The sequence below is a fragment of the Fringilla coelebs genome (assembly GCF_963513975.1).
Source record: "Fringilla coelebs genome assembly, chromosome: 10".
In the NCBI taxonomy this organism is placed as follows: Eukaryota; Metazoa; Chordata; class Aves; order Passeriformes; family Fringillidae; genus Fringilla; species Fringilla coelebs.
The window spans coordinates 18,620,236-18,692,324 of NC_140036.1; the positions used below are offsets into that span (position 1 = coordinate 18,620,236).

The 72,089-nt window shown below is 39.9% G+C and overlaps 2 protein-coding genes across 5 annotated transcripts; one reads left to right on the forward strand and one right to left on the reverse strand.

The window, feature by feature from the left end:
• Positions 1 to 21,049: 21,049 nt before the first annotated feature.
• On the forward strand, positions 21,050 to 39,622 carry CCDC39 (coiled-coil domain 39 molecular ruler complex subunit; the record flags this gene model as incomplete). Its single annotated transcript, XM_084212276.1, has 20 exons — positions 21,050 to 21,163; positions 21,530 to 21,649; positions 22,676 to 22,822; positions 23,823 to 23,981; positions 24,895 to 24,987; positions 25,074 to 25,202; positions 25,715 to 25,906; positions 27,532 to 27,635; positions 27,953 to 28,085; positions 30,989 to 31,183; positions 31,846 to 32,010; positions 32,569 to 32,706; positions 33,996 to 34,204; positions 35,378 to 35,501; positions 36,242 to 36,401; positions 36,703 to 36,809; positions 38,080 to 38,220; positions 38,371 to 38,550; positions 38,766 to 38,848; positions 39,463 to 39,622. The coding sequence occupies 20 exons, from the start codon at positions 21,050 to 21,052 to the stop codon at positions 39,620 to 39,622; spliced, it is 2,853 nt and encodes a 950-aa protein (XP_084068402.1).
• A 481-nt stretch (positions 39,623 to 40,103) lies between these two features.
• TTC14 (tetratricopeptide repeat domain 14) lies at positions 40,104 to 48,997 on the reverse strand. Of its 4 annotated transcripts, none has more exons than XM_084211990.1 (12): positions 48,820 to 48,997; positions 48,620 to 48,741; positions 48,202 to 48,401; positions 47,750 to 47,834; positions 47,531 to 47,660; positions 46,782 to 46,934; positions 46,021 to 46,092; positions 44,992 to 45,111; positions 44,788 to 44,910; positions 43,959 to 44,076; positions 41,924 to 42,033; positions 40,104 to 41,484 (listed from the first exon to the last, which is right to left on the reverse strand). In XM_084211990.1, exons 1-12 carry the CDS (start codon positions 48,975 to 48,977, stop codon positions 40,539 to 40,541), a joined length of 2,337 nt encoding a protein of 778 aa, XP_084068116.1. In that variant the 5' UTR covers positions 48,978 to 48,997; the 3' UTR covers positions 40,104 to 40,538. The 4 variants fall into 4 exon arrangements, with proteins under 4 accessions (XP_084068116.1, XP_084068117.1, XP_084068118.1 ...); XM_084211992.1 differs by having other exon boundaries at positions 41,360 to 41,484; positions 41,949 to 42,033; XM_084211991.1 differs by lacking the exons at positions 48,202 to 48,401; positions 48,820 to 48,997 and having other exon boundaries at positions 48,620 to 48,803.
• Between the last annotated feature and the right edge of the window lie 23,092 nt (positions 48,998 to 72,089).

Here is a 72,089-nt window from a genome sequence, read left to right on the forward strand (position 1 = left end):
AGTGCTGAAGCCCTCACTATACAAAGCTGCAAAGCACCAGAGGTAAATCACAGAATGACAGCATGGTTTGTGGAAGGGGCTTTAAAGATCACCTCATTCTAACACCCTTCCATGGGCAGGGACCTTCCATCAGAGAAGATTTCTTAGAGCCCCATCCAACATGGCCTTGAGCAATTCCAGGGATGGGGCAGTCACAGCTTCTCTGGGCAGCCTGTGCCAGGGTCTCACCACCCTCACAGTCAATAATTTCTTCCTTATACCTGATCTAACCCTGCCCTCTGTCAGTTTGAGGTCATTTCCCCTTGTCCTATCACGACATGGCCTTGTCAAAATTCCCTCTCTAACTGTCTTGTAGGCTCTCTTTATCAGAATGCTGTTAGAAAATAGAAATATTATATGGGAAAAAGCATTTCCTAGCACTGAAGGAGTTGAACAGGATTTTCTATGAGATATTTGTTTGAATGTACAACTGGATAGTGCCAGAAGACTCAGGAAGTGTCTGGGCAGTCTATGGAATAGCAGGGCAGAGCTGAAGATCCACTGTGCAGGTCTTCTATAAAAACTGACTTAGAGCAAAGTTAAAAAAGGAAAGAAACAGCACTGAAACAAACCTGATGTTATATTTGGTTGGTCAAAATTTTTAATGGAGGGATGTTTTGGATCAGCTTTCCAGTCAAGAATTTTTGGGGCAGAGAACATGACTTGCTTTAAGATGGAATTTCAGATATTTATGATCAGAACTATGTCACACATCTTGAACTTCCTGCAAGAAACAGATGTAGTGGTCTATGATCCTCCAGAAAGTCTTGACCTAAGTTTCTATGCTACATGTTAGCATCACATAAAAATTACCACTGCTCAGTTTAAATGTTAGGAAGGCTGGCACAGATAGGGAAGGACTGATGTGGAATAAGGATACACTCCTGTCCTGTTTCAGCTCTCCCATGCCAGCAGGAGCCAGATCTCAGCACATGCTGGCAAGGTGTCCATACACCTCACTACAGAAGTTCCAAGTTTTTTTTATTTCTTCAGTTATTTCCTCTCTCTTTTACATATTTGTGGCAAGTGCAACAGGGAAGGACGTTATGAACCAGAGTATGTAAAGAGCCTTGCAATGGATCCATGTGGCTGTTACCACTGGAATTCTAATCCTCATGTTTGAATACTCTGGCCGAGTCCATGGCAGAACAGAGCCAAGCTCTGTTCCTGTTTGTGCTGAGAAACGTCTCAAGGAAATCCATGGACTCCAGCAGAAGTATTTTGTGTCTGCCTCACCATGGCCAACACCAGCATTTCCCCTGACAAAAGAACTTATAGTTCTCTTTAGTATCAAATCTGTTTTCAATATTGGTTCCATTGTGTCAAACTCAGTGCTCTGCTTTTTTTAGCAGAGCACTACATACCCAGATGACCCTCACTGAAGTAAACACAGTCATTCTACATTTACACCCGTTTACCTCAGGGTTTTATTTTCCTGTTCCTCAGGGCCTTTGGTAGTGAAGATAGCTCTGTAAAAGTACTGACCGTGGAGGACAATATAAACTTTGTTATCTAAGTAAACCAATAAAATAGTCATGTAATATAAAAAAGTCATGTAAGTGTGACATACATGAGTGCTGATAGAAGAAACTGAATAAACAGCTTAAGAACAGCTGGACACAGTCACCTCACATGGGCCAGGGTTACAAAGGACTATCTCTGTCATACGACTTGGGCCAGTGCTATTGGCTCCAACAACACAGTCATATCTTCCCTCTTTTTTGAAATTCAAATGTGAACAAAATATATTGCAAACTACAAAGTTGGCAGTACAAGCCAATACAACCATTGAAGAGTAGTTACTGCTAACACCCAGTAGCTGCTACTCTTGCTTCTTGAATTAAAAAAAAATAAAAATTGAAAGTTTCATCTTCATCTGCACCATAAAAAATGAAATTATATGGGATAGGAATTAGCATGGTCTTTTACTGCTTCTTGCCTCAGAGAAAAATACTGCTTGACCAATGCCCTTTACTGTTAAACAAGATGTAAGAGTGAAAAAAGTCTTATGCAGGATGTACCTTTGGGTATCATAATTAAAAGCAACCAAACTAATGGACTTTTATGAGGTAAGAAAAGGAAAGCTGCATTTGTTTAAGTCAAATGATTGCAGCATATCTGTTGCTGTTTGAAAATACTTTGAATAATATGTGGAGAGTTTCCAAACATATTTCTGTTAATGCATAGTGAAAACACAGCAAGCAGAGAAACGTGTGGGAAATATGTGGTTTGCTTCTCTCTCCTTATTTAGATTATAATAACACTGCAATACATTTATTTAGGCTTAGTATTGTTTTCTTCACAAAAATCTAGCCCCTCTCAAGGTGATACGAGCGATAAGGCAGGCACATACAATAGATTTGGTATCAGGGGTTGAAATAATATGAGCAGTAATTCAGACAGAATTTTTTTTTCAGTCTTAGGGAAGGATGAGGGAAACCTAAAACTAAAACATATTCTCATCAGGAGAAAAAAAATCATTTAAAAGCATGTCATAAATGAAAACAATTTACTTGCGCCAGTGTCCTTAAGTGCCACAAACTCTTCTGCTTCTGCTGCTACATTCTCTAATGATATTACTGCATATAGCACATCTCATCTAATCTGTTAGTAAAATCCTAAAGTCACTTATGTCAGTCTCTAATGCAAGCCAAATGAGTCTTCCCAGTAATAAGAAGCTTCGCAGAATTAGTTTTCGTTTTGCAGAAAATTGCCATTGGGGCTGGCACTTTTATCTAAAAATTTCACTCGTGCATAAGCAAAAAACTCATATATTATTTGGTTACATTCCATCAGTATGAGAAATAACATTGTGAGAATTCTATGCATGCTAATGATATATAGAAATCCACCTGCTTTCAGATAAAATGAGTTTAATTTTCTGTTGCCCACTGCCTGGTTGGCCTTTCATAAATTACTTATGCACAGCTATTATTAAAATAGAGGGAAAGCAAATTAGAAAGTCCTCATATCTCTCCACTGGATTTAACCAAGGCAGGGCTGTGACAGCTAGAGTCAGCGTTTTTGAAAAAATTCTGCTCTCTTGAAAAATTTTGCATCTCTATACAATTCTATGCCACTGTTGTAAACGTTCTGACCTGCCTTCTTACCAAATTAACCTAAATCCTTTCTATTTTTCAACATTAATGGAATCCTCTAGAGTCCTGCTGATATATATTAAAATATATTTATTGGTTAATTTGAATTCCAGCATTTTGTACCTCATTTCCCAGTACTTCTGTTATATCTGAACAGCTTGGAGCTTTAGCATTAAAAACTTACAAATTAAGATAAATACATCTGACAATTATCAGATCAAAACAACTTAACTTTCATTGGAATATATGATTGCAAATTTCCCTTCCTGATGAAAGAGAAAATGAGGACTGTCTGCTTGAAACAGTTAATTGGATTTGAAAGTACTGTACGTTTCAGCAATCGGTGCAGCTTTTGGTTGGTCAATGACTACTTGACCTCCTGGTTTTCCAACAGACAATTGGTTTTCATTTCTTGAGGGTCTTTTAAGTCCATAGTTCATGGTGACTTTAAGTTTAATTTTCTGTTAATGATATTATTTTGCTCTTTTAAGATAAAACTTTCTTGTGATGTGCTGAGCAACAGTGGCAATCCCATTACTGTGTGAGGAAGGACACCTTCTCAAATTGCATTCTTTTAACATTGTCTGTACTGTTACGCTATTTCTAAATGTCATTTTAACACTTTGGGTTTGTATTTCGTGTGCATTTAAATGGATGGCTGCTCTGATCCTTGAAAAAATACAAATATGAAAAAAAAAAGAAAAAAATCAAAAAGCCACTGTGGTCACCTGCCCAGCCAAAACTCATTTTAAAGTAACGGGTCCTGATTCTAATCAGCCACTGGTTTAATACCTTCCAGTTCTCTGACTAGACTGACTCTGCTTAGAAGTGGTGTGGGTTAGTTTGGGCCAAGGACATGCCCCACAGGTTTCAGGCTCAATTTCTCTATTTTCAAGCCCATTAAATTTGCATCCACACCGTATAATAGAGCATTAAGCCCATCCACACAGCAGGCAATTTCCCAAGGCAAACAACAACTCAGCCCAGAGCTGACATACCCAGTGCTTGGCTAAACCCAGCCAGGCAATGCTGGTCCTGCTAAGTCTCTGTAGTCCTTACACTAAAGCATCTTTCCTAACGACTCAAAACAACTATTTTGGAGGACTTTCTTCCCCTAAATTTACATAAAATGCACATTTATTTGTTTTCTGCCATAGGCATTATTTTATTTCACACTGCATTCTCAGAAGGGACTAGAGACACACAGTGCTGGCCAGCTCTCAGGCTGCTGTTTCACACTACAGCACTGAACACCCAGCAGCTCCCTGCCACCATGGGAAGCCCTCCTGCTCTTCCTCTACCTCCATATTTCAGTTCCCAAAAATAAACCAGGAGGAAACCATCCAGGTTTTTTTTGGTAAGTTTAGTTTTCTGAGAATTGAGGTTCCTTATCTGATTGAGAAGATGGCTGAATAAATGCCAGAGTGGGATAATAAAAGCACAGAGATGATGTGGCTGTCAGTTAAGAACAAATGCTTTCACAATGAGGTATTTCAAATGCCCATTCATAAAAAAAAGGGCTATGGATAGACAGCAGAACGAAAAACCATCAGTGGGGGTAAAAATACTCATAGATTGCAACCAAACTGCAGAGCTCTGAAACTCTGCTGGGCTCATTACAAAGCTGAGGAGAGAAGAAAAGAATCAAATGAATAGTTTGTTAATGTAAATTTGGATTCTGGTTCTAAATTTGGCATGAGCACAGGGTAGCAGGAGGTGCTCAGCACTGGGTTCTCCCTCAGGCAGGTGGCACAGAGCACTGTGACCCCTCTTGGGTTTCTGGACCTGGCAATCCTGCCCTGTGCTGATGGGAGCCCCTGGGCCAGCACTCAAGAATTTCTGAGTTTTAAGCCACTTCTGTGCACAGCCAGCAGAACACTTGCCTGTGGAGAAGAGAACAGTTCTGCCTTCATGTGTCTGTTTAAGCTTTATTCACATCAGTAACATTTGCCTCACTCAGGGTTATCATGTGAGAAAAGCCAACCAGAGCGCTTGGGACTGGGGGATCTCAGAGAACAACTTCTGATCACAGCCACTCATGTGCTTATCACCCCTAAGGGAATCCAGAAGTTTTTAATTCTTAGGAATGTTTCCTGTCAGCAGTGGTTTTCAATGCAGACTGAATCACTGGTTCTATTCAGTGACTCACATTCCTTCTTATGTAGCTCTATAAAAGTGAACTAAGTTGAACAGACCTTGTGCATTTGGATAGAACATTCAAAGCAAATACACACAGTTTTCACTAGATTCCTAGCAAAAAGTACTTTTTTAGCTGCCTAAAATGCTTCTAGAATTGGTTCATGTAAAAGCAAACATATGAATCCAAACTTTATTGTATGTGTACAAATTTATAAATCTCAGAATTAGTCAAGAAAAGTTGAAACCCTTTCTATTACGGAACTTCCTCAAACTCCTGTTGCTATTAATTTTAGAACATACACATTTTTTCACTTGTTTCTTATGGTTTGGTTATCTATTCAAGAGTACAGGTGGCTAACTGATTAAACATCAGTTTTTATCAATATCAAAAATATTTGAAAACTCATTACTCAGCTTCTCCAAAGTCATTCATTGTTTATCTATAAATATTGCAAATAGCTACAAATATTTAAAATGTGTCTCTGATACTGAGATTTTTAGACTGTGCCTCCTTAATTTTTAGACCATACCTCTTCCAGGGTTAGAGCTTTACATCTATTTCTCTCCACTCTTCAATGACATTTTCAACTATCATGGATCCCTGTGAATCCAGGAACATTCCTTGTTGGAAAGTATATGTTGCAAAATTCATGGTAAAATTGTAAAAATTAATTAGTAGGGTATAATACCGTTTTTCAGACACAAAAATGCTCATTATATGGTTGTATGCTTGGACAAATTGAAATGTGATGTACAAAATATTACAGAACACTGCTGCCCACAGTTTCCTCTCCCTCCTGGCAATTCCATACCTGTGAATGACTTTGCTGGAACTCACCCTGCACAGCCAAGGCTCATCAGGAGGCCTCAATGGGACACACAGTGCAAAGACTTGAGAGACAGTGGTACAAATCATGTGGGATGAAAGACTGGAATTTATGGCTTATATTAGGGGTACACATAGGAATTCTGATCTGGACCCCACTATGGCAGATGGCACACAGACAGAGAAAGAAAATGTTTTTCTTCCTGTCAGAAATTTTCAATCCAAATCATTTAAGCTGTAGACGTATTCATGAGCATAATGCTCTCTACTACACAAATAGCTGGTGAGAAACCCATTCTCCTAAAACAATGACAGATGGCTTTGAACAATAATGAACAATTGCATTAAAAACATTTAAAAATTCTGTTTCTAAACTGTTCTTGAATGCAGCAGTTAAAGTATTTACTCTGTGGAACTTAGCCAGATGCAGCAGACAGCAATGAGTAAAAGCCTATCAAGAATTAAAAAATGTTTTGAACATAAAGTACACCAAAAACTATGACTTGTTTTTATACCCTCTCAAGTGCAGAATGTCCTGTGAGCTAGTAGAGGACATCCTTTACTATAAGTCTGTTGAAATGCTATAATTAAAGGTCTGTCAGAGTTTCCATTAAATCCCTGATTTTCAGGGTTTAATTAATAATAACAGTGAAAATTAATGTGAGTAGAATTAAAGCCACTGTCATAGCTCTGCTGCATATTAATTCCTGATTTTAAGTCTCCACAACATGTGGGACTGATCCAGCTTCCTCTCCTCAGTCAAAACCCCTATCACAATGTAAAATTCCTCATTGCAGACTGTGGATATTTGTCTGAACACAGAAAATGTGCTCAGGCTCTGAAATAGCTATGGCATTTATACAGTAAATTAAATGAACATTTCAGGAAATCAAGAATTACAAAATTGCATAAAGTTTTGGAATAAATGCCTTAAGTTCAGTTTAAGCTCATATACCTGAAAACCAATGAATATTCAAAATTTCTCAGAGAATTCCTTCCCAGAAATCCACTCAATGTAAGCTTATCCATTTATCTTTGGTATATTAATAACTATAATTATTTGTATTATTTTCTAAGTAAGAATTAAGGCGTTAACTCCTTAATGGAAGATGGAGTAAATATTGGGGAATGGAACTGGAAGTTCCCTGGAACTGCAAGAGCAGATCAGATGTTCTGTTACTGAAACAAAGGCTCCTGGCATTTTGGATTTGGATGCAAATACTTTAGAACACAGAACATTCCATGAGATAATTCCCTGAAAATAAGCACTGGTATCTCACCATACAACACAAGGAAATTTAATCTTTCACATAAAAGGATCAAATAAAACTACCTCAGTGTGGAAGTCTAGAGAGGGACCTGGCAGAATACTAGAGGATATTCAGTTCTCTTCAAAGTAAATAGTATTACAGCTAAAAAATGTGAAAGCATGAAATTTTCTCAACACTGCTGTGAGAAACAGACCCAGAAATCCCAGGCGTATGCAAAACACTGTAGTGAAGGGTGGAGACAGTACCTTCAGAAATTGCTAAAAATGTTAAGAACACTTTGTTTCACATAAAAGAAACTATTACAAAATACCTTTTTTCTCAGATTCCAAAATAGTAAGTGGCATTATTTCATGTTACATTAAAACCTATGTTGTAAGTCAATATCACACATTTCTATCCTTAATAGATAAAGAGGATCAATGCTATTCACTGTTAGGACTGCTAAGTAGGTCAAGGAAGTTCACAAGTAAGAAACTTTCATGTAATAAAGAAAAGTGGAAATTTATATAGTTTATGAAATCTATGCTGTTGCACTAATGAAAAATTAAGCTGACTTAATTAAAAATTCACATTATATAGTATATAATGATAAATATTAGGCTGGAAGCCAAGGACAGAGAATATAATCTGTTTTCAGTGAAGCTGGATACATTTGAAGCACAACACAAAAAGGGGGGTAGAAGGTCAGCAATCAAAAAGGCTCTGTGGTGGTTTTGTACCTGCCCTGTCTTGATATCTAAATGTGGGGATCCACTGTAGTTGTCACAGTGCAAGTCACTAAAAGACAGCCTTTGATCTGCAGAACTTAAAATCTAAAAAGAGAATTTGGTAAAAGTGTTGGAAAAGGAAGAATTATCATTCAAAATGTTAGGAAAGAAAGAAATATTATACCTTTTCAATCTAGAATTGAGGCTGTAGTTCCAGAGCAAGCTAAACCAGAAGTGTAACTGCCAGGCCCTTCCTCTTTGTGTGCTCCTCAGGCCATTGCTGAGCTGTCCTGGTTCACTATTCCAGCATGAAAACATCACTGGAAAACCAGGCACAGTAAGTACTGACATAGATCAGTAAAGGAACTGGAAATACCTGAGGCAGCAAGAGACAAAAATGTATGGCCATGTGGGAGAGGATGGAGGGGGAAAAACTCCTGCTTTGGTATAAGTCATACATAGAAATTCAGTCATTAATCCAGATTCACTTAGAAAAAATTCTATGGAATGCATCATGTAATTTTTCAGTTATGCAAATAAGTGCCCATAAACAGATCCTGGATAAGTTTAGAATGGATATTTTTAGACACTTTTTAATGTCTGAAGCACCCAAAAATTTGCATCAGCCGTCCTGTAAGGTTAATAAGAGCAAAAATCGTAAAAAGATTTTAGATGGAACTTTGCACTGTACGAGATGGTTGAAAAAGGTGATAAAGGGTTACAACATGAAAACTCAAAATTGTCCTTTCTATTCTGTGCATTTTGAAATGCCTCAACTAATTCTTAACTAAGAAAATCTGAAAAACCTCCCTCAAGTACATTGTATTGGAGGCAGTTAAATCAAGTGACTGGTAGTGTTAAAACTAGGAAAAAGATTAAAATCTAAATGTGAAACCCTTAGAGGTGGAGAATAATGCTCTTTATGATTTGCTAACATCACTAACCACTCTTCATAGAGACAAATTACCAACCAAACCAGAGTAAACTCTACCATTAATCTGGAGTGCATCTTGTTCTGCTTCCACAGTCTTTCAGAGCTTTAAGAATTGAAAAACCAAAGCAAAACTTGGCATGAGGACATAGTTTGCTGTAATCAATATCACGAAAAAGCAGGGACTGTCTCAAAAAATGGAAAAAGCCAATAACTGTTTGTGTATCTATTGCTGAGCTATGAGCCCTTCTGTTAGATTTAAGCTAAGTACCACAGCATCACATTCTCCTCTCTCATGTTCTCGAAGTCACATGGCAAACATCTGGTGATCAAAGTGAAATCACGAACTGGATAATTTCTGTTTGGATGTTACTTTTTGGCTCCACTTATCCCTGCAGCTGGAGCATTTCCTTCCAGCAGCTCTATGCTGTTTTGTGAGCAACGCTGGAAAAATGCCACAAATTTATGAAAAACTTTGAAGGGGCTTAGCGTTAACGACTTCTGCTTTCCAATCAGTACAGCTTGAATCAATAGCACTGCTGCTCAATGTAAACAGGCATAATGGGAATTTTACAAAGCAAGACTATTTGTATGTAACATCAAAACCAGCACAAAGTCCTTTCCATAAGAGTGTATATCGCATTTAGAGTAAGACCAGAGAGAAGGCAAGATTACTTTGTGATGATTTGCTTCAAAGTTCACTACACTCTTTGCTTGATAATGAATTTCACTCATATTGTCATGTATTTCAGGTTTTATCAACAGAGTTCTCAACTGCCAAAAACCATGACTTTAGCACATCAGAACAAAGGTGAAAAAAAAGAAAAAGAGTACACACATTATTATTTGATTTTCTGCAAGTAATAATTCATAAAAATATTATTTTACTATTAGTACTGCCTAATCACAAATTCAAAAAAAAAGAAAAGGAAGGGAGAAAAGATGGAGGATGCTGCTTCAAGGATGAACATGGATTCAGGTATATGAAATATTGTCTTATTATGTGGTAAGGTTTTGCTTCCATCAGAAATAATAAATGGGAAGAGATTGCTAATTGCATTTCCTCTGCAAAGGGAAAAAAGCAGTTTCTAGTATGTTGCACTTGTAAAAATCTGAATTTTTTTTTGGCTTGCCATTATTTACATTAGGGATAAATACAAGACAAGCAGCATCTTCGGTTGCCTCTCAAGTCACACTTCCTGGCTGCTCTATGTGTGCTTTCTAACAGCTGTACACACTGACAGCAACTGGTGAGTGGGCCCAAGCAGCCTTCTCCTGGCTTTTGGACATGTATAAAAGCATGGCCCAATTGTAAATAATTAAAGGATTTACTGGTCAGGCCAGGCTCCAGAAGCTGTAGCACACAACAGGGAACAGCCAGGCTTGGTGCCTCAAGTTCCCATGTGATACAATTACAGAAGCACACAGATCTTGGTCTGTCTGCTTTCATTTAGCCTCTGGCTGCTTCTGCTCTTGCAGCTGTTCCTCACAAGCCCATGGATATGCTTTTGAGTTAGCAGAAGTCACTGGACAGGGAGGCAGAGAGCAGTTATTTTTGTCAGGGCTTTTGTAAAGCACTTGCTGGGAATTCTTCAAGAAATCAGTTCTCTGAACTGAATCTTTTCACTGGAGTACATCCATTTCAGCAAAACTTTCAGAGAGGAAAGTATCTCAAGTCAGTTTATGTGACAAAGCGAAGAGATGCATGGGCAGCATCCAAGGATAGAGATACCAGCCTGGAATGTCAAAGACAAAGCATCCAAGTGAACCTGAGGCAGCATTTGTACAGTTACTGTGCTTATTAGAACACCTACATTTTCCAGATTGTTGTCAATACATGAGACTCCTGGCTGTTGACTCAGGTTATGTCCTGTACAACACTGAGCAATCCATCAGGAACCATCTTTCCTGAGATGTGCAGTGCTGGATGAGTGCCCAGCCTGCCCAGAATCCTCAGCCTCAGGGAAGATGCAAATAGGAGCTTATGGTGAGTATTGAGGAGCAATGACTGGAAAGCTGCCTAAGGACTGTGAAAGTGCTCTCCCAACATCCATTTGATAATGAAGTTACTCCAATGACTTCAGTGAAATTATCCTTACTTTACATAGGAGTCAGAGGAAAATGAAGCTGCCTCAAACTGTAAAACCTACCTTGTACATCTTATCATGCAAATTAAATTAAAAACCCCCATGGAAATAGTCCAAAGAACTTTCTCTGCATGTGGCTGTAAGTCACTTAAGCCATTCAGTGAGACAGGATAATGGCCATCACTTTTCACTTGGCCAGTTCATATTGTGGCACTGGGAGGAAGACAGTCGGTCAAGTTTTTGTCTGCAGAGTCTGATTTTTCACCACACTGCTCCTGCCCTCCCTCCATTGTGTCAGGAGTGCATTAGGTGTTGGAAGGGCAACAAGAGGCTCAACCAGTGGGTGGGGAGGCTGGGGAAGGGGAATTGAATTGTGGCAGCCTGCAGAGTCTGTTGGAAAGGCTGTGCTGGCTCCCTTTGTGGCTGATATGTATCTGTGTCCCCGTGCCACATTACATGGAAGGGATTAGAAATAGGATTTCTGATATTTCAGCTGACATGACAGGAGTGATAATTTCATGCAACTATGTTGCAAGCTAAATTCAAATATCCTACCTTTTAAAGGGATTGTATATATTTTCATCTGTGCTCTTAGGCTCAGAACCTTTTCCTGAAATGACTGATACAACAATCAAATGCACTTCAAAGAGGCTAATACATAGATAATGTCCTGTCTCTCTAAGTGTACCTTACTCATGCCCTAATGACTTAAATGACTACATGAAATGGCAGTAAGTGTTAAAATAACCTCCAAACCCTCCATGGATCACAGTTTATAAAAGTTTGGGAGATTTTTTGAAAATCAAAAAATCTAACAGTGTTTTTGTCTAATTTTTTGGGGTGCTTTTCTTTTTTAACAAAGGCCAAGAATATAAAGAAACAAAGTCATAAAAATATCTCAACTCTAAGTAGAAGGTATCAAGGTCACTGACTATAAATATAAATAATGCTGCCTCATAAATCTTAACAGCTTACTGCAACTACTAATATAACTTTAAAGTATTTACAAGATTAATCTTTTTAAAGTAAATTACAGGATCATAATATCAAACAAGATTATGCTATGTCCTATATAGCATTTTACTATGCACGTAGCAGTAACATGACAGCAAATATGCACTTCAGAGGTATCAAGTAGCTACTGCATGAAGAGGGTGACACTGCATGCCAAATACTAAGCACAGCAACAAGTCTTGGGGCCATCTGATCTCCCCATAAAAAAATACTTTGTTAAACCCTTGATAGCCTCATTGTGTGTTTAATCTATAATATACAGAAGTAAGATTTTATAACTGCTGGCTGTTGAAGCAGAAGAAATACCAGGAATAAGACAATGCAAATAGTATCCTTGGATCCTGTCTTTGGGACAGAATGAAGGAATTTTTGCCAGGTTCTATGCATTTCTAGACCTCTTGCAATGGGATTTTCTGTGTTGGAATCATGCAGCTCACAGTGTGCACGAGCTGAATTTTAGCACAGGTCTGTTGGTTCAGGTGAGCCCTGTGCCTTATTTTAGATAAGGGCACTGTAAGGTTTGTCCAGCATGAGAAGCAAATCTCCCAGCAGAGGCAAGCAAGATCACCACAGGAATCCAGTTAGTAACTACACCAATAGACACCCTTCTAGAGCACTGAATAGCAATAAAATTTTTAAATAGAAAGCTTTGCTTGCTAAAAATTTTTGGTAGTAAAGAGAACCAAGATCTCTTTCCCAACCAAAAGCCTAAACCCACCTGATTTAAGCCGCTATTTCAGCAGGGCCTTGCCCAGCAAAACAAACTCACTGAAGAGAAGCCCAGAGTGTGCCTGTGATTCCAGGCCAGAGTGCACATGAGGATGCTGCTCTCAGAAGCTCCATCTCATTATGTTACTGTGAGTAACTTCTACTTTCCCTGACCCAGCTAGAGATGGTGTTTGCAGTAAAGGACCACAGGTGTTTCTGTGCCCTGCAACAAAAGCCCAGAGGACGATCCTGTCCCTTTCTCTTTTGCAGCTCCCCAAGCAAAAGCTGTTGCCTTGACAACTCTGGGGTGTTCTCTGGCTCCACAGATGCTGGCAGGAGGAAGGCAAATTTCCTTCCACAAAATTCTGCTAAGGAATAAACAATTAAAAGTGTTCTGATTCCTTCAGGAGTGCCAAAACCAGAAAGAAAATGAAGAAACTTGCTACAGACACAGGATTTTATAAGACAGAAGCAGAGGGATTCAAGCACTGAGAATTCACAAACACAAGTAGGGAACAGAAGAAATGGCAGTTGCTTGAGATTTCAGCAAAGAGCTGGGAATGGCTGTGGATAAGGTCAGGCTAAGGCTCTTCTCTTTGATCACCCTTCTCTAACTGGAAGACCTCTGGCCTTCCATGGCACCACCCTTGCTGTACCATTAGACTCTTTGTAAAGAAGGTGATATAAACAAGAATGAAAACAAAATTACACCAACGCTCAAAGAATTTTTAAAAGGTTTGCAGTTTTCACTGCTTTTGTGTATGACCTTTCATATTAAGTAGGACTAACTTCCTTTATTTCTAATTTTGAGCCGCATTTTTATTTTTTTACTTCAACTCTACTTTGAATAAATGTATTTTTGAAGCAAAAAAGAAGACACAAGAAAACTGACGGTCAGGAAAGAGATCTTTCCTGGAGTAGCTGCACTCCACTAGAAAGGACAGCAGACAGAGATGATGTATGTAACACAAAGGAAGCATGAAGCCTTGAAGCTCTGTTTTTCTGTGTCCTGTAACTGAGCTGAGGGCTACTCAGCCATGGAATACTCAGCTGTGTGACCATTCTGTCACATCTCACTGCATCCATGAGGAACATCACATCCATTGAAGGACAGATATGCTGTTGTAATCTTTAAATTCCTCATTACCTTAAGTACATATAAGCACAAAATCTTTTGGCTTTTCTCATTTATCAAACCTTCCCCTCCTTCAAGTGTTAGCCAAAGCACAAGCTGTGCTATATCTACTGCCAGCAGATATCTAATGATAACAGATTATGTGCATCCTTTACCAGAAAGAAATTATTTTTGAAAGTATCCATTAGTAATTAGAGCTGGATTTTCAGAGCCAATAGAAGCTAAAAGTACAGGAAAAGCTACTCACAACTTCATGATGCCAATAAAATCTGTAATAAAAAGCAATGCACTCTGTATTCCAAAAGGCTGCAGCATTTCAATAGACATATCTGACAAAAGCATCTAACACCACTGAAGCTCTAGCATGTATTGTATTTTACTCAAGGAAAGCATAGACAAAAGCTACTGGAGGAACATTTCTGCTAGCAGTTAAATTTAACATGCAACCAGGTATGACCAGGCTTCATGATACACCAACCTGCTAGTCAAACTAACAGCACTTCTATTTTAAGCTAAATGAAAGGGGATTAGGTAAGAAAACTCCCTCTGTTGACCACTGACATTGTTTATTACATAAAAGGTAATTGCTTGGAGAAGATTCCATCTCTTTTTGCTGCAGAAAATGTCTTGGTTTGCTGTTAACCCTTCTCCCTTTACAGTGCAGCCACACTCATGCCACTGCTCACAGAAGCATAGAGAGCCTTCTGCATGATTGAGGGCAAGAACTTTGTAATACACTACCTTTATCTGTCATATTTTGGTCTACAGCAGTAAATTTTGTATGCCTCTACTGACTACTCCCTGGAAATATGGTAAAGATGTGGCCTTTTATACAAAGATAAGGTACACAGCAATGATATCCAGAGAAAATATGGTAATAGAAAAGAACAGGCTCAAACAACAATGAACAGCTCACAGTCAAATCCAAAAGCATTAGAAGATTTCAGGCTGTGTTGGTAGAGTACAAATCCATCTTGGATCAAATTATTCACCCATTTACTGTGGTCCCTCGCTTGGCCTGGCAATTAGTTCAACTGTGGAATGCTACTTAGGAGTACATTCACAATCCCTACATATTCTCTGCAGCACAAATGCACTTTGGGAAGGAAGAACTGGATCCAGGCTGCCCATTGTAAACAAAACAGCCATTACTTCCCCAGAGGTGCTAAAGCTGTGCCTGGAAATAAAATACATAAAAAATAAAAAATAATTACAAATAAATTATCTCTAATTTCCTACTTGTTTTTCTGGGCAATATGAGGGAATTTACTTAACCTCTTCATGCCTCTGTTTTGTCATCTCTAAAACAAAGATCACACTGCTGCCTTCACAGGATTCACTGCTATTTTTTGGCTCTGACAGGGCCATGATTTTTTCTGATCTACGTAACATACATGTGGAGCTTAGAAATTCTTTGCATTCCTGTAAGACAATTCTCTCTTCTTAGGCCAAAGACAAAGCTCATCCGTCAAGCAAAAAGTTTTGTTAGCAAAATTCATTCAGCAAAACATCAACAAATAAAGAAAACCCAAATCTGATCTTTAACACATTCTTGAGGAACTCATCTGCTCAGACAGAAGGTAGAAATAAATGTCAGTGGATGGGCCTGATTTGCAGAAAGATATTTTGCCATTTTGTTTAAGAAACAAAATGAAGGAAAAAGCTATTTTTAGAATTACAGTTTGAAATGCCTGCTGGAAAAATTATGAAAAGCAAAAGTATATTTTGCCCTCTTTTTTCCTACCACTTCTGATTCATCATTGCGTGACACAATTTTTGCAACAACTTACAGGAAAATATTGAAATTGCTTTAATCCCTTAGGGATGTAAGCTACTTTGTACATGCGTAAATAAACTGCTTTATGCTAAGCACTAAGTCTCAGTCTCTTCCCCAAAATTGTTTAAAGTAATTTTGGATACAATTAGCAACCCCTGAGAACGCAATTAGTCTATGACTGGCAATTCTGCAGTAATGATTCCCCTCCTGTCAAATGGGTTTTAAATTGAAAGGTCATTTTTGGATAATAATTTCTATGATTTTACCTCTCTTTCCCCTCAAAGTTAAAACTTGAGTTAACTCGCGGTGTCTTAAGGGAAAGGAACATGTTTTCTTGGAGTGTTTTCGAAAGGTATTATAACCCTGATCAACACAGAAATCTTTCAGAGCTGCAGTTTTGTTTCTCAGAGTAAGTCCTTAGCTTTATTCCCAAATTCCTCAGAAAGCTGCTACTCATAGCATCAAACAAAAGGGTGATTTTTAACAAGTTTTTGCTTGAGTCCGTAGAATTTGCTCCCCTAATGCACAATGCTGTATTTTCCTTTGCATTTGCCTGCTTTCACTGAGTGTAAGCAGGCCCTCAGTTACCCTTCAGCTGACTGGTGTCAATGATAATAACAATACATTTTTATTTTTTGACCACTCAAATCTAAAGGCAAGTTAGCTCTGCACATGTATGCACGCACACACAAATGTAAGTAATATGTGAACATTTCCAAAGGACAACAAGTCCTTTTGGAATAGTAATGAATAGAGAAATCATCTTGTGCCCTGCATGAGATAGGTGCATTTCAAAATTTTCCTGTATAGCTTCCATGAAAATTGGCCCCTAAGCAAGGGTGTGAGTCATTGATGAATACAGCTCTGAGGCTTCACGCTGTGCAGCAAGAGCTGTAAAAGGCATTAGAGGAACAGAGGGGAGGAGGAGGAGAGAGAGAGAGGGTTAGGAGGTTATTAAATAAAACCTGGTAATGGTTTTACATGAACGTTTTCTGAGCAGTGTTTGGAGCGGGCACACCCCGCCCCGCCGGGCAGCGCCTTTGCCGGGCGGGGCACGCAGGGGCTGCTCGGCCCCTCCGCAAATCACTCCCGCCTTGCCAAAGACATTGCTCTCACTGCTGCCCTCCCAGTGCTGGCTGAAACTCGGGACCTACAAGTAACACAAATTACCCTATGGCACATTGTCTTATAGTAACTTTTCAGTTGAATACTGTGGCAAAAGGATGGGGGTTTTGTCCTCCTCACCCATCTGCAGCACACAAAAGCCACTGCACCGGCCCAGCGATATTGCAGCCTTTGCCAGCACAACTATGCAAAAAGTGTAGAACAGGATAAAGAGAATAAATTTAAGCTTCCTCAAACTTCAAAAGAATTTGATTTTGACTCATATTTGTCCTTACCCCCCCCCCCGCCAAGATCAATGAATTAAATTGCTGTTAATGTATATCATTCACAGGTTAGTGATAAACAGAACTGATAACACATCAGACCTGAATTACGAGCAATTCTACTTTTTCGTGCAATTGTGTTTCTCCTACCCAAGTCAGGAGGTCCAGGTTTTGATAAAGACTTTGGGCTCTTAGTCAATACTTCAGTCATTATCATGCCAGATCCTCCATCCTTCAGACTTCCTGCATGTCCTGAACTCACACTCACTTTTGTGGTTCCCTCAATCTCTCCCTGTTTTTGCTTCTTCCATTTTGCAGCAGCCTTAGTGCACCCATCTGAAAGAGAAGATATAGTGTGGGCCATTACAGCCCATCATCAAACACCCTGTCACTTGCAGGTTCACAAGGGAAATTGATTATCAACAATGATGAACTGACACCAACTGGCTTAGTTATAACTGGGTTAGTAATAAATAATCCAGCAATCCCTTAAATTAGTCTTTTTTCAGAGGACAGATTAGAGGTACAGTCAGGAAAAAATATTTTCCCATATTTAATATAGCAAAAGTATCACGTATTAGAAAGAAATCTGTAACTGAAATCTTTATTTTCACATAGATAACTGTTTAGGGAGATCGGGCATAAAAAAAAAAGATGGTTTTTAACAGGTACAAGAGGAGCTTTAAGTCTTTTGAAGGCCAGAAACAGTGGTTTTATATTTAAAATGTTTTCAACAAATGGGCACAGTGGTAAACAAGTGAACATTCAACCCAAAAGGAATGTTAAGAGAAAAACAGTTTGTCATGCTACAAGTACTCCTGTTCCTCTACTACCTTTAAGAGATATAATTTAAAAAATAAAATTAAACAAAACAACCTTCTGGGTATGTATATATATGTGTGTGTGTGTATATATATCTATATATATAAGAACAGGAATTTTATATTCTCTTTTAACTGAAGAGTCGATAACTGACTGGTGTTATTTTAAAAAGAGACAACAAAACCCCCCTGAATCCACAGACACGCAGCACCATCTGGTGGATTAGCAGGTCTGGCAAACAGTTCTGCATTTTCTGCATTTACTGAATACCTTTCCACAGGCAGGAGAAAGGAGAAACCATAGGAACAAAAGCATTTCATGGAGATTTGTTTAGTCAGCATCAGGCAAGAGAAAGTGAGGAGGGTGGAATTTCCATGAAAATTGTGAAATAATACTCTTTACCCGTATAACACTTCATACTTTTCAGACATTATGTATAAATCTGGACTCAAAAATATGTGAAGAGTACACTTACAATGACACAAATTCAAAAGTTTGGCATGCAATTTAACTAACTGCTTCAAGATTTATTTAATTTTATTTCCTTCATGCATGCATTAAGGCACGTGTTTATAAATTACCATTTTTTCACTGGAAGCCTTGCTTAGTGAACTTGCTTAGGACTGATTGCTCACCTAATAACAGTTTTCCAATAATTTGCTTTCTTCTTCTCAAGCCCTATATGGTCTCATGTTCTTTCACACAAAAGCTCAGCTTGGAGAATACAGGATTATCAAGTGCTCATCACTGCAAAGCCACAATGAATTACAGGTGTCAGTTTAAAACCCCTGCAAGGCAAGTTGCATTTTTTCTTCACATATAGTGAGTAAAAGGAGCTTCTCATTTAGGGTAGGAAAGGAAGGGGCCCTTATATGTACAGAGGGATGTGCCATTGTAGTCTCTGCTGTCTCTCTAGTAGCTTGTAGTGTCTTTAGAATTCCACCTTCCCATTGAACCAGGTCACCTCCCTGCACTCTGCAACAGGTGGCTCTTGGCACACAGCCCTTGAAGGGGTCAAAAGGCTCAGTCCTCTGCAGGCACTCACCCGACACTGTCCAAGCAGCCGAGGCTCAGCTGACGCTCCCTCCTTGTCATCACACCCCTGCATCACCTCTGCACTGATCCCTTTGTCCTAATCCCCATTTCTGACACTGTGCTGCGAGCTGCTGGTCCTAAGATTTTGTTTTGAAAAGACACCTGGCTACACATGTCCAGCTTCTAGATGTCTCCTTCATGTATGCTCAAATCAGGAATATATATATATATATATATCTCATAAGTCTGAATTTTCTGCCTATAGAAGTTTCCCTTCTTCTTAGTGGCCATATATCGCAGCTATCTTTCTGCATCATCTGCATCTTTGTCTTGCCCACTTTGGTAATGAAGGTCTCATCATCCCATGTTCCTCTGGAAGACACTAACTACTCAACACATCATTCTCACAATCAGATACATCATCACTGAGCTGTGAAAGTGTACATACAGCAAGATCAAAACACAGGTCACTGGCCATCACAACTTCACACATCCCAGAGGGCAAACAGGAAGGTGGCAGGGGTCTGCTTGCTGCCAATTACTGTCTCAAGACACTGTGTTACTCTTGATGCTTCAAAAATATTATTCAGTGCTTCTTACAAGCATCCACAGTCAACCATGCCAGGCAAGACAAGAGGCAAAAAAGATCTTCCTCATGACATCTGTATTTTTTTCACTGGTAGCTTGAGGCACTGAACCCTGTACTATTCCTTTATTTTTAAGAAACTGTTGCCCCCATACATTGTTGTTCCTTTTTCTTTCAATACTTTAAGAATCATGCAGGACTGTTCTCAGGGGATGATCAGTGCAATAATCTGCACAACACTTTAAGTCACATTTTTGGTGCATCCTCATCAGGCCTGAGTTTCACTGTCCTTCAGCAAACTTCTCTAAAAATATCCCATAATACATTTATAGATATGTGGCAAGACCAATGTCTTCTGTTGTCTGTGGTGGTAGTCTGCCATAAGCCCATGTTTGTAAGAAATCTCATTGCAAACTCCTTGCTCCTTTAAACCACCTCCCAAAAATTTGTCAGTATTTATTGCTGTTTGGCTCAGTCACTTTTGAATCATGCTTTGAATACTTCCTTTAATGTCTTTTCAGATGCTTTAGCCAGACAATTGTCACCAACGGAGGGCTTCTGCATCAAGGCTACCCTTCCTTTTTTTAGAGACTTTTTTCAAGAGCATATAGTGACAGGACAAGGAGGAATGGACCCAAACTAAAAGCGTGTAGGTTTAGATTAGATATTAGGAGGAAGCTCTTTTCTGTGAGGGTGGTGAGGCCTTGGCACATGTTGTTCAGAGCTGCTGTGGCTGCCCCATCCCTGGAATTGTCCAAGGCCAGGTTGGATGGGGCTCTGAGCAACCTGGGCTACTGGGAGGTGTCCCTGGAACCAGATGAGCTTTAATGACCCTTCCAACCCAAACCATTCTATGGCTCAGTGATTCCTGCCAAGAGTGTTGTGTCTGCCTTGGTCTGGGAATGGTGGAACCCAGGGACACAGGGTAATTTACACTCCAGAAGAACAGATTGTTTCACAAGGTGACAGGCAGGTTCACGAGGACGTGGCCTTAGTGTTTATGGTCACCTGAGCGCGGCGTGGCTCGGGAAACCCACCTGCTGGTTGTGGAGATGATGCCAAAGGCCTGCTCACAAACGCGTACAGTGCACCCTCCCGGCCGCCTGCCAGGCGCTGTCCCCAGCGGCAGGTGCTGGCAGCTCCAGACCTATTTGGCGTCCCCAGCGCCGGATGAGCCGCCCCTCTGCCGGCCCCAGGCCCGGTGCAGCTGCCTCTGGCAGAGGAGCGGGGGGCTCTGAGGGGCTGCCAGCGGCTCTGGGGCTGACACCCTCCTCCGCAGCGAAGCCACGAACGGCACAGTCCGTGCCCGGCCCCCTGACCCCACCGAGCCCCGGCCCGGCCCGGCCCGGCCCGCGAGCGCAGCGGGGGCGGCGCCGCCCGAGGCCCCTCCCGGCCGGAGCCGCCGTTGCCGCCGTTGCCAAGCGCCCGGAGCCGCTTCAGCCTCGGCCCTGCCGCAGCCCCGGCTCTTGCGGACCCCTCCGCGGCCATGGAGAACCTGTCCAACCCCACCACCGCCGCTTTGGTGCTGGCCGATCTGCAATGGGAGGCCGGCTATGCTCTGCCCGTGGCCAACGCCGAGAACAAGGCGCTGGAGGACCAAGTGAGCGCGGGGAGAGGAGCTCGCCCTTCCCCCGGGGCCTGGGAGGGAGGGATGGAAGGAAGGAAAGCTCACGGGTTCCGCGGAGCTGCCCGGGGAATGGTGAGGGCGATCCCCGATCCCCTCCTCCGAGCGGCACCCGCGCACCGCAGCCCCCGAGCCCGCAGGAGCAGCGCTGCGAGGTGTCCCTTCCCTAGGCAAAGCTCCGGGCTTTCTCCTGAAATCCCTCATTTCCCTGCTTTGGAGGGATGTAACAGCTACTCCTTACGTTATTTTCTCACTAATACTTGCAGTGACTGTTTTTAGGTAATTGCAGGTAATAAGCGCTTAACCACAAACAGTAACTTGACGATTCTAACTCTCAAACAGCTGAACAGGTTGCGAAAGGAAAAAGAGGACCTGCAGAATGAGCTGACCAACTGTGAGGAGCGCATAGAGGCAATGACGTCTCATTTGAAAAACGTGAGACAAGAGATAAACTTCTCTCAGGTAAACCACCCCCTCCGGCAGGTCCGTTTAGTCAGACAGTTCTGTAACCTGTCTCTCTCTCTGTGGCTGATGTCCCTATCTATTTTGCCAGCTTTGTTAGAGATTTGCTAGGCCTTTATTGCAGGATTTCTACAGGAAAGAAAAGTTAAACTATGTACTTCACTGATATTATTTGATGGTCATTAAGACCACCAAAATTCAAATTGCTGTACCTAGGAAAAAGCCAGGAAGGGTGCATTTTAGAATTCTTCCCGAATGGGGACTTTTGTAGATATTAATACCAAAAAAAAAAATGGTCAAGAAAAACACCAGTGTAAGGGAAAAAAGATTGTAATATTTATAATGGTGAAGAATTAGTTGTGAAATGCTGGTGAAGGCTTAATTCACAGACATGAAAAATGAAGTGAGATGGTCAAGATCTAAGTCTTTACCTACACTCTGAATTAACTGACTGAAAGGGCTAATTTAGGGAGTCTTGAGACAAATATTTACACCTTTCAGATAAAATATCCTGGGTGAAAAAGTCTTAAGAAACTTCCCTGCAGCTGAACAACTTAATTTTTTTGGCCAGGTTCAAGTGTTAACTTGAATTAAAGGAAAGAAAGGTTAGGCAATATCCAGGTACTGCTATAGGCCAGCAGGGGAGGTCTCTCTCAGCACAGAACAAGAAAATATTGTTTTTGCTGTGCCTCCTGGATCTGATCACTGGTAAAGTCACTGATGATCAAGAGCATCAAGATTTTGATGTAGAAATGTTAAGATTCTAAATCTTGGGCGAAAAATCTTAGAATTGAGTTTTTAGGGCTACAAAAGGTTGATCTGTGAATACTTGATACAACGTACATATGTATATATAAGAATATGTGTATTTGAGACACTAAAATCAAACAATAATTTTTCTCTGAAAATTCCTTTATTTACATGGTGAAACCACCTCTGACTTGGGATTCAATTATATATAAAAGAAAAGATTGCTGATGTATGCCTTTTGTTTATTGTAAAATACTGAACTTTATTATTCTGCAGTCTCTTTACAAAGCCAAAGAGAATGAGATTGAAACTGAAAATCACTTTAAAGCCCTTGCTGAGAGAGAATATGGACGTCTCAAAAACGACATTAAACGACTGAAAGATGAGATAGCTTCCTTGAGAGAAAAGAAAACCACTCAAGAAGTAAGGTTTGAATTTTTGGAAGGGAGCACCTATATTGCAAAATTTTATGGCTTGTCCTCACTTGCACATGGTAGTATAAGTCACGAATAGTTAATTATAACAAAGCTTATAAACTGTAGTAAATGATCTGGATGGGCTTTTCCCTGTGTAGGCAAATAGAATGACACTGAGAATGTTATTGCATAGACTGGTCAAGACTTAGCAGGTATTAATTAGATATTGAAAGAATTCTGTTCTTAATGCCAGATACACAGCCATGCATGCATCTCACTGTATTTCTAATTCTCACAGGTATTTTCTTAATGGTTTAAAAATCAAATGGTTGGTGGCAAATCTTCTCTACATAAAATAAACTTTGGGTCATGATTTCAAGATCAAAGATTTGGTTTAAGCTACAAAGTAATGTAATGCTACTCAATTACAGGTTGTCTTCTGGGTTTGGAACTCTTTTTCTTTCTATTCATTATTTAATTATTTTTTAAAATTTGCTCTTTTTCTTCTTAAGTCTTTGTAATCTCCAGTCTCTCAGAATGGGTAGCAGGATGAAGACATTCACACTGTTCATCTGGATGTAGATTCTCTCATTTTTGTGTCAGGATGTCTCTTCATGGTCATGTGAAGAGGTCACATATGAAAATTGATATGTAGGATAACGGTCTAACAACTGGGCCTCAATGAGTGACGGAGAAACTTTATCTTGGATGCCTCAGATCAGTTTATTATATGGGACAAATATGGATATATCTTTCCAGAAGTTGACTTTTCTGTTTAAAATTATTTGCCTTTTAAATTTGTGGCAACCTACTGGCTTGTTTCTTCTCTAAGACCAGGATGTCCATTAGCATTCCTCAAGTATAATTAATAAAAAAGCAAACTATCAATTCTATGGACAAGATGTGAGTAAGACTTGTTACAGTAGCTTGAACTGGTTGCTTCAATTACTATTCAATGGATATTAGACATCTGATACTGAACCTTTAATATTCTCTTCTTTTATTAGAACACTATAAATAAAACCACTAAGAAGCTGCAAAACTTAAAGCAACAGATGGACTGGGATGAGGAACTTCTGGAGAGCTGGCTAAAGGAATTAAACCGTACAGATAATGATGCCAGTGCAATCCAGAAGTATGCACTGCAAGATGAAGAGAAACTAGGAGTAAGTAGAAATGACAGCAATTCTCAGAAACCAAAGGAAGAACCATTTTATCACTCGAAGACCTTGTTATGTTATCAAGTCAGATAAAATAAAGACAAGATTTTGTACAACACTGGTTTGAACCTGGTTTCCCCTTGGCACAACAATGCAATTCCATATGAGGCTCATTTTGAAGTTGAGAGAGCAGGTTTTACAATAATGAGAGACATAATTGAAGACATTAATTTGCTTATTAATCTGGGTAAGATTTAAGTTTAAATTTTTTGAGAGGGTGCACAAATAGATAATAAAGTCTAGGAAACGGTGGCATTGAATTAAGAGGAGTTCGTTCAAAAATTCACACCAAGTATGGATGAATAGTGTAGGATTTCCCTTTAGAACTGAATTTATTAATATTGCTGAGAACAAACTACAGCTGCTTCAGTAAAGCTACCTGGAATAATAGAAGACATAAGCATATATATCTGTATAAAGATGAATTCTAGTCAAAAGTTCAGAGTTTATAAGGGTGAGTTCCCAAGTATATTATTAATGTAGAGATAAGTAACCCTGGTTATTATTATTTTAAAATATTCTTTATTCCTTATTTATTAATATTATTATTTTAAAATATTCTTTAAATAGAGTGAGGAGAAATTTTATTTTTTACTCATTAAACACTGAACCCAAAAACTGTTGAGGGTTACTTTGGCCTTGCTGAAGTTTGGTTCTTATGGCCACTTGTACTGACTGAAAATTTGGGAGGCTACACTGTCATTTTTTGTTTTCTAAAACACAATAAAATTGATGCCTCAATAATTTGAGGCCTGACTGTAGCAGGGCTTTAAGAATTTATAAAATGTGATCTATTTATTTTCAAATACTTCATTTCAAAATATTCATTTTCAAATATTCTTATATCCTTTCATTTTAGTCATTAAACCTTCAGATAGAAAAGTTGACCATGGAAGCAAACCGGAAGCGCAGAGCTCTGGATAATGAGCTTACAGAAACCATCACAGCCCAGGTTTGTGCTTAAGCTTCTCAAAGATCCCTTGTTTATATGTGGCATTTTTAACTTCAGAAATCATGGAGGTGCTTTCTTTTAAACAGATGGAGCTTGACAGAGCAGCTGAGGATTTTCGCAGGGTTCATCAAGAAAGGCAAGAAGTCATCAGGCAGTGGGAGAATGCAATTCGTCAGATGCAGAAAAGAGATCAGGAGATAGATCAATGTGCTTTGGTAAAGCTGCTGTAACTGATCCATCTCTGGGGTTTGGGTTTGATGTGGGGTGGTTTTTTTAACATCAAAACTACAGTATAATTTTCTGGGTAGCTAATGTTTCACTTCACCTTTCAAAACTCACAATTTTCACTAAGTAACTATAAATCTGTCAGGTAAAGTAAGCATCATTAATGCTGGTAATTTTCCTGTGTAATTTCATCTGTTTCAAGTCTACCTGAAGTTCTGCTTAGCTTCTTTTTTCCCAATTCAATCAATAAAGAATTATTTTATTTTCATAAGAGTTTACAGTGTCTTTTTGTTTTTAAAATATTGGAATGTTTTGGTAGTTTCCTGCCCAAAACCGCTGTAGTGTTTGGTGTGATGTATCCATGGAATAAAGCAATTTTAAGAATGATAACTGGGCTGTCTCAGGCATGTAGTAATCATAATTTATTATGATCTTCTGGTTGTACCCTTTATTAATCTGATACAACTATGCAAGCAAATCTAAAAAGTTTTTATCCTGACAGCTAATTGCAGAGATAAAACAGGAGATCCGAAACAAAGAAATTTTGCTGAAAGAGAAGACTGCCTTTTTGGTAAATGAAACTGTTAATAACATGGAGTATGAAAAGAAAATCTTCACTGCTGAGCGGGAAGCAAACAACCTCCGAAAGGAGTTCCAGGCTCAGGATACTCGAAGGACTCAGCTGCAGGATGAGGTAAGGGTGACCAAACAGTTCAGGAAAACAGATTGGAACTAGAACTGAGCACCAGATGGAGGAAATACAGGAATAGCATTTCTTTTTATCTGGTTTTATACTAGGCTCTTAATAATTCAGCAAAAGGGTGCTTTTCTCAGCCAAGTCCTGTTTATTGGGATCTGAGCCCTCAACTTAATCCTGTCATTGAGAGTGGTGAAAAGACTGGAAAGTATTCTCTGTTGTGTGGGTATAAAATGGATGAATTTTCTCTTAAGTGGTCCAGCACTGTTAGATGACTCAGGAGGCTTCTTTCCTTTGGCAGACATAGACTGCAGTATTGTATAAAGATGAGAGAAATCTCTTGCAGATTCCAGACAGATTCCTGTCCTGTGCTCTCAGAAGTGTGTGCTGATGGTCTGGTAGTCAGGTTAGAATTCCTGGGGGAAACACCCACTGCTTTCCTGTGGCTTTCTAATCAAGAGGCAGTGGGATAGGGCTGCCCTGTGAAAAAGCCATGCTTGATGCTGTCCATACTGAATTTGCACTTAAACTTGGGAGTGGGCTGCACTGCTTAATTACTTAAATGCCTGTAGAAGTATTTCTAAGAAGTAATTCAAGTTTCATGGCTCTGCTGAGAAGGGATACACTTGTATTACCTGAGTAAGCTTTTTCTTAACAAGAAAATGGTGACACTGGGGTACTCAGCAAGCTTAGTGATTTTTGAAAACTCCTGCATCTGCTGTTGCCTTAACTTTGGGATAGCTTTTCTGTAGCAGGTGCTCTATAGAGTGATCTCCTAATTAAACTGTAGGTAGCTCAAACAAGGTGTAGGCTATTAGATTATCTATAATTCATGCAAGCTTGAGGGTTTGTAGAATTGGTCGGTTTTCATATCAAGCTGTGAGATTCTTGCTTGAAGTTTTTCACAATTAATGCTCCATGATGGGATAATAGAACAGTCTCCCCTTATTAGAATATCTGTGGGATGCATGTGAGAAACAAGGAAGGAAGGAGACAGTTCAGCTAACAACTTGTGACCTCTAAGAAACCTGCTATACATGCTCCTGATCAGTTTTCTTCATCTGTGAAAGTGAAAACAATTAAACTTATGCTGCTAAGTGATACTGTGGAGATGAGAGCTACTGATTGTATTCCTATCCTATTTAATGAGTCTATGCTGTCATGTATTTATTACCAAATTAAATATCTGTGTATTTTTGTTACAGTGATATCTTAATCAAAATAATTTTATGTATCCAGCAAAGTTTGACATAGAAATGTTCATTAGATATATAAGGTTATCCATGTTCACAAAGAACCTCAGCCAAGTCAACTGTGCAATATAAAACCATGGTTCCACTATACAGATGCTGTTGGACAAGAATTGCAGTCCATAGCACCTTCATAATTCATGCTCTTAATTATTTTTATTTTTTCCCAGTACTCATATTGTGTAATTAGTCTATTGAATTTACTAGCTGGGCCGTTTTGCAGTGCCTCAGAATTTGCAGCACTCCTCATTTGGAGAGCACTGTTTAAAAGCAATGGAATACTTTCCAATAAATAGGAAAATATAATTTGAAGTATCTTAACATGTACCAAAGTAAGTAAGAGCTTTCTTGCTCAATTTTGTCATTTGTTAGCTGCAGAATTTGAAATCTATTGTGAACAGAACTGCTTCTGATTTAGAGTCTTTGAGAACACAAATTACCAATCTGAAGAAAGAAATTCAGGGAAAACAAGCCAGGTAAGAAACAGACCTTTAAAAATAACATTTGTAAGGATTAATAATACAACCTTGAGATAGAAAAGAACCTTAAATAATGTTAATGACTAAAACCTCCAACTTTCTTGCATAGATTATTCATGCATAGATTTTCACTGGGTAATTCAGGCAAAATACTCTTGGTAATCCTTGGTTTTAAAGGGTGGGGGAAGAACAATCAGGGCCTTGCTTATCATAGATTGAAGTTTAGACTGAGGCAACTGCTAGGTCAGATTTGCTGCTTCCTTTTTGCAGCATTGTCTAGGCAACCTACATTTAACTTCTGTTATTTTGTTTAGTTTAAAACTTCTTAATGAAAGAAATGCAAGTCTTTCTGATAAACTGAAGCTTGCAATTGAGGAGACACTCACAGCAGAAGAGAAAGCTTTGAGGTTGGAAGAAATATTGAAAGAAGAAGAAAAAAGTGTTGAGGTAAAATGTTTTTCATGGTTTCTAGAAATGAGAAGTTGTTTGTATTTGCAAGCTTTGTATTTTAAAATTATCTCTTTAATTTAAAAAATTTCTATTAAAATGAAATTAAAGTATTGATAGGACATGTATCTATTTCATCAAATATTGAAGTGTGCATTTTGATATCTCTGTATTGAGAAAACTGCAGGAAAATAAATGATCCTAGTAATTCCAACTGTATTAGTTCAGGATACTGATACCCATCAATAGGGTTTTTAAAGAGTGAGTATTTTGCCAGGATGACTTTTCAGTATCACTGCCACCAAAAGCTTCTTGGCTCTGGTAAAACACCACCAAAATTTATAAACCTGCAAAGAGCTGCAATTTTGGCAAACAGTTTAAAAAATATTTAGAAATCTTTTAATCAGATTTGGCTGGCCTGGTCTGCTCTTCATTATTTTAATTCTGCTACATGATACTCTGACACATCCAACTTTTGGACTGTTAAAATAATTACTGGCTCATTTTAGATTCATTTTTGTGAATAAAGATTTTGATCTGGGAAGTGGAATATACAAGCTATAATAAAGTGACTATTTTTTTAACATGCCTAATAATACTTTTAAAAAAATTGAAAACCCACTTCTTGTGTTGCAGATTAAGAAACATTAAGTATAAGGGGAAAATCCATTATCATCTGCTTAGCTGTAAAGAGATTTTGAATAAATGCAGTGTTGTAATGCCATCTTCTGAACTTTCATGAGTTTCAGGAAATCCTTATACTGTTTTGTCATTTTGCTACTAATTCTCTTAAAGTATTTTCACTACTTAGTTTCTGACTAGACATGACAGAAATATTTTTTTGCATTTTGCTGGACAACTGAGCATTGGATATTCTGAAGCTTTCATTGCTCCAGAATGACCAGGTTAAATTAATGTGACAGCAGGTGTCCCACATGACTGACAACAAAGCTGTACCTCTGCATGCTCTCTCATACCACTGTATGCTCTCTCTTTTCTTCTCCATTTTGTGTTTCCTAGAGCATGCATGTGAAATGATGCCTTGCAGTAGAGTGAATGTCATTTTCGAAACTTTTTAACTCCACAGGCATTAATCACACATTTTAAATACACTTTCAGAAACTAGAGATGGGATGTCTTTCCTTTATAGAGAGTTTCTTAAATTACAGGCCTTGCTGTTTTGGCTTTTCAGATAATTTGAAAACAAGTAATGATGTAGCATTTCATTAAAATGAAAACCTTCTTTTCTTCCCCTTTAGACAGTTTCCAGGGTGGCAAAAGCCTTAGCAGGGTTTCTTTACCCATGTCTGTGGCAGATAACCTAAGATGACATTGAGCTTGGCAGCTCCACAGCTGCAGGGGAATATTTTAGCTAGGATGAACTGTTCTTGAACAATGTCTGTAATGTATTAGTCAGAAGCCTCCCTTCCATCACCATTAGACACACATGAAGAGATATTTACAGGAACAATGTGGATGAAATGTCACTGTTTTGCTCTCCAGTTCTGTGGTACTTCTCCCTGTACAATTTGTGGCAAAACACTGTTGAACAGTGAGGCTTATTGAATGTCTTATCTCTTTTAACAACCTCACTTAAAGGGAGAGCAACAATTTCTGTTCAAAAAATTAATTCAGATATGCAATAAGGACCATGAAGTGAAGGTCAAATCATGATAAAGTGTCAGTGGATGAATTTATAATTGTCATTAGCTTCAGAAATACAGCTCAGCATTTAGCACATGCTTAAAAATCAGTTTGCTTCCAGAAGAAAGTTCCTTTGTTCAAGCATGATGCAAAGCCTACTGACATGTCCTACAGTCCATAATAATTTCATATTAAACTTACACTTGCCTTTTATATCTGCAGTTTTGAATTTGGAATTGCACTTACAGCAAGTTCAACTACAAAAAAGTTCTGTTGGGTAGAATGGGCAATGTGATTACAAACCCTTAGAGAAGGCATTAAATTATCTTTCACCATTATTTAAGCCAGCAAGATGGTTACATACATATTAAATCCAGAATAAACACATTGTTAATCAATGTAGAAAAGTGATTTCTCAGGTGTTTTGCATATTAATTTAAATCTACATCTTCAAATTCTGTACCAGACTTGAGCTGAATGTAAATGAGTCCTTTGGAACAGGAAGGGGAAATCACATCACTTGTTGTAGGATGGAAACTGGCATGCTTAGTGGCCTGACCTTTGGAAGGTCTTTGGCTACTTGTGTGGGAGAGGTGGAAGGAGGGAGGGAAAAAAATAAAATTATTTTCCTTATTAGGGTTGTAAAAAGAAAATAATCTCAATTTTCATTGTTTTCAGTCCATTTCAGGTTACCTGAAATGTTCAGCATTGTTCTTTATCCTGCTAAAACCTAATTTCCTGCACTGATTTAGGTATTAATGGCAACTTCCCTCTGAGAGAGTGATTTTAGAAAGTGTTATTTTTCAGAATTATTCCATCATAGATAAACCCACACGTACATATATGTGCAAACACAGTGTTACAAAATTTAATAAACCATTGAAAAGCTTTGTATTATATTCCTCAAATATTCACAGATGCTGGAGGCAGTAAGGAGATTTTTTTGAAAAGAATGACAGGAATTTAGTTTGCTGAAAGGCTGAAAAGAAGAACACTCCTATAACTGGAAAAAAAAAGTCATGTAATTTTAGGGTAGGATTAGATTTTTTAAAAATTAATAAAAAGTATTGCTTCCTCTTTAAGTCAAATAGATTTTTTTTTGCCAACCATTTTGAAGACTTACAAAATTCCATGTTCATATTAATGGATATTGTAATAATATTTTTTCTATCTATGATTAATAAAAACAATTCCTCAGAAACTAATCCTGCTGTGATGAATTACTTATTTCTTCTACTTAATGATCTATTTGTCACCAGGAAAAAGAAAATGAAATGAGACAGTTAAAGGACCTACTTTTCAAGAAGACTCAGGAGTTAAAAGTGCAGAGTGATAAGGAGAAGACTATTCTGCTAGAAATTGAGGGAGGTCAAAAATCACTTAAAAATCTCAAGAGTCGACTGTGCAAACTTGACACAGATCTGTTAAAACAACAAGAATTAATATACAACCAGGTAAAATAATAATGTATTTTCATATTGTGACTGTTTCTTGAGTCTACTGATAGCACATTGCTGGAATTCTGTAGTCTTGAACAGTTTTCCATTTTGGAAATGTTATAACAGCTGTATCATTTGAAGTCTGCATTTATTTATGTTTCTAGATGTACAGATAAAATTGAAATTACTGAAACTTGACAAAGTATATCACCTACATTTTGCATTTGTGTGTTTCATTATTTTTTGGATCTGCTGCTTTTACAACTAATTCCTAAAATCCATTCTTTACTTTGATCCCTCTGAACCACAGACACCTCAGGGTATATTTTTAAAGCAATACAAGAGCTACATGCCAAAATCCTGTTATTTACTAATTGGATTACGTGCATATTTCCTATGCACCACTTTGAAAATTTGCTTTTATATGAGCATCCACTGGTAGCAACAAGATGGCAACTCCACTGTAAGCCTCCCTACAGCTGCCTGTGCTGAGTGTGCTTTGTTAGTCTTCTAGAAGATTACCCCTAACCATCACTGCTCATCAGTCATCTGAGATATTTTGCTAATGAGGTCTAAAAGCCAGAAAACAATAGCTTAATTGGGTGACTGTCTTAAAGCCAACATTTAGTTTATTGCTTATCTCAGACTATTAATTCTCTTCAAATTTATTTTAACAGGATTTTTATATTCAGCAAATACAGAGACGGCTGTCACGGTTAGAAGGGGAGGTTAATTCAGATGAAAAAGAAGTTTTGGAAGGAAAAGTTGCTGAACTTAAGAAAACTTTAGAAGAAAAGAGAAAGGCATATGATGCTCTACAGTCACTGTACAGGAAACTTCAGGTAACTTCCTTAGAACATAATTTTGACTGTGTATGATTTAAAAACCTCAGCAAATTAAGTAGATTGGGTCTTAGAAATTAAGAAATTGGTATTAGACTAAAGGGTATCAGAACTTTGTGTAACCCATGGGGAAAATTTCATAAATTCCCTATAACTTCCAGAAAAATACATCATTACTGCTCAAGTGAGACACCTTAGCATGAAGACAAGTATTGAATGTTGAAAGACAAGCTGAGCTTTCATCAACATGTGACTGACTACTTGCAAATGTCTGAGTTTATCATTAGGCCCATGCAGAAATGGGAGAATGCTGTTTTGTAAAGCTATTACTTTTATAGTTTTCATAAATTCTCAAGTACAGTGGCATTTAAAGTTGTCCAAATTCCCCATGCATCACTCTGCATGAGGTCATGCCATGCAGTTTGCAGAGCAGCATCTTGGACACATCATGGTGATGGTTCCTGGTTCCAGGATCTCATCTCATTTAAAACTGACTCATAGCTTTTGTTGCAATTTACATTCACTGAAATAAGTTCAATAAAACTTATTTTGAAACAGAATGATGTCCAAATCACCAAGAGAGCAATTGATAAGACAAGAGAAGAAACAAGTGGTTTGATAGAGAAGATAGAAGAACTAACTCTTTTCAATGAGAGATCGCTTCAGGAGTTAAAAAAAGCAAAACACATTAAGCAGGTACAGTGTTACCTTGAAACTTTACTAATGCAGGACATTTTTGTTTGTTTGGGGTGTCATCTGCCTTCCACAGTGCTACATCATTACAAACATTAGTACACCTTCCGTAGTTTTCTAATTTACACTTCTTTCCCAGACTTTGAAGTCATCTTCACCACTATCATGTTACTAGGTAAAATGTTGCATCTTCTCCCTCCACAGCAAGAAGTTTGATGAAATACCAATTTAATCCCACATTAGTTATACTACAATATCCACCAGGTCAGTGGGTGTTGCTGTTTTTTCCCCTGAGAAACAATTAGCTGTAAAATAGAAAATATATTTACTGCTCAAGGATGTCTTTACATAACGCTGAGTTTTTACGCTCAAGCTGTGATACCTAATAATAAGTTTGGCACAGTATTGTTATTAAACTGCAAGCTTTTTTTTTCTAACAGATGATTGGAATCAGTTTGTATTCCAGTTTAAGGAATTAGAAACAATGTGTAAACCCTTTCCTCACATTTTGATAAGCAAATAGACTTCCTACTCCTCCAATTATGGCACAATTTTTTTTTCTGCAGTAGCCTTCCTAAAGGAAGCACTAACATAGTAGCAAAGAGCTAAGTAGAAGGGGAAGGAATTTTGCCTTTGACATAACTGGTGCACTTCCTCCTCAATGAAAGGTTGTTCCCTACACATGAAACTCTTTTGGGGGGATGAAATTCAGAGGAACAAAAAAAGGATTACCTAAAAGCACTTGGATAAAAATTGGTCGAGTTGGAATCATATATGATATTTTAAAAGAATTATTTAATGTATTCACATGCTAATGGAGTTCACTACTTGCTGCTTTTCATAAGCTTTGGTATATACAATAATTGTTCATGTAACAACATGATTTTCAGGCCTACAAAATCTGGAATATACTCCAAGACAGTTTTAATGGTTCGAATGGGATATTAACTGCTCCAGAAAGCTCCTTGTAAGGTCTCTTATTTTATTTGAAACCACCTAAACTGAAAAAGTTCTAGAAGGAAAAGTCTAATAACACAAAACGCAGCCTGAATTAGAAAGTCTGATGAATTTGCATAAAACCATTCAAGAAACAATCTACCCCTGTCACAGTCACCGTGTTAGACTGTTGGCAAATGAGAAAATGACAAAACTTTTAAATGCAGAGCAAAAAGAGTTTTACAGTTGTGTATGCATGAAAAGTAAAATAATGAATAAATATTAACTTAATAAATTATAAATAATCTTAATTAAAAGAATGATTTCTTATTTTGATACCATTTGGCACTGATTAGGAGATGATGGTGGAAGATAATCTCTTAAAACTAGAACTGAAACGCCTTCGAAATACTCTGTGTAATAAAGCAGAGAAAGTTCTAACACTGGAAAAACAACAATTGGAGTTAAAGAAAGTCATAGCAGAAAGAACTGAGGAAATCAGGATCCATAAGGCAATGCTGGATTCCCAGATAAGGCTGCTGGATCAGGAACGGCATAACCTGAGGTAACTGTTCTTACAGAAATTAAAATTGTAACTTGGACCAAGTGCATTTTTTATGGGGACTTACTAAAAAGAGAATCATTTTACCCAGCTTAACCATTAGAGAAATTGAAGATTAAATAAATCTTGCTCAAAGTTATCTACCAAGACAGCTGAGGCCAGCAAGAGATCCCATCTGTGACCCCCTAGGCTGCAGCTTTAACACTTTGGTGAACAGATCAGTGGCCTTGCTGTGTGTGAGTGAGGAGCCTCAGCAGAAGTGAGAGGAAGCCCCAGTCACAGACATCTTTTTACAGTAAACACTGTGTGTGTGACTATGCCTTTTTCAAAATAATCTGGACATGTGAAACCATGTGTCTGGAGGTATGCCAAAATACTTGAAACAGAAAAGTTGCTTTTAAAGAGGGCCTACTCCCAGCTGCTTGATAAAACTGTAATTTCTTTGATTCAAACAGTAAGACTGGTTTGCTTTGTGGTGTATTTTAATTGATTGGGCTTTTTCTTCTTTTTAACTAATGAGCTTTCCATTATGTGTCCTATATAATAAATTAAATCTTATTACTTACATATACACCTTCTTATAAAGCAATTCCCTCCTGTAATAATCAGTCCAAAGTATCTGGGATGGTTTTAGCCCTGAAATCCCAGTATCTAGATTCAGCCAAGAAATTAACACCTCAGCAGCTGAGCTGCCCTGCTGACCACACCCCTCACAATGGGAATTAGAATGATTTAGTGTGACTGAGAGCACCGACTGTGGCCCTCTTCCTTTGGTGTCACCCAGCTGTTGGATGTTTCCAGGGTCTGATCTGGGACTGTTCCTGGCTGTTCTCACACTCATCCTGCAGTAGGAATGTTAAGGTACCATCAGCAGGGGCAGCTGGGGCAGCTCTAGGAGTGCATTGCCAAACCTGGCACAGCCTCCTGGGATGCAGTGATCTGGGATGTGAAAACAGATTTGACTCCATTTAGAACTTCAGAAGGCACTTAGGTAACCAGAACAAGGGATGTTTGTGGCTGGGAGAGCACAGAAAACCACCAAGACCTGTAGCAGCACAATTCCTGGTACAGGCTGCTGGAATAACACCAGGAATGTAAACTGCTCCAGCAAGAATTGCCCACAAAATACTACCAAACATTTTCTCAACCCATTTACTTTCTCCCCAAACAAATCAGTGCTGAATTTCAAGATCGCCTATGGAAAATTGATAAACTGAAACGCAAATATGAAATTTTTACTCTTTCCATGATGCCACCTGAAGGAGAAGAGATGAAAAGTCAGGCCTACTATGCAATTAAGGTATTTTACCAACATCATTCATTATAAATCAGTTATTTGAGCTGTAGATTTCCCTGGGCTCTTAGACAACCTCCTTGCCTACTGCCTACTTTGAGTCTTATTGTTTTATGTTATCTGACACCATTGGTTATTTAAATGATACAGTAATTTCACAAGATTTATGTGGAGCTTTAATTCTGAGCACTTTGAAAACTTCACTTCAGTGCTCATTATTTTACAAACACAGAAGAATTAGTGGTCAAGTTATAATCCACTATGAACTGGAAAGAACTTTATTGGAATCTCACAGGACCTTAAGTTCTTCTACCTGACAGAGTCATCTCCAGGTATTCATTTTACCATATGGGGTTATACCTTGAAGAATATCTCCTTTCCCCTTTCACTTACCAGTCACCTATGTATACTTCAGCTTTTCACTGGAAAAAAGAGAATAATCTGTCTTTATCCAAAATGCAGTACCCTGGTTCTTGAACAAGAATCTGTTTATTTTGATCTCCACAAAATATAGATGCTGCTGGCAGGCCTATGTGAGCTCAGGCAGAGAGGCATGTATCCATAATGAAATGTCTCAAAGACCTTCAATACTGTAATTAACTCCTCCTTCCAGTTCCTAGGCAACCAAATCTCAGTTCAAGTGGTTTTAACCCCAAAAGGTTGCTGTATAATAAATATTTTCTGTATAATTATCTTAATATTTTCAGTATGTCTGCAGTCACCTAAAATAGTGGGTTTGCTTTCAGGCTGCACAGGAAAAGGAAGCACTTCAGCAAGAAGGTGATGATTTGGATGCAAAGATCTGCAAAGCTGAAAAAGAAATCACAGCTATGGAAAACAGTTTGTGTGTACTTAAAAACTGGAACAGACACTACAAAAACTCTTTAAAGGCAGTCCCTGAGACAAGTATGTGAAACAGAAATTAGATAGAAAATAGAACTTAATTCTAAATAATACTTATTATTTAACTTTTGTGCCCTCTGCTGGCTCTGGAACCAGTAGCTCTAAAATCATTCTCCCTCATGAAGTCAGTTACTCTTTCACAGTGATTTGGAATTAGTAGGAGAGTTCTTAAAAACCCCTCAAACCTTGAGGCACTGAAATACTGCCAACACCAATATAGTAATATTCTGAGATGCAGTTATTTTCAAATGAAAATTGAGGTGTATGCACAGCAATAATGCTGCTTCATTGTTTGGGATCACAGGTGAGGAACTTGAGGAAAAACTGAAACTAGAAAAGGACAAAAAGGATGCTGATGAAAAATACAAATACAAAAAAAGAAAGATCAAGGAACTTCAAGAAAATATCCAGGTAAAATCCAAGTAAAGTTCAGTCAGACAAGATTGCAGCATGTAGCTAAATCCATGCAAGTCATCCTAGAGGAAGAATAGGAAATTGTGGTACAATTTTTTCTGCTCTTTTATTAATATATGATTTTTAAAAGGTTCTACATCCCCTTTCAAAAAGTGATTATTTGAATTTTCTTGAATCACACCAGAATTTCAGGGGTTTAGTCACATTCAGCTAGAAGTTTCAGAATCCCACACTGACAGCTGCTGTTCTGGCAGCCACTAAAGCAGCCACATGTGCAGCACACAGCACCATGGTACCATCCTGCCCAGCACCACAGATAGAAATCCAAACAGCTTGGGACTCTGGCATCTACACCCCAGGATTTTTCTGGAACAGATTCAGTTTTATTAGCACTGAGGGTGCCTCAGTTAAACAGGATTAAATTAGGTGACGTGCAACTTAGCAGGCTGAGCACTAAATGCAGGCAAACAAGAGCCTGTGGTCTCAGGCTCCATAGCAAGGAATCACTCATGGCTCCCCTGGTTATCAAAAACTCACTTGGACCTTAGGAAAGAGCAACACTTGATTCTGGTGTGTGACATTTCAGTTATAATTTTATTAGGCAGAAAAAGCAAAGGCACATGGTCAAATTCCACATGATTGTTCTAAGCCCTGAGTCACTGCCTACAGTCAATAATGATTCCTATTGCTTATTCCACCGCCACAGGACACAGCTCCTATTTCAGAGATGTTATTTCTTAAGGTAAAGAAAAGGGACACAGATCTTCATCAGGGAGTAAGTCCTGGTATATAATGAAGTGTTACAGCAAACCCATTCCTGACTTTAAATTTTTTAAAGGTCCATTTATTTATTTATTAAAAAACCCAGCTGCCCTTATGGAACTGATTTTATTAATTCCAGTCAAAGGTATCCCTCTTTTCCTACAGGAAACAATGTTGGGGTTATTTTCAGGATAGGTTGGTAAATTGGTAGGATGCAAAGTAAATAGTTTGTGGCCACTCTGAGATATATCTGAAAAGGCATACCTGTAACTTCATTATCAGTGCACTTAAAAGAGATGTAAATTACCTGGGAGTTTCTTTGTCCAGGTCTGTATCCACCAAACAGTTGAACTGGCATAAAGTTTTGAGTTAAGATTAGCACTAATTGCTTGAGCTACATTTAGAAACAAGTAGTAATGACAACAGACCCTTCCACAAATACAAAATGTGAAAGAATACCAAACCTGCTTTATAAACTAATATTACTGTTCAAATGAATTTGCAGAGCATGCAACAGCACTTTGATGTAATACAGATGCAGCAGGCCCTCCTCAAAGAGCAAAAGAAGGAAAAACAAGCTCTTATTTTCCAGCTGAAGAAAGACATTGAAGAACAGAAGCCAAAACTAAACAGGGTTATAAAACAGGTTTGTGTGTTTATTGATGAGAACTTCTAACTTTATGGACAGTAGTGTGGGTTAAGCTCTCTGGGTTAAACTCTGTGATTTTAACTTAGCAGGTTTCTGAAAAAGTATTATATTTTCATAAGAAAATTATTTTAAAATATTTGTGTTAAGTGTTCCAGACTATCCAGAGAAATTGAGTCTCGGAGGGAAGGTGGAACAGAAACATTGGAAGAGAGAGACATTCATCTTCGGGAACTGAAAGCCCTCAACAAAACTGTCAACCAAGTGATAGCTGATGTTCTAGAAGCAAATCCTGCTTTATTTGCAACCTTTCAAATGTACTTTGACAAGGTGAGCTTTCCACTTTACTGCCACCAAAATCTTGAGTGAGAGCTCTAGCCTATTACTGAGTGTCTTTCAAGGACAGCTCAGAATATGGGAAAGCAGGGAAGTGTCCACCTGCTTCCAACATATCTTCAAATGCCAAGCACTATAAATGCTCCTGATATCCCAGTCTTATTATACAGCCATCAGGTCAACTTGTTTTTTCTTTCCACATTTTCTAGTACAATTTAGAGCTTCCTGTGGCTCTTTCTCCCAGTGGTAGTCAGATTTCTCAGACCCCACAGAGCTCACTACCTTCTACCAGGTAAGTTCTAACAATCTTGGGTTGCTTTCAGGTTTTTCTAAGATCAAGTTTAAACCAATAAAATTAGTCCATAACTGAAAGAATTCTTTACTCTTGAAGGTCATCTCAATTTTCTTTTTGCTGAAGACTCTGTAAAAACTTTCTCCTTAGTATGTCCTTTAAATTTACTACATTCTTCTAGCACATGAGGAAGTTTACTTCAGCATCCATTACAGTTTAGAAAACCCAATAATTACAGAATAATTACTTTTGTTTACTGTGCTCTAACTAAAAAAAAGTGGTTTGATGTTATAAAAGGACAATTTTGAGCCACATTTTAGACTTGGTAGTGTGAACACCCCTTCCTAATTAAATAAAGATATTGATGTTTTTACTAGCACCTTTTTCCCCTGTTCAATGTATGCTCAAATAGAACCTGTGTCATGCTGACCCAGTTATGATCCAACATTCCCAGGGGTTACTGAAGCCATTTAGTGGTGGTGGCTACAGAGACCTTTTAGGGGGTTTCTGGAATGAACATGGCTACTGGGTGGCTTCATTGTGAGCCACCCTTGGCAGCACTCCTTTAGATGCAGGGTTTTCTGTATCCTAATTAGTAAATTTTTGTCTTTCAGAGCTCCTAGTAGAAGAACTTCAGCCTCCAGTGAGGTTTCACCACCCAAAGTGGTGGAGCTGACCCTGCCCATCCCCACTCCTGAGGAAGCAGCAGCCCTTGGCTCACAGCCAGCCAGCAGGGGCAGCACCGCTGGGATTTCTGAACGCAGGAAGTCTTAGGTCATTTTTTGAAGGCCACAATAGTTGAGATTTCTTAATTTCTGCAACAAACTTATATCCTGCAGTTACCTGGAAGGCTTGCAGGGAAGTACAATTGTCATTGTGTGGTTCTGGCACTCACCTTTGCAGCTCTCCCTGTAAACCATGTAACCTTTTCTTCAGCAACACAATTGCTGCCTCCAAGCACTTGTAAGCAAATCCCCCCCCACTGCTCAAACCAAGGGCTCACACTTGAGCTTGCCTAGACAATAAATGGTGTTGCAAAACTTGCTCTTCTGCTTCAATCTGGGGTTTTGTTTTTTCTTTTACATTAGTCTCAGAGAACATGCAATACACTTGCCTTCACAGACACAGGAGGGTTCCATGGACTAGACAGCAAATGTAACAGTGCACTAGGATGAAACATCCCAGCAACATTCAGATAAACCCAGACACAAAAAAATTAAGTAAAATTAAGAAAATTTAATGATCAAATGGGCTCTATACATTGATGGCACATGACTTCATTCTGTTATCCCTTTTCTATAGCTGGAAGTTAAGTTTGATAGAAGAATATCAACAGTCAATAGTACCCCAGGGACAAGGAAAACCAAGCCCAGCTGTTGTTAAAGTGCATATTTGATGTGAGCACAGCTAACTACACCCAGGGGCGTCAAGGGATTTCAGCCCATCAGACAGAATATTATACAGAGACACCTCAAATTAAGAGCACAGGAAATTTGTATTTTAAATAACTGGTATTTTATGTAAGATATTCTTCCATCTCTTTCCACCATATGATCTTTTAGAATTCTTTGACATTCTGAAATGCAGAAAAAATTCTGCCTTTCTCTCGCATTTTGTGTGTTTCCTCACAAGATACTAAGTTGAAAGTTGACACAGCTACACTCATCCAAGTAGTGTATTCTCAGGTACTTCACTGTTTCTTCTGCTTACTTCCTTTTTCCCTCTCAAACTCAGCTATCTGATTAAAAATGTTAACTAAGTTCTGGGGCAGGTTTCTTTTAACACCACTTTCTGCTTCTTCTGTACCATTTAATGACACTTCTTCATCTGGTTCCTTTGTTTTATCAGTCTCTTCATAACTTATTTTTCTATTCTTAGATTCACTTTCATTTTTATGCTGCCTGTCACCTTCATGTGAGCAGCTGCTAGAATATGACCTGTACTTCCCCCCTGACCTGCCATAATAGTCAGATCCTGGGGATGTGTAATACCTGTCTTGACCTGAGCCGTGTCTCTTAAACTGCTCCCTTCTCCACTCTCCATCCCTTTCAAATCTCCTGTGATAATGCATCCTGGGTTTATAATCTGATTTATGATACGAACCTGAAGGACCCCTCCAACTGGAGAAAAATCTCTCTGGTTTACTGTATTTTTCAGTTTTGCTATGACTTGGCTGACTTCTGGAGCTACTGTAAGAATCTCTTGAATCTTCAGACCTACCTCCAAAAGTGTCTTCATCATCACCTGAAGTCCTCGAAAAAGAACAGTGTCTGTCTTTCTCTTTTCCCTCCATTTTTGGGCACGCTACGCTGTCCTGCCTTTCCAGCAGATTTTCCACTTCGAAACTTTGGTTAAGAAAGGAAGCAGAGGTATCAGCTGGAGGGGAATACCACTCCTCTTTCCTATTCTGATCTTTATAATGGGAAGAAGCTCTAGATGAGCTTTTCTTGGAGCTGTGAGCAGACTCAGATCTATGCCGACGCTTTTTCCTACATTTCTTGTGAACAGAGGAAGAGGAGGAGGAAGAAGCTGATACACCTGATGATGAATCACTTGATGATGATGAGGAGGAGGAGGAAGAAGAAGAAGAAGAAGAAGAGGAGGAGGAAGTTGATACTTTCCTTTTCTTCTTCAACCTGAAAAAATAATTCACCTGTGAGATAACCTTCAGTGTCAGGCAAAAACTACACATAGAAAATAAATCTGCATACCCCAGCTTGGACTGTAAGGTGGGAAGAGAAACTGAGCCTGACTAACATGATAATTTCAAATGTCATTTCTTCATCAACAAATTAAATCCACTGCCCATTTTGTTATAAAAGACTTTCCCAATTTCATGTGGCATTATGCTTTGCAAATATGTCACATTGCAAAGTATTCCTTAAACAACTTCTCCACACACATGTCCATTAAAGGTTCTATGCACTAAAGGACACTATCCACAAAAACATTCTGAGGGAAAAGCAGCTTACCCAGGGAGAAGCTCTCCCCAGCCTGCTGTTTGTTGAGATGGATTGCTCACAGTCTCATCTGCACTTATTGCCACAAAACCAGTACACTGAATGTAACAGTTACCTCTTTTCTTCTTTTAAGAGCTTACGCAATTTTTCTGCACTTGTTTCTATTTTCTTTGCTTTCTGTCTCTCTTCTTTGGCAGCTTGTTTCTCCCTCATTTCCAAAGATTTCTTTTTTGAACCCAAGCATCATAAAAAAGATTACATTAGTAGTGTTAACACGGGTATTAACCCCCATTCAACCCCATCCAAATGTATACACCAGGAATTTTTTACCAGGATTCCCAGACCAGAAATGAATATTGTTCAGGAATTTGGTATTGGCCATTGTGACAGGTTTATATTTAAGGACCATATTGCAGTTTTTATTCCATTAAAAAATATATTTGACCAGTCATTGCAGTGGTACCCATGATCCAGCACCCCAGGAAGCATAGAGCCCAAAAGTTATAGACAGAATATGCAAATATCCCAAATATTACCAACATGTCGAAAAATAAGGAGAAAACCCCCAAACAACCGAAACAGAAGAGTTTGAGGGAAAGTGTCATCATTATTGTAGTTTACAAGAGAAACGCAGCAGAACCCAGTCGAATTCAAGTTGGCCATGTTTGAATACAAACCGTTTGGTAACAATTTCACAGAGCAGTTTGATGCATAGTTTACGTAAGAAATCAAGTTCCAGGAGTTGGGTGGTGATGAGCAGCACCAGACGCAGGCACAGCAACAACAGTTCCGTTCAGAGGGAAATGCATTGGAGAAAAACACATAATCAGAATTACAGGAAAACACACTGCAGCTTCAGTCATTCAGCCATTCTACACAGCAAGGACAGTATCAGACTTATGTACTAAGTTACAGGTAAATGCAGGAGAGCATCTAAGCAGATAAATAATCCTTAAACTACTTAAGTCCATAAGAGATCAGCCTTCTGCCACTTACAGCCCTACACAGTCACTCTGTTCAGATTGAGCAGGAAGTCTGATTTACAGTTTTCAAAGCTCAGCAACTGTCTTACCAGCTATAATAAAGGAAACCTTTCACTGCAGCCAAGGCCATGCATAGCAACAAATAACAGCTGTCATATTCTTTATCTGCTGCATCAGTGACCACAGGAGAATGGCTAAGGAGTAACATTCATCTCCTACTTGCTGAGAATATTCTTCATCATTTTAACTGACACCTCTTTCTAAAGCAGCCAAATGCAGGTACTGCTCAAATTACACCTCTTTATCTCTGGTGTAGCTCAGTTTTATCAGATTGTCCTATCTCCTCTTCCCCCTTGTTTCCACACATCCTGTCAGCATTATGGCTCCACCAACTGAAGAACTGCTGACTAAGGCCATCTACCTCAGCCTGTGAACATCCCCACATGCAGAAGCACAGAACACAAGCCTATTCCTCAGTGTTCTATTTTACTCTTTGACCCACTCTGGAAGACAACACAAGCAAAGGAGGTAAATAAAAGGGAAAAGATGACAACTCAGATTAGCACAGAGACACAGCAGGCTCACCTGGGAAACATGCTGCGTGCAAGGGAAGAGAGAAAAAACCCACCAGACAACAGAGGAGAAAGCTGAGATATTCAGACTGTATGCCTGCCCACCCTCCACCTCCTGCTGCTTTCCTTTAAATTACATTTTAATTTCCCTCTCATGTAAGCTCCCTGTGCCTCAGCTTTGCCTGGTGTTACCCTCTCTAATTCCCCCATGGACCAAGGGTCTGGGGAGACGATGGTAACAATATTTGGCTTGTGGAGTGTTTTAGAGTTTGAACATTTGTATTCAGAGAATGTTTTAAATTAAGCTCATTAAACATGCTGTGTGATGGGACATTCTTATCCCTGCTTTGCTCTTTCCCTGTCTCCACTGTCTGGCATTTTTTTACTATCCCAAGACAGTGGGGTCACCAAGAGGTACCTTTCTTCTGGTAGGTAAGCCATAATGCTCACTAGAAAACATTTACTGTGGAGTAGGGAAGCAGAGAATAAGACAAACCATCAATTTAACCCCTCCCTGTTAGAAGGATTTAATATGATTTTTGATGTTCATTTATTGTCACTGAGAGCACCATATGAAAAGAAAGTAAAGAATCACCTGCATGTGCTTACGGAGTTTTGTTAAGGCCTCTTCTGCTTCCTGAAAAGTCTCATCCAAGCTCAAGGCTTTTTTGTAGTAACTTTCAGCATTTAGCAGTTTCTCTTCCTCTTCGAACCTGAAATTCAAGTGATAATTCATATGCAGTTAGGACACAGATTTTGACAGCCATTTCTTATTTCAGGGCTTTCTTATCTGCAATTATTTCTTATTATCACTCTGACACTACCCTCTGAGACCCCCTCTATCATTTCAGCTCACCTCACTAACAACACAAAACCGTATTTCTGACCTTAGCACTCCTAATTCTGACCTGTAACACTATTCTTTGAAGTACCAATTCCTGTTTAAAAAATACTGTTTCCCTCTCTTCTTATCACAGGGCTTAAAAGAAACCAATTCCCTGAACAGTCAAAACTAAAATTTTGCATTCAAGTGGGTCACCAATACTTCAGCAGAGTAACAAAATGTAATTTTGTTACAAAACTTTTTTAAAAAAATAACCAAACAACCCTCAACGTTTTGGAATATATTCAAACAATTCACAGGACTTTATACAAGCCTGGTATCCTACCAGTGAAAGGGTATCCAGGATTTAAAAGGATATTGAGGATTAAACCTCAAATATTTTGCCAGGATTTTAACTGGGACAGAGGCAAAGTGTAAACCAATTACACAAGGACAGATATTTCCAAGGACTTTTATTTTTCTTTAAACACATAGCCAGGAAGGAAAGATGTCATTTTGTGTCCTCACTAGAATGGTATTCAAAAACTTATTTTGAGAAAACTTGTTAACAGCCAACCAAACTCATAACCCCAACACTTACTGCCCGCCTCTTTCCACAAGGGTCTGACACAGATATTTCCTGGCATTCCTATGGGTAGGACAATTTTCTAAAGCAACTTCAAAATCCCCTATGGCTTTGTTCAGACTTCCTTTGGTTGCATACCTAGAACAACAGAAAATTGCATATGAAACAGTGATGCTTCTCTTTCACAAAAGGGGAAAAAAGTGAAACAAGCAGACTTACAGAGCTCCACGTGCTACCAAAGCTTCAACATTTTGTGGATCAATCTCCAAAGCCTTGTTGTACTCATTCATGGCGTCCACGTGGCGCCCAACCTTAAAATAATCCACCCCAGCCTTTACACTGGAGAAAAAATAGAAAATGGTATGTACAATTAGTCTATGCAGATTGTTCTGTTACTCACAAATTATTATTCCAAACAAGGAACAGGTTAAAACCTGACCTGACAATATTACATTGTTTTTTAATTATGGAATTATTGTTTAAGCAATTTTCTGCACAAAACTATGTGTGACCTATCACTATTAACCTTGAACAGGCTTAATTATATCCAAAGCTAAAAATCCCCACTAGAGCAATGGCACAAGGTGGCATGGGCAGATGGTACATGCTAAAACCACCTCACCTCACACAAATATCCTCAGGCTTTACATTTCATATTCCCTGAATATTTCCTGCACATTTTCCAAGAGATTAACTTATTAGAAGAGAATTTATATAAGTTAATTTTAAAAACAATTTATTACAGACTTTTCTTAAAAATTAAAATTTAATTTAACATTATATGGAACCTTTTCTGCAAGTAACATTGCAAATGCACAGCACAGTGTAAAAGCAAAAGTAAATATCCAGGGCTGCTGCTCCATTTAACTTTCCAAAGACAGCAAGTGCACTTGTTACACTTGTTACATCTACAGTCTGAGGCTTAAATGACTTGACAAGTATGAGGTCATTCAACACTCAATTATAAAACAGAAAATTGTGTGCTTGGTGTTATCACAAATCTTGCTCTCAACTCTAGAATGGGTCAGGATATTAAAAGTATTCTAAGAACAGAAAAGTATTCTTAAACCTGACACACATTTTGGAACTGAATCTGAGGACTTTATCTGTCACACTCCCACTTGGCAGACAGGTTTATTTTCAATAAGATCCTGGTTACAAAACTGTTTCAATGTGTGTTTTCTTTGCAGAAATATAATCTGAGACCCAATCTAACAACAAGCCTTAACAAGAAGAAATATCACATACCATTTCAAAGCCCAAGATGCTGACTGCTTTTTCCTCAATGCAGGGGCAAAATCTTCTTCACTGAAATTTTTACTTTAAGGAACAAACAAATAAAAACATCAAGCTGGATGTCTGAGTCTACAAAGTTAAGATTACTGTATGCAGTAGAGTTGAAATAAGCTAAAATATTATTTGCCCATGCCTTACTGCTCTCCCTCAGTCAGGTCTGTTCTTTCACATTTCTGAAACCAGTTTTTCCCAAACCATTTTAGAAGTGCCGAACTGAACCAGTACGACTGCAGTGCATTTAACAAAAACATACAGAGTCCACACCTGCTTTGAGCCTAACATACATAGGGGTCACAGCATCAATCATTGCATCTTCTATTTTACATTTACTCTTATTTTACAAAAGGGGTCAAATCTATTAGTAAAATAAACATTGTGAATAAACATCTGTCAGAAGACATGAAAACCTAAACATCTCGCATTTCAATCCACAGATGCTGACAGCAGCTAGACAATAAATTCCATAAGTATCTGATATCAAACATTGTGTGTGGTAAGGTGTCATGCTTATTCAGAGCAATAGGATTTCAAATGCAAATTTCTTACTCTAGAGGAGTTTGCTTTTAAATATTTAAGGACGTGTACACTGCAGTCATGCAAGTCAAAATGTAAAAGGTTTAAGTGGTCTAGGACTCCCACTCACAAGTCTATTTCAGTGGATTAGAATAATCTCCACAGAGCTACAGGAGAGGAACAATGTAAAAATCACTTACATTTGAAGACTTCTCAGCAAAGACGGTGGATTTGACTCACTTAGTCCCAGTTTTTCTGCTAAATATTCAACTAATGATGGATTAGCAAATCCAGGGGAACGATGCAAAACCTCCTCGAATGTCTCTCCTGTGTTGGCAACTTCCAGGCTTCGCCTTCAAAACAGCACCAATGTGCACAAATGAGACCTCAGGCTCTGTGCCCTATTTCATCACACATGTTTAGAATAAAAATGCCCATATGGTACCTGTATTACTGCTCACAAACTGCTCTCTTCTACAGGCATGTATTTTGCTGCTATTTACCGACCCTTATGTCCTTTAACCCAAGTGAGCTTCTGAAACCTATTTGGGCACCCACCCCCTATTGCCAGGACATACAAACACATGACAAATATCACAGACAGCTGTGTTCTCATCTTCTGAGGGGAATTTTAAAATGCTAAGAATTAACATTCCAGTCTCCCAAGACTTTGGGGTTTTTGTATTTGTTTGTTAACACAGTCCAAAAGCAACAGATATCTCACCCTGCCTTTTAGTTTCCTTATATTTTTGCAAAGAAGCTAAAAAAAGCCAACCACACCTACATATCCAGACACAAGCATGCTAAAGAGAGAAACAACAAGTAGGATGTGATCAGCCAATTAAATCAGAAAGCCCACTGAGGAGTTTAAGGGACAGCCAGCCTGTCAGAGATGCTCTTCAGACACCTGACTGCACCCAGCAAGTGCAGCTAAACAGCACACCCTTACTTATAATGCAGTGGGAAGTCCTCAGGGGTGATCACACCCAGCTTTGTACTGGAAAGCTTGGGTGGAAGAGCTGAGCTGTAAAGTGACACCGCCAGCTTCTCGTGGTAACGGTCAACGTCCTTGATCACAGCTGCAGAAATAATACAGGGAGGGATAAATTCACAGAAATGGCTCAAACCCCAGACAAACCCATTCCTGACAACTTCTGCAGCTACTCACCTCGGATAAGGTCTCCAGTTTGATAATATGACAGAGGATCTCCATGGTTGCTTTGAGGAGGCACATCTCTCACAGGACACAAGGCCTGCAACAGAACAGAGCACGAATGTCATAAATGAAGACACAGGGTTGGGGTTTTTTTATCCCCAAAAGCACGCCAAAAAAGATTACTTTAAGCTTAACGCACAACAGAACTGCAATTCTTAAAATATGGCTTGGTTCAAGTAAAAATTAATGCATCCACAAATGGTGAACTTTTCAACCCAATAATGTGGGTCACTGCTGTGAAAGACGTGTTCACTGGCTGAGCAAAGTATCACAAGCTGCCCACAAAGTCAGGCACTACCCATCATCCCAAAGCTGCTTCTCCTTTACACATTCCACTCCATTAAGAGATGCAAGAGACAACAAAAAATGTCAAAAATGAACTATTGACCAAAGCTGTATCTTACAGTGATTTCCAAATCTGCAATTTCCCGTATGACACCACTTCCCAGACAAATCAACACCATGAAAAAGCCAAATTCACGGATAGATGTAATCCTCCCAATCACGATATCGCCCCGCTCGATGTCATGGAAGAACAGCTCTCTCCTCTCCTCCCTGGGCACCTCCAAGAACCTCTCCAGGGGTGGCATGACAGCGTAACACTCTGCAACAAGGGCACAGCCAGTTACAAACGGACAGGCTGCACCCCGAGATCACAAAACATTTGACGACAGCAAAACACGTGAAAATATGATTTCCTGTGCTAACAGGAAGCTCACGGATAGCCTATAAAAATCAACAGGAAAAAAATTAAGCCTCTTTTTAAAGACACCGCAAATTCAAGTGCTGTCCTTCCAGAGTGACCGCCCCCAACTCACACACCCTCATTCTCCTCGATGCTGTCCTCGATGGGCCCGTTGGGTTTCCACGAATGCGCGAACAGCAGATCCGCCTTCTTGGCGATGAAGCGCTTTATCTCGGTGTCGATGCTGGCCCTCTCTTTCCTGGGGGAAGGAGAACGCGGTGAGTCGCGCCCCGCGGCCCCTCACGGCCCGCCCGGCCGCTGCCCCGGCGCCCCTCACCAGGCGGCCGGCGGGGCCCCGCGAGGCGGCTCCGGGGCGGCCCCGGGCGGCGGCAGCAGCCCGCGGAAGTCGGGGTTGTCGTGCTGCTCGGCGCGGAGCAGCGACAGCAGCGCGGGGCCGTGGTGGTTCAGCGCCTGCCGGAGCAGCTCCCGATCCATCCCGGCGCCAACGCCGCCGCCTCGCCCGGAACGGGAACCGCCGCTCGGGCAACGGCGACGGGGCGGGACCGGGCGGCCGCAGCGCCCCCAGCGGGCGGGAGGACCGCACTGAGCGGTGGCGCTGTCCGCCCTGTTCGTGGGCCCGTCTCTAGTTTATAAACAGACAGTAATTAAAGGGAGAATACTTAAAACACACGGCGCAAATTACACAGATTTTACCCACGGGAATCCTGCCCGGTTCGGCAGCGGCGGTCCGTGCAGGCAGCGCCCGTGGCGGTGCTGCCGGGAGGGGGCGCTGCGCCCCCGCCGGCCCCGGCCCGGAGCGCCCAGAGTGGGTGACACTGGCGGTGTCACATACTCGAGCCGGCGGTGTCAGGGCCCGAACCGGCGGTGTCAGGGCCCGAACCGGGGGTGTCAAGGGCCGGAACCGGCGGTGTCGCAGAGCCCGAACCGGGGGTGTCGCAGGGCCGCTCGAGGAGGTGCAGCCGCGGCACCGCCGCGTTCTCCGGGCGCTGCCTGGAGCGTGTTCGCTTCCGAGGGAGCGAGCCTGGAACAGCACCGGCTGCTCTCGGTCGGGGCTCGGCCGGCGCTGCCGTGTCGGCCCCGAGTTACGGCAGTGGAGTGCAGGGAAAGCCCACGGAGCTGGGGAGGGGGCACAGTGCAGTGAGGAGCTGCTGAGGGAGCTGCGGGAGCTCAGCTGGAGGAAAGGAGGCTCAGCGGGGACATTGTCACCCTGCAGCTCCCTGACAGGAGGGTGCAGCCAGGTGCGGTCAGGCTCTGCTCCCCCGGAACCTCCCACAGGACAAGGGGAAACGGCCTCAAACTGCTCCAGGGGAGGTGTAGGTTGGACACTTGGCAGAATTGCTTAATTCAGAGGGTGGTTAGACATCGGAACGAACTGTCCAGGGAGGTGCTGGAGTCACCGTTCCTGGAGGTGTTTGTAGAAAGATTGGACGTGGTGCTTGGTTCCATGGTCTAATTGACAAGATGGTGCTGGGCCACAGGTTGGACTCGATATTCTCAGAAGTCTTTTCCAACCCACTTGTTTCCGTGATTCTGTGACTAAAGGAAAGAGTAGGAGCCAGTGCAGCAGTACAGGGTTGGGGGTCAGCTCCACCGTGTTCCCATTCCCCGTTCCTTGCGCTGTCCCTGGCCAGGGTCCCCTGGCACAGCCCGCAGGTGACACGTCCTGGCTTTACTGGAACAGGGAATACAGGAGATTCCCTCTGCAGAAGGCGACGGGCTGAGGGCACATCCAAGCTGCTGCCGCGGGCCTGGCGCCAGGCTCGGCCGCTCTCCTCCCCAGAGCTAACTTTAGATGCTAAAAAGACACTTCACTCAGGAGGCTCTTCATGCTAATCACCTCTCCAGCTAATGGAGAAAGGTGCTTAAAACCAGCTGGAAGTAATCCAAGCCTATTACAAGGATCGCAGTTTTTCGGCTCCCAAGAATAATTTGTCCCTGGCATCACATTTAATAATTAATTTTAAAAGGGGGGGTGGGTGTGAGAGAAAACCCACTGCAAACAGCATAATGCCACTTCTCCCCTCAGTACAATGCTGAAGAAAAAATAGCAATGTGGCTGTCAGCAGATCAGGGACACGGACTCCTCTAGGAAGCAGCATGACTGAGAGGGCAAGGATCATATCAAAGACTCTGGTCTCAGAAGCTCAGTTCAAAGCCAGCAAGGATATCACTGGTGTAGCAGACTTGGGGAAGACACTGGAAGGGCAAATTTATATTTTAGCTTCATTTCATGTCCCCCTGTTTCAATATAAATGAAGATAAAGGAGGCACAACACTTACTATGTACCAAACAACTGCCAAGACTTTGATTTAGAGTCTTCCTGATCTGTATGAGACCAGGTGTGCTCTTAGATTGCTGGTTACCATGGTGGAGAAACACTGTTTACACCAGATGGAAATTTCTAGACATTAAGAGTGATTAGACACAGGTTGACCTGGGAAGGTTAATACACCTGCATGGATGCAGTGCAAACAGAAGCCTTTCCTGGATGAGTTTTGTGGCAAGAGCAGTGTCCTGAGCAGTGTGGCACAACTGCGAATAGTGGCAGTTTTATTTGAGGCAATGGTATTTTGAGTAAGAGTTAATTGGTGCTGCTTAGCAAATACAAGATCTAAAAAAAAGTTCTTTGAAGCATGAGCTCTGCTTGTGTAAGCATTTCCCCAGCCTCATATGCAGATACACACACACACAGTGTACAAGAAATTAGGCATTATGAGTAGACTTCCAGTGTGTTACAACTTCTGGACTTAAAACGGCAGCCAAAAATTACTGTGAAAGCACAACCACTACAACAGCAGATTCTTCTTACAGACATTTTCTTATTAGATTAAAATCAATTGCATTTCAGGAAATTCAGTAATATGAACACATAATTTATACACATTAATCTACCTCTACAGAAGGTAAATTAATTGCCCCTGAACACGAGAGCTAACTTCATATTTAAAGTGATCCATTCTTTATCTGGGCCAAACACATCCTGAAATTATCTTAATCAAGCAAACTAAATTACCCCAAATAATTCCAGCTTCAGAAACAGCTTTGCCAGAGCAGAGTATGTGCTTGAACTTGTAATTTTTGTTCCGGTTTTTCAGGTTATAGTCATGAACTGAGAAGTAAGTTAACACTGTGACATGCTGTATGTTGTTCCATCTCATCCAGGGCACACACAAGCTTTTGCATCCTTTTCTCTCCCAGGATACTTCCTGGATATTCACTCTGATTTTAAAAACATCTCTCCATCTTTTCAGTGGTGGAAGTTTTCTGCTTTTCTTTTAATTCTTTGCTTGCTTTGCTTCAGTTGCCCAATAGGAAATGCTTTTGATAAAAGAGAATAGCGGCCACCAGAGTTGAGACAGGAATGATAAATGGAAGAGTTTGGAATAAAGCCAGGGCTATATACACTGCTCAGGAGATGCCAGGCCTGAGGATGGGGCATGCTCCATATGCTGTTAATCCTCTGTTCCATTGATTTAGGAACTGCCTGGATGAGTAGCGCCCCATCCCATCTGCTGTGCAAACACAGGATGGGCAGAATCTCCGGATTCTGCAGGAGAAAGCGCTGCACGTCAACATCTCACCCTGCTGGAGGAGGAACACTCCGGATACTTTGAAACCAGATGTGTCTGAGCACGCTGGGTGTAGATCTTCTGACGGCTCAGGTCGGTGCATGCTGAAAGGCCGCTCACAAAATCCATCCTGCAGCCTTTAGCTCCCACAGTAAAACGATGATGAATTTACACCAGGCTGGCTTTGGACCCAGGGTCAAACTCACAGTGATATTGCCCCTGAACAACCCCAAACAGGCATGATAGAACTTCAAAGGGGGTATGTGAAATACTAAGCAGATTTTCATCCAAATCCAGTGAGCACAGCTTGAATGCAACAAGGTCAAGGTGCTTCTCAAATGTTTCCAAGTCTCCAATATCACTGGTGAAGCTTACAAGAAAATCTCATTGCAGGAAAGAATTTTGTGCCACAGCCCAGAGCCACATTTCATCACTGACAAAAAGATTAGATTCTCCAAGATCATACGTGTCAAAGTATTATTCTCTGTAAATTTTGGGCATATTTGAAGATAAATTTTAGCCTGTTGCAAAGAGGAGTGAAATATTCAACTAAATATGTCCTTTGGGCTAAGAAAGAGGAAGCTAATAGTAGTAATGAGAAGGAACATGAAGAGTTGTACTTCCAGCTGTGTTATACTTATTGAAAATTCTGCCAAAAGCAGTCCTGCTGCCTAGACTTGCTAATTTATGAAGCAGCAAAGAGACTGTCCAATAGCCAAGATATGATTTTAGCTCGAGACTGATGAAGGGACCTTCAGCACAGGATGACTGCTAGCCACCTAATAGCCCTACTGTGTGGAAAACTAGATATCTGCAGGTATAATCACCAAATATGATGGAGGAAATGTGGAGACAACCTCAAACTCTGAGTGATGGAGCAACCCAAGCCATGGCCATTCAAGCATTTCCCTTTGTAACGAGTTCATTGTTCAGTCCAGCTTTGGCATGGTCTGTAAGAGAGTACACTTTCAGTGGTGTAGACTTACCTGGAGTGTGCTCAGCACCTGTTTCTGGTGTCAAGGACCTTTGCACTTCTCAGATTTCTAGAAAGATGTAGACAAAGAACAGTCAGTTGCGCATTATAAATATACAAAGGCAGACTGTGGGAACTGCCTGGGCTCTGAATCGACACTTAGAGCCTGCTGGAGTCCTACAGGAATAATGGTTCAGAAATGTCAGTGGAGACCCCCCTGGGAGTCCTGTGGATTTCTGTCAGGCTGCAGGCAGTGGCACTGCTGAGCCTTTGTATGCTGGGAGTTCAGCTTGTGCACCCAGTGCCACGTTCTGTGCCTGCACAGTAGTGACAAGTGCTTAGAGGTTCCAGGTGAAACTGAAAAGGTCACTGGAGGAAACATCACCCTTGACATTTTTTTACTCTAAATATGAAAACCAGACTGTGTTGAATGAAAGTTTGCTTATTTGGCAGGAACCCCAGTCAGGCAACTTAGCAGCAATCATGACACAGACAATATGTACCCACCCACCTGTACAGCTTGCAATACATCTAGAAATCCTGCCTGCAGAGCAAATTCCTGTGATACAAGGGGGCTCAGCAGCAGGTATGCTGAGTAGACAGGTTTTTGTGAGGTTTTCATGGATTTTCAGCTTCTAACATTCCACAGACTGGCAGTATCTCCTGCTTTATAGCAAGGGAGAATCATCCTGGCTTTCCAGTTTTAGAGTGATTGCACCTTAAAGCAGCATCAAAACTTTCCTGTCAGCAGAGTAGATCACTACTTAGAGCTCAAAATTACATTTCCAGGGTGTAGCAAAATACAGTGTGGATGTTTGACCTCAAGGCTGCAAGCACTCCAAGGAGATCTTTAAGCATGTAGTTTCTCTCAGTTGTTGAGTCTCTCATTTGTAGTAGAGCAGTATTCATGTTTTCTGTATAAAATTTTTTTCCAGAAATTTGCATCTTTATAACTGTCGTATAACATGCATGAACTTTCAAAAGTTGTCCAAAGGAGTGTCTAAAAATATTTTGAAGATCTATACCAGTTGGAGTTCTTGTATTTCTGGTAAAACAACCTACTTATTTATGTATCTCATGGTCAGTTGCTCTAACATTCAATTTGTGCAAATGTGCAATAAATACTGCCTAAATAGCAATGTACAAAAATCAGAAGTTGTTTTCTCAATGGCTTGCAATGGACCAGGCATGTAACCATCATCACAAACTAATTAGCAGCCTCTTAATTTCTTTTAAATTTGTCACTATTTAAACTACACTAAAACTAGAAAGTTGAAACTGCTTTAATTAACTTATGAAGAGCTAAACAGTTGGCAATACAAATTCACAATACAGATTAATTATCTTCATATTTGCTCCAATTTAATGCATGAGCATACCTTGAAAACAAATAAAAATGTACCAAAATTATTTTTGTCTTTAGCAGGTGTATCTCATTAAAAATGATAAGCTGAATTGGTGTGATATGATTTCCAATTAATTTTTATCTCAATAAGAATTTTTTTGAGATACAGTGATTAAGGAATACTTTTAGAAACAGAAAGAGAAGTTAATTACAGAATTATCAGTTTGATATAATTCCAGTAAGTAACAGCCATAAGTAGATATTCATTAGTCTCTCAACAGATCAAGTTTGTTTTTCCTATCAACCAAAAGCAGAGGCCAGATGGAACAGTGGAATGCCAAACTGATGTATGGATATGATATTTGTTTGTTTAAACATTTGGTGAATTCTTTGCTGTGTTAAATCCAGAAAGCTGAAATTATTTGCAAGTAAATTAACAAGATGTAGAAAAAAAAAATTATCTTTAGATTTGTAATTTATTATTAGAAGCCTCCTGTTTGTAGCATAAAACCTTTTAAAACTGTAAGTAAAACCTACCTGTTGCCTGCTGTTCCAGTCTGCCTTTTGGCCCAGTGAAGAAACTGCAAAGGCTGAGGCAAAAACAACTGCCACTGGTTTAATGGGCAGTTTTGTGCCTCTGGGGGAGTTTTGAAGGAGACTTTGTGGACTCCCACTGACTTCAGCAGGTTTCAGGTCAAGCATGAAAGAGAGAAATTGGTAACTAAACTTTCTTTGCTTTCCCTGCTGTCTATAATTATGATTTAATCAGAGCAATCAAGTGTCAAAGTCCAGACATGGTTTGGCTGGACCTTCTGGAATATAAGAAATATACAGCTGTTGATTTCCTCTTGATTCTTGTCTTATTAAGACAGTTGAACAAAGCACATAATCACAGGGAATAGAAGCTCTGAAACAGATGAAAATCTAAGGCAGAAATGGGAGGAGCGATCTAAAAATGTGAAAAAAAGAAATACCAGTGTGAAATAAAAATGTGTATGTGTGCAGGTAATGACCACAGCTTAGAGCAGAAGAAAGGGACCTCTGCCAGAAGTACAGCAAAGGCCAGAAGTGCTCTCTTACAAAAAAACCCAAACCAAACCAAAAACCCCAACCTTCAATACTGCGTCCCAAATAATGCAGAGACAACTGAAATACAAGTTACACATTCCATGCATCTCCCTTTTGTAGCACATTTTACAACACTGATACCAAATTGTACTTTTAAAGATATTGGCAGCTAAAATCACAGAATGTACCTAAGAAGAAGTCAAAAAACCATGTTAGGCATCTAAATACCTTTGTGATTCTGGCCTAAGAATGGATGATAATTAGTATAGCACAAATTAAGTTTTTACATATGCAAATGGAATTGTTTGCTGTTGCAACTAATTACAGAAGTAGCTCTGTGCTGATTTGATTGGGAGTGAGAAATAAACATACAAATCTAAACCACTGGTGGCTAAAACTCCCCTCTTGTAATTGTGATGATCTGATCCTCCTACAGCTGGTAAATATATACATGGGAGACTGTGTGTACGTGCGTAGGAGAACAGTAAGTGGGAGAAAGAAATCCAGATTTTTCCATCTGTACAAAATGTCAACATACTCTCTATAAAAAGGCATCAACAAAATCCTTGTAAATGCAATTCAGGCTACTCGAGTTCTAATCCGTATCTTCCCTGACAGTGAGGGTTAATCAAAGCTTCAATACAATGTTTCCTCAGTTGAGAAGCTGCAAGGAAATGATGTAGCACTTTCAGAAATGCTGTAAAGCTTGGGGAGTGCCAGATAGCATACATGCAATTGAAAGTTTAAACAGAAGGTTAATAGCCCAGGAAAAGGTTGGTCCTGAAAAGAAACACTTCAGGCTGATGTGGTTGAAGTGCCTGGTTGGCCACACCCCCCCACCAGAATGTGCCTGTGGGAAATTCTAGTGGCAGCCAGGAAAACTGATAATTGTCAGGTCCTCAATGCAGCCTGCTATTTTTTTTTTAACCTCTCTAACCTGGTTTGTAATCTCATCATGCAAATTTAGCACTTCACTTCTTTAAAGATAGAAAAACCTGCCTTGTGTTAGGAGTGATCACAAAGTACATCTGAAAAATATGAAGACTAGTTTTTCTTCAAAACTGATGAATTTAAATGAATTTCAGCATCCAAAGAGAGTTCTGGCTCCTGCAATGCAGAAGAGGTTTGGAGATTTCAAAAGGGGAAAGGAATTTTCCCCAGACTCTGACAGTTATTTTGGCATTGAGTGCCAAGATAAAAGGAAAAGCCTTCCCTACCCAGAGCTAGAAATGCCTTCTTGTAGGAATAATTTACAGGGTCAGGTGGTCAGAAACTAAGGAGAGTCTCTGACAAACCATTCATGGCAAAGTGCTGTCAAAAAAAGCCCACTCTACGAGCAGCATGTAAAGGGAGGATACATGACAGGGAAAGGATGGGGTAAGTAGAGTAGGATACACAATATTTTCAGTAAGACCAGATGAATGTATCAAAACATAACAAGAGCTGCTGTGGAACTTTGAGATGTAGGCTCTGAGCAATAGTTCCTGCTGGTACCTAAAATGGACCATAACCCTCTGCATTCAACTTCAGAAATTGCTCTCACACAGCTGAGAGATGAAACAGTCATTTTGGTCTCTAATAGCTGTGTTAGAAGCCAGAAAGAGCAGGAGAAAGCAGCAGCCTGGCTAGTCTGATATACCAATCCTTCTATTTTTTCCCCCCAAAGTAAACATATTATTGCTTTGTACTTTAAAATAATGATCACTGGAAAAAAATTATAATGTAAAGTAAGATAAGAGTATAAGAGCTATTTAGCTTCACTGATACCAGAATGGAAATACAGAAACTTTTTCTGTAATTTCAAATAATGGAGACACTGCTTTGTAACAGGAAAAAAGGAAAGCCATTATTAGCAAAAAATCTGTAGATTCTTTAGGTGGAAAAATACACAGCATAAATTGTTTACATTTTCAGTGGGGAACATCCCTCGGTGCATCAAGCTGTCACACAGCTTAGCAGCATGACACATCTTAGTGATTAAGTGCTGGCTCCCTGGCAAAGCCCAAAAAACAAAACAAATGAATTTTTCAGTGGAGAAAGCTACTGTTCTTTTGTACAGTGGCTCTCACAGCCACAAAGAGGCAGCAGCAGGGTGGTAGAAATCAAAGTCACTCAGCAGGTGTGCTGTAGTTTGAATGTACCTCTTCACAGGGTATCTTTATCTGCCTTTGGTCTCACTGCTCTGTTGGGGTAAATACACCATCACTTACAAGTTTCATTTCAGTTATTGACCATGCAACGTGATGGATCTTGGAAAGAAATTATTACATCCCTTGACTTGTTTTATTTGGAAGCCCCAAACCAAGCAGAGTTAACCCAGATGCATGAAATCAGAACAGTGACAAAGCAAGAGCAGCAAAGGCCAACTGTGAGTGGAAGAGCAGGGGAGCAGGACAAGAGTGTCAGGATCAGGGCTGGGAACAGGAAACAGGGTCAGGCACAGCCCAGAGTTGCCCAGTGGGCCCTCAGTGATGAGACAGCTCCAGCTGGACAAGCAGCCAGTGGGTTTGGGTCTAGGTTCAAGTCTGGAGGCCAGAGCTCAGTCCAGACACAACTGCAGCAGGACTGCAGAGTAACGTGGGGAAAATGATATTAAACCCTCAACTTAACAGCAACTACCTAAGGAGAGCAGGGTCAGGCCCTCACTTCTAGTTTTCTTCATAGTAGCTCTTGGCAGTGAAGAAGCTGATCTTGAGCTCAGCCCATAAACCCCTGAACTCATCCAACTCAACTCCATTAGGACACGTACTCAGGGCCCTGGCATAAACTCAGGCTTAGCTCTTTGGCCAATGCAAAAGCACTTGTAGCAGATGGCATAGGTCCATTTCATCGTGCAGGTACTTGTATGTGACTCATCAGCCAGTCTGAAAAGCAGAATTATCTGTATTTCTTGCAAAGTTCACACTTTGTTATGCCCCAGCTGTTCACTGTTACCAGTCCCACTCATACGTTGCCACATGAGGAGTCAGCTTAGGCTTACTTCAGCTGGTATAAAAACAGTATTTTTTTTTTTTTTATGACTTAGTATTGTTTACCCACTTTTGTTTTCTTTATGCTGTTTGCAGTTCCACAGGGGTCACATTCAGCAGCTGATCATGAGAAATACTCTCGTTAGATCAAAGAAAACAATGAGCAGTCCAGCACTGTCGCATGGGGCTGATGAAATGCACAAGCTGACACTTGACAGGACAGCGATTATCCCAGAGTTTAATAACATGTTAATCATCTTAAGAGTCATTATTTTCTCCCAGGCACACACTGTACTCCCACAGTGACATTAAAAAAATCCCCAACAAAACACACCAGAGGGTATTTCTACAGGGCAAAACATACTGGAAATCTAAAAAGATGCTGTCCATGAAAATGGTCTTTTCCACTGTCCTAGAACACAAAACCACCAGAAAGGTTGTGGTCTTTTCGTGCAGCTCTGTGCTACTCATCCCAAATGATTTTGAATATAATTGCACATATTTTTATTTACTAAATTTAATAATAATGTGAATGTGAGCATGCAGTGTAGTCTCAGCATATGAGCACAAACATCAAAAACCTCCCCCCATGTGCCTTATGTTTCTTCCTAGGTTGCAAAGGTTCCTGTGGAAAATCTGTATTTGATTTATCTTTAGGTGACACACCTAACTGTGACTTCCAACAGAGCTGTCAGTACAAGGTGCAGCAGTGGATTTTAGTGCATTATCTGTGATTTGAGGTCACAGCTGCTTTCACATATGATACCAGTCTGGAGGCTTTTAATTTTATCTGAACCTGCCTGAACTAGAGGTGGGATATGAGTACTATGGGAGGTTGCAACAGACAGTAAGTGTTTGGTTTGGGCATTTTCAGTCTTAAAAGATTGTCCAAGTGCAACAGACCCATCTAACCCACCGGGAGACTGCTCCTTCCCAAGGAGGCAACTGAGCCTGTTTGGTGAAGATGGTCCCACTGGCACACCTGGCAAAAGAGGAATGAGAAAATGACAGTCAGGAGCTTTGTCTGCAGCCCAGGAAAAGACAGTGAGACACTTAGTGCTCCCATGAGGAAAATCCCTAAGGACCAGAACAGAAAGTCACTGAGTTATCAAAAAGTCAGTCCAGAAGGAAAGCCAAAATCTGCAAACTCCCAAACAGGAAAGACAAACATTTTTAAAATCATATTTCACTTTTAGTCATTATAGATAAAGTTAATTACTGTAGATCCTATTCTATTACAAATGACTTATGAGTTTCAAAGTCTTTGGGGGATACTCAATGTAGATCTATATGGACTCATCTGGGAGATGGGACTGGTCCCAGGCCCTGCCATGGGTCTGAGCTGCACTTGTTTGGAGTTTATTGTCCCCCAGCCAAGCATTAACAGCCAGCCCAGTCCCTGCTGCTGCCTCATAAGGCACTTACACAATGTAGATTAATAGGAGTCGGTGAGAAGGCCATGTCCTGATACTAAAGGAAATGAATTATTCCCAGAAATAAATTTTGTCTAGACTGTGTCCAAGTCTTCAAGCAATGAGGTTCAAATACTTCCCTATGAGTTTTTTACAAGTTCATTTCTGTATCAGAGTTTTTATCTTGGTGTTCAGCTTAAATGTTAATTTCTTCATCCTTTCTGCCTTGGAACAGTCTAAAGAATTCCTCTTATTTCTTGCTGCTTATCCCATTTGTAGACTGTTGGCAAGTTCTTTGTTCTCAGCCACTTAACCTTCTTTTCACCAGCCTATAAATATTGATCCATTCCAATCTTCTCTTTTTGTCTATACAAAAGTCCCTCTGTACTTATTTCTGCTCTATACTGAACAACCTTCAATTTGTTTGTTGTAATGAGCTACCTAAAAACACATGTGCTCTTCTGCCAGTGTTAAAAGGAGATGAACAATGCCTCCTTATTCATGCTGCATGGGCACAGGCCAAATTCCAACAATTTCTCAGTCCTTCATGTTACTCCTTCCCAGATGTGCCCATCACAGTATGTACAACAGGAACCTCTTTCCTTGAGATGAATTGGCATTTTTCCAGGTTGAATTCAATTTTTTTGTATTTCATCAAGATTCTAAGGCCTCCAAGAAAGACACTATTTTCTTCCCAGTTTCTTTTTATACTTTTTCCTAACTCTTCCAGAGTGCATCCAAAGCACATGTGGGAGGTTTCATTAACATGGGATTGGGATTTACTTCTTTGTCTTTGCTCTTAGTGACTGCATTTTCCCAGCAGTGATCTCTGCTGTCCAATTAATCACCTTATTCTAACCCAACATTCACCATTAACCAAACTGCATCTTGATGTTACTCTTGACTCACCATTAGCTTCAGGAAACAAACAATTGTTGGGCAACATTAAAAGGTATCATAGTAGTTGAGTTTTATTTCAGGAATGGAAACATCTGCAATTTTGGCGTCTATATGAACAGATGTATTTATGAAAATTAGTATGATTCACTGCACAGATGACAATTTTATGTTTCATAGTCATCATTTCATAGTACATATTTCAATCAGTTTTTAGTAATACAGGCGATACTGCAGCAACTGCTCCTTGCAGCAATAGGTCTGGGAGCTGTAGTCAATGCTATAATGCACTGTGAAGCCATAACATAAACTGCCCTGAATGGTGACCTGAAATCCAGAAGTTAAAATTCAAAACGAGAATTAGAAATAGAGGAAAATAATTTTGAGGGATTTTTCCCAGTTTAATTCAACTAAAAATGCAAATTCCTATTAAAAAAATCTGTCTCAATAGTCATAAACTACTTCTGCTTAATATTGACATACAAAAAGAAGCCTGAAAAATCTGTTTAAGGGAGTTATTTTTAGATGAGTTGTCTGTTGAGAAGAAATTTTATTTCCATATTCCCAGCAGAGCAAATGAGATGCCACTGAGCTTTGGAAGCAGTGCCCATGGCCACCTGCACCCATCTGGCCTTAGTGTAAGTCCTTTCTTGAATTTAGACAAATGAGGCTCCATGTAGCAAAATCCCACTGTTCAGGGCTTAGAGCACCTGCTAGAAACATCTGGTTACTGCTATTTATCTAGAGCTCAGAATCTCCTCTCTTCATTCTTGTGTTTTTCCTCCAGCTTGTCCTCACAAAAGGTCACAGAATAGAAGAAAGTCCTCCCATTTTTGTGAACCTGGTATAATCCTATTGATTTACCTTGTGTTCAACCCAGTTAATTTCAATTTACCCTTTTGTGATTTGTTTCCCTCAAAGGTAATAAACCTGCACTAACCATTTTATTTCCAGCTATTATTTGTTTTTGCCAGACACCAGGGAAGAAAAATGAATGGTGAGCTCCTGTGCTGTGCCTCCAGGTGATGCAGCACAGCAATCCCAGCCCACAGCTCACACAGAGCTGAGGCACAGAGCGGGACTGTGACCACACTGGGTGACACCTCTGGCTGGTTCCTGTCACCCAGTCCCTGGAACACCTGCCCCATAGCTCTGTATGGGCTGTGACACAATTCAGGATCCTCCCTTCAATACACAGTCTTACCTAGGATATTTCTTTCAATTTTGATATGACTTTTACACAGCAATCCTGCAGGCAGCTCTCCGTGGCAGCTGGTGCTGTGTGACAGAAGCCATCACTGTGACCAGCATTGGACACTCAGTGCACACAGCTCTGAGAGCCTGACAGCACCAAAACACTTTGGTGAGGTGCCAGATCTGAGCTAATGAAGAGCAGCAGCTTCCCAGGCAGGCTCATTAGCTCAGGAACATTGTGTTAGAGAAGTTTCACTGCTCTCCATCTCCTCGAGAGGTGTAGTATGCCCATCGTGACACCTGAGCATGGGGAGTTCTTTCCTGGCTGGGACTCTCTTCTGTGTCAGATGTAACAACAGACCCTACAGGCTTCATCACACACAAGACAAAAGAAATCAGGAGAGATCAGGACATATGAAATGTAACCTGTAAGTCTCTGGAACAACAGTATGTTGAAGTGATGTTGAACAGGGTTGTATTGTTAAGGAGTGGCCTCTGCATTCTCCTGTGATCTCTCTCTGAATGTGTTGTGCAGTGTTCTGGGGCCTCCTCAAAACATGGTGGAATCCTCATGGATTCCAAAAGCTACATCAATTTCCACAACTTTTCTGATGATGGTGATACAGGAAGGTCAGAATCTGATGATAGCAAACAGTACTGAAGTCACAGCAATTGGGACAGCAGTGATTTCAGCCCAAATGCATTGGCTCACAATCATATTTATTTCAAAACATTGACATGAAACTGTACTCACGACTAATGAGATGTAATTTGGTGTTCCTTTCTGTATAAACTGAATGTTCTCTCTAAAATTCATTTTCAGTGGACGTCTGTATCAGTTATAACTTTTTCAGCCAGCAGCCATTTCAGCTCATTGCTGAATTTGAGACCTGTGGCTTAGAGCAAAAGAATCATTTGAGAAAAGCCAATCTCAGGAGTCAGGTATTAGGTGGCAAAGTAGGGCTGAAATGCACCACACTGTGGCCTCCACATTACCCCTGTTTCATCTCAGGCAAACACTTTTCCAAGGAAAAAACATAATCCTGTAGCAGTATTATTTTAATTAAATCTGTAGAAAATAGCCCAATATATGATTGCTGACTGATTCAAAAATAGCTTCAACTACAAGTAATAAGAAACAGGTTAGAGCAGGGCATAGAGCCTGGAGATTTTACCAGGCAGCAGATCTAAGAGCTGAACTCTTGACAGACTCTGCTGCTTCCCTTTGCCTGCTGTTTCCTGGAGCAGCAAATTCAGGAGCCACTTGTCAGTCACTGACCAGTTCACCCTCACAAACCATTAATGGCATACCTGAACTTCCAAATCTCACAATGGAAACAGAAAAAAAAATCCAACTCAGAAGATTTCTGTGTCTCAAAGAATTGTTTCCTTGTACTTTCTGGACATGCTTTTGTAATGTGCATTTCAGGTGGTTGACAGGCCTCTGTTTGACATTAGTTTGGGTGGAAAAATGAAAAAGAAAAGCTCTTAAAATGTTCTCTTACAGTTATTCCACTGAATAAATATTTTTATTGTGGCCAAGCATCAAATGCAAAGTGCCATTTCCTGAGCTCTCGCTGAGGGCTTTCAGATTTTCTTTTCTTGAGAAAATTAGTGTGATTCCCACAGTTCCCCAGGGAAGTAATGCATTTTACTCTGGCAAGAACCACAGGGACATAAAGCTCTATGGGCTCATATTTTTTAAACCATTTTACTCATTGATTTTATGCCTTAAGGAATCCAGAGTTCAGAATAGCCTTTTGTGCCACAACAATGAGGCCACCAGCCGGTGACATTTGTAAATCTGCTATTAATTGCTTGTATGCCTGGGCTCCAACGCTTCTATGCTTTGAGTCACGTATCTAATGAGGTCAAAACTACAACTTGCCAACCCTGAGGCAGAGGGGAAATCATCAGAGAGGGATGAAGAGCCAAACTCTCCTGGCTGCTGGCTCCCAGGTGCTCGCTGATTGATCAGTGCAGCCTCAGGCTGGGGAGGGTTACCTGGGGCACCCCTGCTGCTCTTCCTGCTCCCTCTCGTGTCACCAGGGCACTGCTCACCTCCAGAACATCTTGTTAGTGCTGGGCCCCAGCTGGGAAGAGCAAAGATGCCAACAACAAGAACTCACCTCTCTTGCTGATGAGCAAACTCTTAACAGGAGTCCAGCTCCTCAGATCTAATTGCAGGCAAAAACGTCCTCTCTACTGGCTGTGAAGAGAAACAGAGGAAATCTTACCTGATTCAGAGCTAGAATTGGACTGTGATTATTGTCTGCTGGAGACATAGAATATATCCTTAGGTACTTTAATATCTGGCTTTTTGATAGTTTGCATCTTTAAAAATATTTAAAATATCATCAATGCTCTGAAATTATTAAAACAGGATTCTAAGAATACCATTAGATGCCCAAGGTCCAACCTGCTGCACAGAGAAATAAAAAAATATTACAGCCTAAGGAGGTTAGAGCCCTGAACTTTTCAGGAAGATTTTCTATACAGTAAATCCACAAAGAGAATTATAAATCCATACAAAAAATAATTACATCACAAAAACGTGAACCTCATACGTCCACAAACTGCCCTGTTCTGTTTAAGTCTCTTATCACTTTGAAATAAAACCAAACTGTTTTAATTAACAAGGTGGAGGTGTTGTAGAAAAATAAAAATATTACTTATAAAAATAGTACAGTCTTTGTATAGCACTTGCAATCATTAGGTCTCACAGTAATATATTGAAGTATGATGATCCTTAATATCTAGATAAGGAAATGAACATACACAGAGGTGAAATCACTTGCCTAAAACCCTCCAGTGGATCAGAAATATCAGTGAAAAGAGCAGATTTCAAAACCTGTGCATCACCCTAATGTGTTGAAGACTTTAAAAAAAAATATTACTGATGTTCAGATCAATTCATAACCTGAAAATGAAGTTCAGGTTCCCAAAGTGAGCATCTGGCATTGCCAAAGAAATTTATCCTCCTGAACTAGGTAGAACCTAATGTGCCAGGTCTGTTATATAAAACTGGTAAATATTAGTGTTTGTCTTGAAGAGATGAAGTTGTAGTCCTTTTTGTTATCAAAAATTCTTTCTTACCTCTTCAGAGTTTCACAGTTCTGGCTCCCTTGCTATTAAGTACGCATCTATTTCTTAAAGTTTTCATGTAACAGCTGCCTCAGAGATCAAAACTGGTCAAAATATCAGGGGGTGCTGGGAAAGAGTTGTATTCTTTTTAGTGGTTTCCTGTGTTTTTCATCCAAGTGCACAGAGATTCCCACTAAGCAGAAACTGAATTTAGTGGGATTCACCTCTATTCCCCTGAGAAATAGTAAAATAATCTCCTCTAGTTCATTGAATGTATAAGCCTGTGTTTATCCTCCTTCTGTCTCATCTCCATTTTTCCTACAAAGTGTTCATTCTGTAAGAGCAAACTGGCTGGGTTCAGGGGTGTCCATAAACCACAACTGCTCCCACTTTACCTTCTCCTGTATGTTCTCAATTGCCAAACTCTGGGGCTGTAAGAGCACAAGGAGGAGCTGCATCAGAGGTCTACAGCAAAGCCTGGAGAGTGACTGTGAATGCAGATGGTGCCAGGCTTTGCTTTTGTGAGCAGAAGTTCCCTCTTAGTACAAACACACATTTCAAGGGCAGAATACAATGCTTAGGAACACATCTTGTATCATTTAGGAAAAGGTCCAGAAGGCCACTGATGTATATGTTTGAAATGGAGCAAACCATCCTTTACATGACTGCTCAGGTTCACCTTAACAGAAAATTGGCAGCCAAGGAGATAAAATAGATTTTTTTACAGCTGTTTTATTTTCTATTGCCAAGTGTTCTCAAATGGATCATTAGAAGCAAGAGAATCTATAAGTTTCTTTACAATTTTTGAGTACAAAGAATGATTATATGAGAAAGCAGCATTCATATAAGATAAACAGATTCCCAAGCAGTGTAATTACAGCAACGCAAAAGATTCAATACCCTATTATTTACTGAGAAGAGTAGCTTGTTGTCAACTAGATTAAAATACTTCTAACAATTTCAAATAAAATGAAACAAAATAAACCACTCAAATTGGACTAAAAGAAAACCTGAGTTTTTCTGCAATGGTTTAACCATCTTAGATGAAACTCATTATTAAATTAGACCAGTGTAATTCTGTGATAAAAATAGGGCCATAAATGATATGTTCATTAAAGCCATGGGAAAATGAATGGAATACTAATGAAATTAAACACGAGGGCAAGGGCCAAGTATATGCATCAATCAGGCTTCATAAAACCCATAATCTGCTCCTGAAGCTAAATAGAAATGCATGTGGTCAAGGTCCCTGAATTTCTGGAAAGACTAAAATTCTGAAGACTTGATTGTTAGAAAAACAGAGGCTCAATTTTGTGGTATTAGAGCAAAGAAATAATTCTTGCAGAAAATAATAATTTATTCTTTTTTAAACAAACAAGCAAACAACAACTTCTTAATGGAAATATAGATGTCAACATTTCCTGCGAAGGTAAACATTAATATTATTATTACTTAATTGGGAGAAAATTCTCTTCAACTTCTCAATAACTGAGGAGCAGCTTTTTGGCCCATCTCTGTGAAACTCTCCAGGCCAGCAGCTCTTCAGTGTCAGGCCAATTCTGGTTGTTCCCAAGAACACAGAACTCCTTGGAGCACATGGGGCAGGGTGGGGAATCATGTGGATGAGCCCACTGGGCACAGGATAACGTGGTGATGGGGTGAGATGGAGGATGTGAGTACCCAAGCTGTTTTTTTAACAGTGGCTTGAAAAAGGGAGGTGTGAATAATTCCATATTCTGGCATGCAGAATGGATCTTGGTTCCATGCCTGAAATTCAGGGAAAAAGCCACAGTTGGGCAAGAGGTGAGCTCTGGCCTGGGCAATGCAGGATGTGGCAGAAATCCCTGCCTTGTCTCATTTTTGGGGAGGGCAGTGTCACAGAACACAGTCCAGCCAAAGTTTTTGATGTTGACATTATCAGCATTTTCCAAAGGAAAAAAATTCTTCCCGAGAATTTCCAATGAGCTCTTGTAACGTGCTGATATTGAAATGTCAGCACAGCCAACATTTTTCTTATTTCATTTTATCTGTGCCTCTAAATTCTCCCTTTTCCATTTGGGATCTCCTCCTCTGGTCCTGAGCTCAGCTGTGACCAGTCATTATACAACACTGCAGTGATCTTTTGCCCTCTTAAAGGCTTTTTCTAAGTGCTAGATTATTACTCATTTATAGTTAGATTGCTACTCACTTAGAAAGGGCCTAATTCTGCTTTTGCAGTCCCCTTAATTGTGAGACATGGCACAGAAAATATGTAAGTGATGAACAAATACGGATAAAGAGAAGGTCAAGCCCAAACTGATGAGGTTCTCTAGAATAAAAAAGGAGTTATATAAATAGACAATTATATTTTCTCATTAACAAGAAAGTTTTTTCATTTTCTTTCTGGGTCTTTGAATGTACTGTAACAGTCAGTGGGAACTTTTGTTTTCACTGCCTAACTCTGGTTGTTCTCAGAAACTTCTAATAGAGAGATTAGCTTGCAATTTCCTTGTGCTATCAGATGGAGAGCTCAGTGATTATCTTAGTGGGCAAGAGATGAAAACATTCCTCAGGCTGAGAGCTGTCTGAAGATGAGCATTTCAGCCTTAATGCTGAGTGGTCAAATTTTCCTTGCTGGTTCCTCAGCATAAATCAAAGGCAACATTATCACAATCATGGGAAGGAGAAAGGTAGAAGAATCCTAATAAAAGAGAGTAAAAACAAAACCTCAGAGGGTTTTAAAAATGTGGATTAGTTTAGGTAATTTTGAGCAACTATTCTCAAGAAAGCACCTGGGGACAGTTAAGTTTAATTAGGCTGCAGCTCCTCCTCACTGCAGGTGGTTTTGTTTCTGCCACAAAGTTCTTTCCTCCTCTCAGGTCGAGTGAGCACCAACAAACCCCTGGATCTGCTCCTGCTTGATAGGGAAGGAAGGGAGAGCTGACTGGGCCCATCTATTAAAAGAGGTGTCACCAGTGCTGATTTTGGAGCTAAATCTCACTGCAAGAGGCTGGGCTGGGTGGGAAGGGGTCCTGGAGAGCGTGAGCAGGGTTGGGGACACACCTGGAGGAGGAGCTGGCCTGACTCTGCTCCTTCCAGCCCATCATTATTCCTGCCTGGGCATGCCCTGAGTGTTTGGTGCTTTACCAGGAGCACAAAAATCTCTCTCTATATTCTCCACCTTTTCCTACTCATAGCTTTACAAAAATTCCATTTTTCTGCCATTATAAAATTCCATATCTGCCATTTATCTGCTGAAAAACTTACAGGTCTGATCTATTTGAGGTCAACACAACTACAGGAAGAAAACTTCAGCAAGCACACAAAGCTTAGGGAGAAGTTTCAGATTACTGGACACTTTTTTTCCCGTTATTTTTAATTTATTTCAGTTAAATTTTAATCAGGCAGAAAAAAAATGTGAGTCTAAAAGCAGTTGGAATTAATTATACTTTGTGTTTTCTATATTCATCCACAATTTTTCTTAAGGTGGTGTCCTCGACATGTTGCATTTGTGACAACAGCGTGGTGGAATGGCTCAATTTTATACATAATTTATTGAAAAATTTTCAACTCCACATTCCTTGAGTCATTTTCATGTATAATTGAGCTTAAATTGCATTTGGGTTATTTTGAATTAGGAAATCTGATACTCTATCAAGTCACATTAATATGTGCTTATCATCTAATAAGAAACCATTTCTAGGTCCTTACTGATTTTTAAAATATCCTGGAATCCCATTAAAATGAAGTCAAATTGCTGTGAAATTAAAATCTAAACTTGGAGTTTGAATATATGAAAATAGGGATTTTTAAACTTCCTGAATTATTGAATTATGAAGTTGTCCCAAAAATATTTCTGACTGTACTGCCTGGTTTTAAAGTATTGATCCCAGTTTTAGAGAGACATCAGAGAACCAGTGAAATTCTGGCAAAACAGACAAAATAAATTGCAGGCCAGACTATAACCCTAATGCTGTTAGACACCCTGAAGCTCTTGTGAGGAGCCATTCAGACCCTGCAATGTGTCACACAGGCTGCACTCTGCTGTCACCCTCCTTGTACCCTCGCAGGGGCAGCTGGTCTGGTGCAAAATGGGACAAAGAGCAGGAAAATGGGTGCATGGAAGCTGCTAATTTGGGAAGATGTGAATTTTCCCTTCCTTATCACACAAATTCTCACAGGAGTCACTGAAGTGTCCAAAAATAGGAGCTTGCAGCCCTAACTATAGCCTTGTGAAACAACGAGGAACTCGTAGCATCTCTCCATCTCCTACTAGGGAGGCTTGTGGTTTGGGAAGCAGATGGATGAAATGGTGCAGCACATTTCAGCCACTCTCACTAAGTTGGCAGAATATATCTAAGCACAGCACAGTTCAGCAATATCATTTTAATTATGACACAGCTCAGGTTTTAGCATCAAAATCACTTTGGCCTAATTTTGATTCATATTGACATGCTAACAGGAAGAAGGGATGATGGGAAAAGAGAAGGAACTCTAAAAGACATTAATATTCATGGCAGCAAAAAAATTCATCATGCATGACCTCAAAAAGTGTAAAAAAGAACATTATTAAGAAAGGCAGCACTTGGGAACATGGCTGGGTTTCTGCTGGTGTCAGCATTTCTGTGGGACATAATTAGCTTTCTTTTTTCATTGTAATTGGATCTTAAAACACTTCCTCGGTTCTGCAACTTGGAATTTCAGTGCCAGCTCAGCAGAAAGATCCCTTAGAAAAATATTTGGAAATTCAAACCTCTTCTGAATATTGAATAAAACACAGTTATTTCAACTCTTTAAGACAGGCTTGTTCTGATGAGCTCTCATGGCACCTCCTTGTTCAACAAGGCTGCTGTCTGACATTGCTGCTCGCTAAGATGCTGCAAGTAAACTTTTGTTCTCCCATTCCTCCTGGAACTGATGCATCTAAGAGCATCAAATTTGTTTATATTACTGCTTTGTACAACAGAAGAATCCCCACATTTTCATTGCCTCCCTGAAGGCACAGAGGTGGCATTGGTCTAGAAGTCAGAAGAGTCCAACCTTCAGAAGTTTTGTTCTTGACAATAACATATGAAAAGGTGTTTGATTTTTTTCCCTGACAATTCTGTCTTCATTAAAGATATTTTAAGATGTAAAGAGAGTGTATTTGATATAGAAAATTAGACTAAGCAAACAAAGCACCAACAAGATTTATTTAGAGCAGAATTTTACTTTAGAGGGTTTTTTCTGCATCACTGTAACAGTAAAAAAAATTCCTAATTTAATTGTAAATGCTAGTGTTAGAATGTTTATATTCTGGGATTGCAGATTTCTATGCAATATGGCTTGACTTCTTTCAGATTACAAGTTCAAAATTTGTGAAAAAGTAGACATCAATTTATGACAGCAAATGGGTAGAATTTGCAAGAGTTCAGGATGCTGAGAAAAGAGCATTTAAAATTTCTGCCATTGATGTCACATGAGATGTGAGATTTTGAAAATCAGGTCTTAAATGTTTTTTTCAGCTTTCCAAAGCACTCACTTGCCTAGAGATCAAGACAAATGGCCAGGGAGATTTATAGAAGCACCTAAACATTGGTTTGAGTCAATGTAAATTAAGCCTGCAAGCCTGTCAGATGCTTCTCTAGATCATACTGGACATCCAGCTACATATTTATAAACAGGAAACAATTACAAATCAATTCCTTTCAAGGATAACCTCTCATAAACCTTATCAGCTATTGGCACCTCGGTATCCAGGGATAGATTGCTCACAGCTCAGGTCCTTATCTTAAAGATGTTCTGAACCTGTGTGATGCAGCAACCAAACACAGATGGACAAATCACAGCTGAAGCATCAGAATGTTTCTGCTGAGGGACAGTAGCAGAGCCACAATAGCCCTGCACATGTCATGGAACCATGGGGAAGTATTTTGAGATGTTTTCTCCTCTGAGATTTCATATTCATGCCAAGCCAGGTCAAAATGACAGTGACTTGGGATTGATTTTCCCATAATACCAAAAGGAATTTTTCCTCTTTCAGCTTACTCCTGTGTTGTCTAATATAGACTTGCTAGGAGTATACAGGGAGATGGTACATGTTTTGCTTGGAACAGATGCAAACTTAGATCTAAAATGAGAGGTGTGTTTTGTAGGTTGTTACTGATGACATATGGGCAGGATAAATTCAGAACAGATTGTCATTTAACACCACCAAGAGCCTTACCCTTCAAATGAGGCTGGATATGATCCTAACAGGTTACATCCTGCCTGCACTCGTCTCTTTGTGTCCCAGAGGAATTGTTTCAGCTCCTCTGTGACAAATTCACAAGATGACATGTCATTTAAAAGGAGGACTCTGATGCCCTGTGCTGCTGCAGTGCCCCTGCTCTCGTGGTGCCCGGTGTCTCTGCGCTCCTTTCAATCCACACGTGCACAGCACGAGCTCCTCAGGCCCCTGTCCCACTGAGGCTGACAGCAGGAATTCCAGCATGGAACACCCTCCTGGGACATCAGATTCCCCAGGATTTCACCTCCAGGTCTCTGAGGTACAAAGCAAGTGAGAGCCACTCTGCCTTGAGCCTGCCAAGGGGTGGAAGGGAACCTCTCACAGGCAATGATCACACTCACTGCAGCTTGGAAATGCTGATTAGCAGAGAGGTATTAGGTATTAGCTGTAAATCTGAAACTTTTGGCTTGCTAGACAGTCACCTGTGGGTGACTATGGATTAATGATGGGAGAGATGGCTGCTTTCCATGGAGCTGCCTTCTGGCTTGTAATCAGCTCCTTATTACCTCACCAGTCCAAGAAAATTTCCAGAGAGCTGTGCTGGCCTTTTCTCCAGTGACATGAGGAAGAGTGATCAAAAGAAAGGGGGGAAGCAAAAAAGAGATCAGAAATAAGTCACTCAGTGTTCTGCTCCTCTGACAGGAGCTCAGAGTGGGGTGAGAAAAGAGCTGTGTGAGTTGTGCAGCTGCCAGAGGAGACTGAGGAATCCTGAGTGCCCAAATGAGCACCTGGCTCCATGAGACTGCACGTTGTGCCTGCATGTGAGACTAGTCCTAAGTGATGTTCTCAATTTCCATATTAATTCCAGGACTGCAGCCAAAGGTAGA

What these genes read in the sequence shown, in the direction of transcription:
- TTC14 (XM_084211990.1), bottom strand. Translation starts at nt 48,977, where the DNA reads ATGGATCGGGAGCTGCTCCGGCAGGCGCTGAACCACCACGGCCCCGCG. An exon ending in GGGGCCCCGCCGGCCGCCTG is followed by an intron (nt 48,742 to 48,819) that starts GTGAGGGGCGCC and finishes TCCTTCCCCCAG; the next exon opens with GAAAGAGAGGGCCAGCATCG. An exon ending in TTGCAGATTTGGAAATCACT is followed by an intron (nt 47,835 to 48,201) that starts GTAAGATACAGC and finishes GTTCTGTTGCAG; the next exon opens with GCCTTGTGTCCTGTGAGAGA.